This window comes from Accipiter gentilis, chromosome 3 (assembly GCF_929443795.1).
Source record: "Accipiter gentilis chromosome 3, bAccGen1.1, whole genome shotgun sequence".
NCBI classification, from domain to species: domain Eukaryota; kingdom Metazoa; phylum Chordata; class Aves; order Accipitriformes; family Accipitridae; genus Astur; species Astur gentilis.
Window position 1 is genome coordinate 46867504 of NC_064882.1, and position 71002 is coordinate 46938505.

At 49.0% G+C, this 71002-nt stretch overlaps 2 protein-coding genes across 7 annotated transcripts in view; both read right to left on the minus strand.

Moving 5' to 3' along the window:
• Window positions 1–13105: 13105 nt before the first annotated feature.
• ADAM33 (ADAM metallopeptidase domain 33) lies at window positions 13106–43145 on the minus strand. The gene is made up of 24 exons (XM_049792731.1): window positions 42975–43145; window positions 40054–40136; window positions 33010–33086; window positions 29716–29791; window positions 29144–29220; window positions 28387–28573; window positions 27887–27952; window positions 27697–27768; window positions 27070–27236; window positions 26871–26955; window positions 26027–26169; window positions 23611–23788; window positions 23149–23238; window positions 22598–22793; window positions 21666–21774; window positions 20918–21122; window positions 19891–19968; window positions 18981–19089; window positions 18487–18637; window positions 17763–17853; window positions 16767–17012; window positions 16305–16468; window positions 15516–15533; window positions 13106–14207 (listed from the first exon to the last, which is right to left on the minus strand). The coding sequence occupies exons 1-24, from the start codon at window positions 43099–43101 to the stop codon at window positions 14156–14158; spliced, it is 2847 nt and encodes a 948-aa protein (XP_049648688.1). The 5' UTR covers window positions 43102–43145; the 3' UTR covers window positions 13106–14155.
• Window positions 43146–49988: 6843 nt separating this feature from the next.
• ALMS1 (ALMS1 centrosome and basal body associated protein) overlaps window positions 49989–71002 on the minus strand; it is a 74254-nt gene continuing 53240 nt past the window's right edge. For 2 of the 6 annotated variants that reach the window (XM_049792675.1, XM_049792678.1), the window contains 8 exons: window positions 68655–69823; window positions 65269–65377; window positions 63791–64045; window positions 61803–62047; window positions 60573–60756; window positions 60327–60390; window positions 56007–56106; window positions 49990–50422 (listed from right to left, as the gene is read on the minus strand). In XM_049792675.1, coding sequence (XP_049648632.1) covers window positions 50378–50422; window positions 56007–56106; window positions 60327–60390; window positions 60573–60756; window positions 61803–62047; window positions 63791–64045; window positions 65269–65377; window positions 68655–69823 — 2171 coding nt within the window. In that variant the 3' untranslated portion in view covers window positions 49990–50377. Of the gene's footprint in view, window positions 50423–56006; window positions 56107–60326; window positions 60391–60572; window positions 60757–61802; window positions 62048–63790; window positions 64046–65268; window positions 65378–68654; window positions 69824–71002 lie in introns of those variants that run through there. The other 4 variants (XM_049792677.1, XM_049792676.1, XM_049792683.1 and 1 more) reach the window with 4 other exon arrangements.

Sequence of the window (71002 nt, forward strand, 5' to 3'; positions counted from 1 at the left end):
GAAGCGTTTCTTATCAGTAGCAACAACAGCAAGGAGCCCAGGGACATCTGCCCTGTGGTCCCAGCGATCCAGCATGGCCAGACCCCAGCCACCTCCAAACCAGGAACCTTGGCTGGTGTGACAGCTTCTATGGGATGCAGCATGGATGTCTGTCCACTTGTCAAGGGGGGTTACAGCCCCGCAATGTGCTATATATTAGGCTACTGGTTTCACACAGTCACTGCTGCACCTGCTTGACACCCAGGACCACCTTTATCGGGTGCATCAATACCTCTGCTGAGCTGTCTGGGCTCCCAGGGTCATTAATGGAGAGCACTCAGCATGGTTTAGCTCATGCTTTGGTGGGTTAAAATGAAGGGAAGAAACCACAGACATGTTTGTTTCTCCCCACTTAAGATAAATGGGTTCATGACCCACTGGAGACAGCAAAAGCAACATCCCACCCATGGTCTTGGGTGAAGACACCCTGGAAGAAAGCCGTCTCTTTGTATTACAGCTCATCTCCTCCTGGTCTCCAGAGAGACATGGCAAAAGGAAAACTCACACGGCTTTAACCCCACCAGCTTGTGCCACAACCACATCTGTGCCCACCAGACACGTCTGTAACCAATGGGATTTAGATGCATTAGAAAAATCACATCCCTTTTCTTTCTCACCAAAGCTAGGAATTTTACAGAAGATTTTCTTCTAATTGGCTTTCAGTACAATGTCCTCCAAAATCCATGGGGCACCCTGGGAAAAGGATCCTGAAACGCTGAGCTCTTGCTGCATTTCAGTATTGAGCACGTTCCCCAGGAGACTGACCCTGCTCAGGTCTCGGAAAAGCTGGCTTAGTTAACACCAAAAGGGCAAGAAAATCCTTCCCCACTGAAGCAGGGCTTAAATGGCAGCATTTCTGCACTTCTCGGTGACATCAGGGATGGTGATTGTGGGGCAGGGGGGTGGCAAGAAAAGCTCTATGATTAAGTGATTGAACTGAAAAAAAACATTCTTTTGGACCTATCTGAAAGGTAGACTTTTCAATTTTTCACTGGCAAATCATCTGAACAAAATAAGCCCATTTTGTTTACTTGGGAACTTCTTTCCATTTAAAATAAATAATTCTGCATTTTAAGTTGAAGTGAAGCAAGTGAAATATTGTTTCAAACTGACACATCAAACTGGGGGGGGGGGGGGGGGGGCGTGAAGTAAATTGAAGCTTTTCTTTTTCAAAATTGTCTGGTTTGGTTATTTCAAACCAAACAACGAACCAAGATTGATATAAAACCACAGCATGTTGCAGGTGACCTGAAAGTTTATCTTTCAGCATAAAAAGTTCCAGGTGAAAATGTTTTCCTGGCTCCAGCAACAATTGATTCATGAGCAGAATTAGGATTTAAAGTTTGGGCCACACAGTTTAATCCACTCCCCCCAAATCCAGTCAAATCCTCTTTGAACACGACCGGGGTGGAGGAGAAGGGGGGGGGCAGAGAAATCTGCAGGGGAAACAAAAGAGCAGACATAGAAGACTCTGGTATCCACTTAACTTGAAAACGAGAAAGAAAGCAGTGTAAGACCAGGACAATTAGATCCTGAGCAACACAGACCTTTCCAAAAATGAAAGACAGCAGGGGGAATTAATGGGCATAAATGCAACCCAGTAATTAATTGATAAATGGCATTAGAGAGTTTTCTAAAGAGGAAGACTCCAACGTGACTTATCTTCCCAAAGGCAGAAGACAATTTCTCCCTCCTTTCACCTTGCAGATAAGGACAGAGAGCAGGGATCTTTCAGTGTTGAAGCTTAAGAGGAATCTGGAAGTTGAAGACAAACGAGAAAAGAAAAAGCCCCACACGGTGGGAGGGAACAGCACAGGGGGCTGTTGTTATTAACCGAGCTGCCTAAGCTGGAGAAGAGCGGTCTGCAACTATTCGCCACCAAATAATCCCTCTTGCAAGGATGGGAGTGAAGTGAGGAGTGAAATGGGAGCGGGAGCAGAGTCCTGTTGCAAAGGCAATGGGATTATATCTCATAGGGAAGAAGGGGACCCAGGGGCTGGGCTGGCCCATAGCTTTCTGCATAAACCCCTTCACCTTCCCCACCAGGCAATGGGGCAGGTCTGCAGTGTGGGACCACTTCTGTTTGCTGCAACTTCCCAGCCAGCCCCTCAACCACGTGCATTGTCCCCCTTGGACAAGACAAAGCCCAGCTGTGGGCTCTCCATCTCCTCCCCTTGCTGTCTCCATGCCAGCTGGAATGACTCATCTGTGCTTCACCCCAGCCAAGATGCTCAGGCCAATGCCCCCCACAGCTAACCTGCAGGGTCCACCATCTCCCGAGACATCCTGCAAGCACCTCCATCACCGCAGGCGTCCAACAGTGCAGCAATAATTTTTTTCAAGGCTGAATAAGCCTAATAATTGAGACACTTCCCTCCTGCCCTGCTAGACACTTATTATTAACAACCACATTGAATCCCTAGACAGGATTAACTGATAGATGGGAACACATAAATTTCGGTGTCTAAGTGTAGGTGTCTACGCTCCTGTCACAGCCAGTGGAGACCAAAGGCTCAGTTCAGTTACCTGAAGTTAGGCATCTTGTGCCATCCCAGATGCCCAAACATACGCAAGACATCTGCATCCTTCTGGAGCAGCCCACAGAGGGCACATGAGTTACACCAGGGCATCAACGTTAAGACCTAGATGACTGGTCTCAGGACGCACAAGCTTCTCAGTAGATAACGGCTGTCCCCGTTAATTCTTTTTAACTTGTGCTAAACAGCGGTTCCTCTCCACACCAACAAGATATGTGCGCTGCGAGTTACGCAGCTTCCTCCAAAAGAGACAGGCCCGGCTTGGTTTAAGAAGGAGAGGCTAAATTTGGGCAGAGCTGCAAGAGAAAAGGAGCTATGCTTGTTCATCGTCAACCCAAATGGAGTGAAGAGGCACAGCTGTTTGCCGGAGTCCTCTCAGCCTTGGGGGCAGGAGGGTAAGAGTATGGTGAGGTCAGGCCAGATGGGTCAGCAGGGATGGGACAAAAGCCAAATTCCCCTGAACAGCTGTCCATACCACCGTCCAGCTCTTGGTTTGTGCAAAAGCCCTTGGCCCTCACATGGAGGCAGCTCTGCATTGGTTCATAAACCCACCCATTCAGACTGGTCCTGGAGCAAAACCATTTGCTGCCACGGTGTCATCCCAGCAGAGAACTTGGTCCAGTAATTTCAGCAGAGCAGCCAGGTGAGACCCAAAGACTGGCCTCCAGAACCACCTCCAGGGTATCACAGACCCTGTCTCTGTTTCCCATTCCCTTAAAAGACTCCTTTGCAGGAGATGACCTGGAGGCAGGCACAAGCACAAGGGGTGCTGTGTGTCTGGAGGGTCTGTTTCGCTGGACCTACACAGTCAAGGTGTCCGGCTGCCCCTGCCCCTGACTGGGGTCCTCTTCTGCCATTCCTGCAGGCTGTACTCACGCAGGCTCCTCTCCCGTGCAAGAGGCTCTTCTGGACTCGGAAAGCAACGTAGGGCTTTGAGGTGGCACAATGCGTGCCCAGGTCTTGTTCCTACATGGACAACAGGATTTAGCTAGGACATATTTCTGGTTCTGGGAACTAGGAAGACCTTGGCTTCCTCAACCCAGGCACCACCTCTGGTCCCATGGGCTGGTGATGGTGAAATAAGGTCTATGACTGGAAATGCATCAAGTATTTTTCTGACACCCTGACTCTTCCCGGAGCAGTTCCTCCACTCCCAGTCCCTCTGGGTAGCAGGCAGACAGAACAGCTCAGCAGCTATTCATTCTTGTCATGAAAATAGGTGTAATCTCCAGTCAACATGCCAAGCCAATTCAGCGAAAACCTGCACAATTGCCCTGAGCTGAATCAATAGCCCCCCAGCTTCATCGCTGGAACAGGTCACCCGCTTATCAAGGGAGAGCTAAAATCATTCATAGGACGCTTGTGGCTTCACCGTCCTTGCGATGGCTTTCCTGAACTCTGTCCAAAGCAGAGACATGTCATTTAGATTCTATTAAAACAAAAGTGCACGTCCACACACGCGGGAGGAGAAGGAGGGAAGAGAAAAGAAAGAGGGAGCTGGGTGTCCTTGAGGTCATGTAATCTAACAAATCACGGAGAAGCCATTAGCACCATGAAATGACAGGAGGCAAAACAAGGCAGAACGTTAAGTGCCCGGCGCTACCAAATCCATCAGCTGCCCCTGTTATTCTGATGGTATGTCGGTGCAGCGTATAATCATCAAAATTGGTATTCTGCTGCAAACCATCCGTCTCGTGCTTTCACTCCAGGCTGAGTTTTGCTGGTCATTAGGGATCAAGGAGAAAGTACAGAGTCCACCTCGCATCAGTTCTTGCACAAAGTCTGCTTGGCTCTTCTTCATCAGCAGGGCAAGCAAGCAGGGTTCTAAATGCAATAACTCCCGTCGTGTGCTTGTAAGGAGGGGAAATAACTGAGACAGAGGCTTAATCAGCCCTGGAGTCATGAAGACTTTGTGTGATGTTATTCTGGAGGTGGGTGGTGGCAAAGCTAGTAATGTGTTAGATTTTCAAGGCCTTGGGGCTGGGTCAGCGTTTGGCTGAGTCCTTGTGTTGTTTGCAGACCTGTGATGGTAAAAAAGTGAATCACCACCATCGGAGCCAGAACAACCCGACCGTAGCAGATGGTGTAACCCACACACGTGCATGTATAGCTGTCACTCAGGGGGCAGCGGCTGAAAGGGGCCCTGAGGAGTCTTACAAGGAGGGACTGGCTCTTACTCAGCATGGGAAAAGGTTTTATAAGACTCCTTTGTAGAAGCTGGCAGGGATGTTAGAACTGACCAGACACTAATCGCCATCACCAGCAGCCTTCTTCTGCAAAGAAAAAGAGGAAAGGCTTTGAGCAGACACTCCAGACGTCCGACGGAGGTCCTTTCCAACTAGCACGTCTGCAATTCTTGGGAATGGATGAAATTCACATTCTGCAAACCAAGAGCGTGCCTTGTCTCATCCAGAGGGTCACAGAGCTTTGCAGCACCAGGACATCCCCATAAGAGGCAGAGCTTGCCCTGGGGTGGTTCCCAGCGACCTCATGGTCATTCCCTGGCTCTCAAGGAAAGACCAGCATTGCAAGTTCTACTGGAGAGACATCCAAGGACCTCTGCTTTCTGCAGGTTAGCAAGGTCTGGGTAGCAGACTTCAAACCAGGTGTGAAGCTACCAAGGCCATTTCACAGAAAAAAGGGCCAGCAGGTCTCAAAGCTCTTTTTCACCAAGCTTTTGTCTGAATAGTGTTGGAGATCTAGCACATGGACATTCAAAAGGGCAGTCATGCCACTTTTACCTGTGCTCTTCCATCCTCCAGCCCAGTCACAGGACATTCCCAGTGTGCAGCAGGGCATCATCTGGATGTTTGGGATGGCCCACTCTCAGCTCTGCAAGTCCAGGAGAAGATCCTGACCTCCTGCTAAAAATACAGCAGAGCTCAATTTAACTATAGTCCAGGGCCTGTTGTCTAACAAGACAGAGCAGAAAAGAAGAGCAGCCACCTCCCATCCCAGAAAACATTGTGGTGTTTGAAGTTCAATGGAGAAAGTTCTCCAGCCAATTGTCTGGTGATTTTTTTTTAAAGTATTGTTCATGTCACTCAGTGCCAAGGATTTCAAAGTGTGTCATTGTTGATTTTCTTTTGTCATTAACTGCCAGGTTTGGGGGGTGGTTCAGAGCTGAGCCGGAGGAAGATCGGAGGCAAAGCTGACTTGATTAAGACTGTGTTTTGAAACCTTTCTGCATCTTGCTTAAATTGATTTTCTTCTGCTTCTGCTCTAAAAGGGGAAGAAAAAAAAAACCCAAAGAGATCCATCCAAGGGAACATCAAAGGGAACTGTGCTATTTTCACTGCTGATATAAAAACAAAAAACATGCAAAGACCAAACTGCATGACTGATGCTAATAAAGTGCCTGAGAACAGAGCCCTGTAGACACAAGGCACAGAAATGGACGATAATACCTTGACGCAGTCCCGAGATGCTTGCAACGCAAGAGCTTCACACGTGCAAAACCCTCCTGGGAAAGACACTGTTGTGGAGACTGTGTGGTGAAAAAAATCATGCCAGGAATGATTTGAAACTCAGAGAATGACTAAACTTTGTCTTGCAGTCATGGTTTTTCTTTCTGGAAAGTGCAAGCAGGGGGAGAAAACCCAACAAAATTAAGCAGAAGAAAAAAATAGTTGAAAAAGCCACCTTTATTTTTATGCCCAGGAGAAAATTAGGTTGTTTCTCCAGACTGTGGCTCATTTTGGATTCACCGAGCAATGCCAGCAGGTTGGCTTGGCAGGTTGGACTCTGGCCTTTGGTCGCCTCAAGTCCAACGGAGACCAGGTACCTCTTGTCACATGTTCCCTGGGTGACACCTCTAACTCCGTCCTGCGTGTTTGACCTGATGTGTACACTCAGCTCAGGTCCTGCCCCAACACATATATCTATGGCTGAAGATCTTTGCACAGCCAGAGCAAGTCACTATGGGGCCACCATGTGAGAGCAGGTCTCAGGCTCTGGAGACCCTCTGTTTCAGTCCTACCATGGTAGGTCCTGTCCTGCGGCTGTAAGCTCTGCCTTGCCCTTCCCCTTGTGCTTTCTGCCCTTCTTCACATTAGCAGAATCTTGCTGCGAATCCAAAAGGGTAAATTCACACCTTCTAGAAAATTAGTCCAAAAGCTGTATCAAGCTGATCCAGCTGGGAATGGTAAGGTGACTGTTCATAAATGGAAGGGGCCTTGCAAGGGTGCTAACATTTTTTACTCCTCATATACATCACTGACCACAGGAATAACTGGCTTCTCATAATGAAAGTGGATGTTGGCACCAGGGACTCCTAGACATTTAAAGGTAGCTCTTAGATCAGTCTTTTGCACTAATATTGTCTAAGATGTCTTATGGACTCTTCTTTTGTCTTCACCCATTCTCTACCAACCACAGCCAGAAGCAGGAGGGCCAAAAATGGACCATCCTTGATTGAGGAGAGCCACAGAGATGAAATATATTCCTTCTCAGCCTAGTCCCAAAAGTCGTGTCTGTACTCCTGAGCTGAACAGTGCACTGAACTCAAGCTGCTGAATTGTTAGTCCTTCCTGACACACGTTTGGCCTTAGCACAAAGCACTATATGATTCTTGCATGGGTCAGCCTCTTAGGTGGCCCATGAATCATCCCAGCAGACAGTTTGCTGATGGCCGCTTTGTTTTGAAGGTATGAGAATTTAATAACACAGATGAAGACTGCTCTGTGCCTTTGGCCTCAGGACCCCCAAAACATTCCCAAGCACATTTTCATCTACGTGACATGACCAAAGCTCCTTGTTCTACAAGACTACGGACCACAAAGTGCGTGAAGTCCCTCAGTCACAGGAGGCTACTTTGGACTGAAACAGCTTCTTTATTTATTTTTATGCAAATCCAATGAAGATAAAATGATCTCTTTATGAAAGAAATTTCCACCTATAGCTATTTCTTTAAAGCACCTTTGGCTACCAAAGAAGTGGCAGTAGTAGCAGTAAACAGCCCTGTGTCCCTGGGCGAGCATCCCACCAGCTTTCCCTGCCCAAGCAGGAAGGTTGGTGAGCAACACCCTGACCTTCAGCACTTTCCTGCAGGTCTGGGCTGGGATGGTGATAGCAAACTCAGCCATTCTCCTGGGCACTGTCAGCCCCATTCAATCCCTGGCTAGTCATGATTGTCCTCTGCAAACCTCTCATAGCATATCACCAGTGGCCACTGTGTAAAGGAGGCCAGGAAAGAGGTTTGAGATGTGTTTCTCAAGGCAGTAATTCGGTTTGTCTTTGCTAATTAGGCCAGAACAGCTCCTCCTTCATTTATATAGCTCATCCGCTGACAAGAGCTGGACACCTGGGTCTCAAGCAGTGCATTTGAAGCCACACTGTGGTGTTTCCACCCCCATTTCTACATTCTCCAACTTCCTAATTTTACTTCTTTGGAATGGTTTGGTTTGATAATCTCAGCTGAGCACCTGGGACCCAAGCAGGCACGTTGCACGTGCTCTCTGATATCCAGATACAGCCCTGCCTCCACTCACCGATGGTCTTCAAACCATGGTGGACAGCAGAAGCAGTGTCTTTGCATCAAGATGCCACATCACCATGAAGCCACGGGGCAGGCCTTCTCCTCAGCTCCAAACATTGTCGAAATTTGCACTTTTTTCTTCATTTGTTTCTCCGAGCAAGGATTTAAAACAGAAAGGAAAGTTGGAGAGGGAGAGCTGCAGCACATCTTGCTTTGTCACTGCTGACACAAAAGTGCTCCATCTCCAAGCTCACTTTGTACTTCATAGCACTGGGACTTGAAAGACACTCACTTCTTTAAGAAATACTTGGAAATTAGAGAGATAAGACATCAGCTTTAGGCAACACTTCAGTGACAGCACTCAACAGGACCTCAGTCTTTAGCATGTGTGTGTATAATATTATAAATTTATTTCTCTCCTTCTCTCCATATATATAGAAATGTTGATGCAGTGAATTAAAATCAAGCTGTGCTTTATACTTTCATTTTTAATGGGACCATTCTTGGCTCCAAGGAGAGAGCTATCAGCCCCTGAACGGCAGGAACGGGTGGAGAGAGCAATCGTCTTCTGCCAAAGACAAATAAAGTAAAAGGAAAGAAAACGCACTGCAAGATGATGAATTGTTCAACTTCCTTGGCTGCAGGAGCCTCTTCATTAACCGCTTCACTGCCTTTTTTTTTTCCTTTTTTCTTTGGTTTTCTTTTTTTTTTCCTTTGGCTCTGTGCATGCACCTGTCTGCCTGCAGCTCTGTGTATGCCCGTGAGCGTGTTGCCTGCCTGCGGCTGTGTTCTCCCAGTTCAGGTGTCTATCCCCCTCATCTCTCCCACCCCAGGATGCAGCATTAAATGAGAAACATAAAAAGAAGTTGGTTTTACATTTTACACTAGCAATGTCGCCTCGTGCTGCATCCCAGAGGACAGATCCTGCCTCGTGCCAGGGCACCCACAGCAAACTCAGTGCAAACTTGGTGCACCTCAAAATTCAGGCTCCAGGGAGCCAAGGAGGACACTTCTTGTCTCAAGATGACTTCTTCAGTGTGCTCAAGAAAAGCTCCCCAATTTCTGAAGCTCACTGGAAGCCACTCAATTGCTGGGGACTCTCCCCTGTCCCCTCCATTTCTTGGCTCTTCTTCTACATCCCCCTTCATCCCTTGGAAACCCCTGCAGAGCCCAAGCAGGTCAGAAGCCCATGGACCTGCTGTGGGGCAGGATCCGGCCCCTCGCTCTGGCTCCAGCACCCTAGGGTGACTGGGCAGGACAGGGCATGGGTGGGACAGATGAAGGACTGATGGCTCCATTTCAGAAACTGAGGGCAACTGAGGCATGGAGACAGAGGCAACGACTTGCCCAAGGGCAAGAAGATCTTGCCAGCTTCATCACAAGTGCGGTGGCCTGAAATGGCCAAGGACGTACAGTCCTGAGTCCCTCTGCAAGCTGAGCTTGCTTCTGCTCCATGGGGAAAAGCAGCCAGTCCCAATGAGCCCATTAACATGCTGGGGCAGCTATTCTGTGGCCGGACATCCAGAGAGCCATAGTGTCCTCCTCCCAGCAAGCTACACCAGTCCTGCCTCAAATGCAGGACCCAACCCACGCCCAGGGTCCTGGCCAGGTCTGCCCGTGACCAATAGCTCAGTCTCAGGGTGGAGTTGCAGGAATGGAGATGAAGATGGCTGTAGCCTCCCTTCCACTGTCACTCAAGCGGTTTTCCTACAGTGTCACATCTCCTTGGCCACCTCCAGGACCAGAATGGGACCAAATGAGCCCTCAGCTCAGCAGGACCTTTCTCCTGGGTTGATGCTGTGCCTGTCATATCACCTGGATGTTTAATTCAAAGGAGGCCACCGTGTTAAAAGGAAGCCTAGGAGATGTTAAAACACCCCCCCACGCACACTCCTACACCCCCTTATCAGCCCTGGTAAGAGTGAAAGCATCCAAAAAAAGCCCAGAGGCCCCTACTAATTTCTTCGTAGGCTGGATCGCGAGCTCTCAGTTTTGCTGTTTGCAAAGTACCTGGTGTGCAGGGACCTCAGAAGTCTTGGCAAGAATGCTGATGGCGATGAGACACAGGAAGAGAAGAGCAGCTGCACAGAAAAAGAGACACCGATGGAGACGACTCACCCAAGTTACCCCAGCTTAACTTCTCCCCCATTTCATTTGCACAGGACCTGGAACATGTCAGTGCAGGAGGAAGATGGAGACTGGTAAATCAGACCAAAGCTGAAGAAAAACGTTTGTACCATGGGGAGAAAGGCACAGGAGGATGCTCCCTGGAGTGGCGTGGGCTCTCCATCACTGGAGGGTTGAAGAACATAAGGGCAATTATACCAGGACAGAGCAAAGAGCTGGCACCAGGCTCCATCAGGAATCAGGTTAAAATATGAAAGGAGCTGGGCTTTGCTCCTCCCGTCTTCTGGAATGTCTGGATCTTGTTGCTGTTGGAAATTGGATATCGGACTAGATGGACCAAGGGAATGGGCCCATCCTGTCTTCCCAGATGTTACTGGGAATTAAGAAAATGGTTGCTCCCTTCAGCACGTACAATCTAAAGCCATTTAATTTGATATAGATGCTTTCTCCTGAGCTAGCCAGGTTTTTCTCTTACCCATTTCAATCTTACAAACTCTGCCAAATGGTAAGTACAAGTACCACTGGATAAATGAGAAATGTACATGCACAGAGACTGCTCAAACCACCAGCAAAGCATGAGCTTGAGCCTCTCAGCTTCAGCCCTTGCTCAAGACCTCACTGGAGGTGGAGAGTTTCAGCACAGGTCTCCGTAATCATGGTCCCAGGTTCTCGCTTACCTGACCGGAGGGGAAATGGTGATGCCCAACTTCCCAGCAGACGCAGCATTTTGTGGACAATTTTGTCGCAAGAGACATCCAGGCCAATGCCAAAAAATGCAGATGGGCTAAAGCAGGTTACAGCACTCAGTGTACTCACCCTGGTGCTGGTCTCCACCTCAAAGTGCATACAGGGACAGACATGGTATATGAGTTGGCCTGTACAGCAGCAAAGCTGGGACAAGCACCCAGAAATGCCATTTTCAGCTCTCCTACTGTTGTTTTCCAAAGGTACCCAAACTGAGAGCAGACCCCTTTATAAAGGGGAAAGCTCCACTTGGACGAGTCATTAGAAGCTCAACGAGTCATTAGAAGCACTCGGCAGCTTTCATGTCCAGCTCACGCTTTTAATGGATTTGCAGATGATGAGGCAGAGGAGAAAGAGCAAGGAGAAAAGCTGCACTTGAGGTGCTGGTCCCTGGAAATCCCAGCAACAATTCAGAGATGAGGCTGAGCAGAGGATTTGATGGTCATCTGCTGCCATCTAGTGTCATCTGGACATCCAAAATCCCTGCCTGGCTCCATGAATTTCTTTAACCAGTCCTCAAGTCCTGCCCATCCCATGGACCACAGGCCACGTCTAACTTTTGTGGATGCATCAGGGTGGACATCACCCATCTGCACTCCCTGTGACCATCTCAGGTTAGAGAAAGCCAGCAAACAGACCACCGTGCATCACCCCTAAATTACGATCTTCTCATACCTCCGCTCCAAGCGGGGAGCCAGCTTGCAGCTCAAGGGCAAAGGACCTGGATTGGTCTGGGCATGTGGACTGGGAGGGCTGGTCTCAGCACTGCTGCTCTGCCTGGGGATGTGACGGATCATTCTGCACCGTAGCACAGCCAATCTGCCTCAAGAAAAATCTGCTGGTGCATGCAAGGACATCTCCCAGGCAGAGAAAGGGTCTCCAAGAAGGGCGAGAATATCTTTTGAGTACTTAGCGTGCTGCTGAGCAGAGCCCTAGACCAGTACGTCTTTGCAGAAGCCCTGAGATCACAAAGGGGGGTTTCTATCAATTCCTTTCTAGCCTAAATATCTCAAATTTAGACCCCCAATGTGCATGTCCTCGCTCTGCACTGTTGGTGAAGTTTGGATAGCTGTAAAGGATGAACTCCCCATCTTTCCCCACTGGCAACAGGAGGAGATGAAAGGGAGTGTGATACCCAGACAGGTGACATTAATGGGCAAGAATCCAAGCCCAGGGACATTGCATCACCTTGATGTGATCATTCAATTGCTGGTCCCACAGTAAGATGGTTTTCTGGCTGCAGCACAGTCATCCCTCACTGTCATTAAGCTAAATCATCCGACTCATTGAGAAAAGGTTTTTTCCAACCAACTTCATCATTGCAGCAACTTTTCCAAACCCTCTCCAACTGTTTAACCCTCTACTAACACCTATACCAGACAGTAGAAGGGAGACCATTCACAGGCAGGGAGCAGGGTTTCTCCTTTCCAGGAGCTCCGTAGGCTCCTCCTCAAATCTGACCATATCAGAAGTTCTCAGGAGATCGCTAAAAACAATGGGACCTTGGGAAGGTTTAGGGACCAGTTCATTTATCCTGTCCTCAGAAGGTCATCCGAGGATGATCTCAAGAGGCCCCTTTCAACATAAATGTCTCTGTGATTTCGTGACTTGTTATCAGGGTAAGAGGAGATGCTGGATCCTAGAACCCACCTGGATATCCACCAACCAAGAAAGGTACAGAGGTACCAGAGATGCTTCAGGGAAGGCCCATGTTCATGACCAAAGACTACAAAACAAAGCCTGATCATAAGGGAGTGAGGACAACTTAGGTTGAGATGGCCTTAACCACAACCTGCAATTAGCAGCCCATTTTGTAACACTGGGGATAATGAAACACCAGAACAGTTTCCTGAGGGTTGTTCCTGAGCCTACATCATGGATAACCTTTACGTTGGTTGGACACAGCTCAAAAAGATTTGTCCTAGGTCAGGTGGGATCTACCCCAGGGTAGTTGACATGTCACACAGAGTTGAACTGAATGATCCCAGGTTTAAGGGCTAACAGAAAGGGCTCCAGGGATCTGTTTGCACCACTGTGGTAGGAGACCTTGGTGTCTAAAGGGTCAGGGAACTGCTGCGCAAGAAAAGAGCCAAAGGAGCCAGGGGACTGTACAAAGCCTTTGTTCTCATTTCAGACCCTGACAGAGCCGCATGTCAAGTCATAGGAAAGTGGCACGGTATAATACTGTGCAGGTCAACAGCACCTTTCATCTGAGGATTGTAAAGCCCTTTCAAGACATCAGTTTGTTAAACCTCACAACACCCCTGTGAGGTAGGTATTACCCCCCCCATTTTACAGGTGGGGGGAACTGAGGCACAGAGAAATGCAATGGCTTGGCCAAGGTCTTTGGGCAAGCCAATGACACAAGCAGGAGGTCTTCCTGCTCTTGTTCCTGGCTTGTGGCTCCTTCCCCCTTTGGACAGCAGAGTGTTAGCAGCTCACAGAGCCACTGCTGGGCTTGCCCCATGAGCAAGGAACACGTAATGTCTATGGAGGGCTCCTGAGCCCCTTGAAAGCACCCTGGTAACCAGCTGCCACCAGCACTTCAGACATTAAACCCTTTCCCAGACAGCTTCTCCTTCCAGGTACGACCCCAGAATTGTCACTGTTTTTTCTTGTGCAATCAGGCAGGAGGCCAGGAGGAGCCTGAGAACTTGGATCCTTCACGGAAATGTCCCAGCACCGTATGGCACAGTCCAAACTGGAAACCACTTTTCTCTCGTGGCAAATGTCTCCCCGGAGACAATGCCCAGCATTGAACTCTGGTGGCAATGGGTGGTGGGGGGCTCTCACCAGGCCTGGAGGAGAAGGAGGAGGTAGCTAGAAGGATATTACACGGCTTTCGCTGCCACTGTCATCAGTATCTTAAGTCAGTGTTGGATGTTCTCTTGACCCCAAGTCACCCCAGCCCATGTGCAATGTCAAGAAGAAACTAAAGCTGGGGGGATAAATTGGCAAGGAGGCAATGCCAGGGGCTGCGGTGGAGTGTCCGTTGTGGGAACCCCACCGCCAGCCCACCCCAACCCTTAGTTATGTCACGGTACCAATTTCCCCTCTCCTCCCCCCACCGCTACAGTTTTTGTGCTGAATACATATTCTGTCTTATAAAAATAGTCCTCTGGTATCAAAAGACAAATAAAACAAGAGAGGAATAAAAGACCCCTGTCGCCAGCAGCAGTGCAAATCAGGAGAGCCAGCTCAGGAAAGATGGACTTAAGGTGTCCTTGGTTTGTCACTTCTTCAAGGGGAAGGAGGTTGATTGGAATTTGATGGCTGGGACTGGCCTAAAGGGAGGAGAAAGAGAAAGGAGATAACTCATTCAAGTGCAGAGACCAAGCACCCACCACCTCCACCACAACCATCCTTCCACAGCTCAGGGAAGACAGACCAGCTGCTGCCCCTGAGACCAGAGGGGCCCTGGGACTGTCATGGTCACCCATGTCCTCTCTCAAAAATATAACCCCAAATTGCATCACTTTGAGGCGTTTTCCTTTGGCATACCCTCAAAACCCTGATAGCACACAAAGTCCACCAAAGCATGTGGTGACACCGAGCAGCAACCAGTGGTGAGAACTGTGAGCCCACCAACTGTGGGAACCATGTCCCTGAAGGGTTACTGCTCTCAGCTTCCCAAAAACAGCCAAGGTAGATGGGGCACTATCAAGAGCCGTCACCAAAACAACCAATCCAATATGGATCCTATAGTCCATCCCAGGAATTATGAAATTTCTTACCTCATCCATCTAGGAAAGAAAACAGTTCCCCGGCCCTCTCTTACCATGTTGGTTATGTCAGGTAATGAATCCAGACTAGGACGTGGGCACGTCCTGCTCCCTGGCACAAGTCTGGTCCTGCCAGTCAACATTTTTTTACAGGGGCACCATTTCAAGAGAGGATGGCCAGGGACTGTTCCCGGTGGGCAGCAAGGACAAAACTACACCATCTGGGGAGGGACCCGAGTTTGGCTGCCAGGATGTGCCAAATCTTTCTCTTTCGGGACCACAGAACAGGTCTGTTTTATCTACTAGAAGACATGACTCATAGGGATTGAGTTACACTGAGAAATTTGGGGGCATATTCAGCCTCCTTGTGGTGGCAGCTACAAAGACATAGGAACCTAAAATGGTCCAAGAGTGTCAAAGCAGTAATCATCAAAGCAGACCGTTTGGGGATGAGGGACAACTTCAGTCCAGCATGGTGCCTACTCTCCATGGCTGGATATGGCCCACAAGCCTGGCTAGCAGAAACGGATGGAAGTGCAATCCCCTGAGACTCCACTGACCTATTTCCAGAGGATTTAGCAACACAGCAAGAGCTGAAAGTCATAGTGATGTCGTAAAGGACTTGGACTGAATCTCCCAGCTCCAAACTGGAAAGCCCGTGTCCTCCATTGCCTTAGACACAGGTGCCCAAGCCCTGCTATTATTTGGGTACCCAGAGGGGCTACATCCTGCTCACTTAAGAGCCTCTGGGAAGGGTGACATTTAATCCTCAGTCTCTTGAGTGCCAGCCTAGTGCTTAACCAAAGGCCATCCCAACACAAGCAGCAAAGACCATCCCCGCCGTGGTCCTGCACAGTGTCTGTGACTCACCTTTGAGGTGGCATCGGTCTGTAGGGAGGAAAGACGAAAGAGAGCATCAGTGTCCATCCCTTCACTCCACTGTCCCCCAGCAGTTCACCAACAGCCCCCTCCATGCTCTGGGACAAGGGACCATATGTACCCACCAAAGGATGACATCTCCCTTAACCCATCAGGACCCTGTAAGACCCAAAGTCCCAACCTTGGTCACCACTGGCCAAGTTTGGTCAAACTCTCTGGGCTCCTGACAGGTGAAGGCATGGCTGCAGATCCCAGACACCCACAGGTACCTTGCTCGGGTGGGCAGGCTCCTGCACCATGCAAGAGGGAGCATGGCCACAGGGGGGTTTATGTACGTAGGGTCCCCATATGGACAAACGCTTTGGTTGTGGTTGCTCCCAGGTAGCAGGATTTGGAACATCTTCTGATTTCCTTTCTGCCTGTTGCTGCTGCCCCCAGATGCCCCGTACCAAAGATCCCCAATGCCCTACAGGCCAATTCCTTCAAAGCTGGTGGGCTTCAAACTCCTCTGTAGCTACAGCAGCGGGTACAGACCCGCACAGCCCACAGCACAGAGCATTTCTCCTGCTCCTCAGCAGCCTGACCTGTACCCACCAGCCATATCAGGGAGGAGCAGGAGAAACCCAGGTCACGGTGAAGACACCACGAGGGGAAGACCAAAGCACACCACAGTGACATTTGGAACGTCCCACCCAGATGTGACCCACAAGACCCCCCAGTGTGTCCACCTGCAGGACCCCAGCAGTGGTGGGAGATAGCTCAACTCCTCTCTCAACTTACTTTAATGGCCTCGTGGGGTGGCTCATGGCACTTGTACCCGACACCTTGAAGTTGGTAGGAGGGACCATGACCAGCAGGGTCTGTCCATGTGCAGGAGGCAACTCTTTGGCCAGAATAGGACTTCCAGGCAGCGGCCGACGAGGGGGCTGGTGCTTTGGGACGACCTGGGATCACAAAGTGTATGGGGAGAGACAACATCCTTAGAGGAGCATCCAGCGACCTCCTACAAACCTCTCTCCCCTGGTGCAGAGCTGAGATGCTTCAAAGCATGTAACAACACCCAAATTACCTTAAAATATTCTCATTATCTAATGAGCTTTCTTCACCATTGCAACAGATTTGTCTCTTAGGGTGGTGTGACAGCTCCTTAATAGTGCCCAACCCAAAAAAGCCACAGGCAGCCAAAAACCAGGGAATTTCTATGAGTCTGGAAGAAAAGCACAGCCAACCAGCAAAGCTCACCAGTGGGGTCCTCACGGGGCTGCAGGGAAGAGGTTTCTTCGGAGGCGGCAGCTTCACCTGGGAGACAACAGTCTTGGTGGGGACCATGGGGGATTTGCTGACTGGTGGAGGTGGCCTGGCAGGCTTGGGGTCTCTCGGACGCGAAGGGATGGAGTGGGGAGCTGGGCGAAGAGGGTGGACAACGTTGACAGGCTGAGAACCAGGCTGGTGAGCGTTGGGTTTAGGGGGGAATGCAGCTCGCGTTGCCTGCAGGGATGAGAAAAGCAGAAGTACAGAGGAAAATCTTAGGTTTCCCTGGGTGCTGAAAAGCAGACGGTGCTGAATAGCACTTCAAGGTCTGGGTGCTAGAGAGTTGCAGGAGGAGCACTGGGTATTTATTGCACTTTCTGGGACCGCCACTTTTACCATCCCACCCAAAAGCTGAACACGTTTGCTCCTCGCTAACCATATGAGAGCACACAGGGATGAGAAAGGTGTTGGGGTGAGATCTGGACCAGGGTCAGCTCTGGTGAATCCATACCAGATTTCCACCAGACTGAATTACAGAGATGGGAGGCATCATCCATTCTGCCCTGCTCTCAGCCACTGTGGCTGTGCTTAAAAAACCTAAATTCTTCCTAAATTCAGTCCTGGGCTTACCCATCCCAAGGTCATCAGAGCTGACACAACCAGCAGCAGAAGCATCTGCCTCCTCAGAGACCCAGCACAAAGTCATCAGCAGGATTGCAGAGCCCCTGTAAAGCTTTGCCGCGGTGATGGGCAATTTCCCAGTGGAGGGTCCTGGCAATCACCGGGGTCTTTTTGAGCAGGCAGAGCTCAACAGGCTCACTTTGAGGAGGCACGTGTACTACTGACCAAGGGCTCACAGCGTAGACGCAATGCAAAACCAGCACGGAGTACCTGTTGCTTGCCCAGTTGCTAGAGATAGATGTGATCACCCACAAGTATCAAGTCCCAGGGAGGGAAAGGAAACCTGGAAGGCGAGTTATTACTTACTTTATTAGTGTGGCTGGAGGTGGAAATGTTCCGCAAAGTGAAAGCAGCTTTGGGATGGCCACCGTTTGACTTTCGACTGATGGTTTTGTTCCTGCCCAGGATCACAAACAAATCACAGATGGCAAAATGAAGCAACCATTTTTGCAACAGCTGCCTCCCAAAATGCTGCACGTCAGCGAGATCCTGTCTCCGTTAACAGATTGTTAACAGACAGTCTTGCAGTGCTGGGTGAGCAGGGATGACAAGTCTGTCTTGAGATAATGAGGGTAATGAAGGAGGTTGTTTGGTTCTGGGCTTTTTTCTCAAATTATTGCAGCAGCTCTGAGGTATGTGTGTGTCTGTAGCTGTACTGGGAGGGGAAATAATGAGAATATCTAAATTCAGCACCTCTTTAGAGCCCCTCCAGCTCTTGCAGCCTGCTAGGAGCAGATGGCAAGAGAGCTCCTCAGTACCAGGCCACCTTCGTCATCATGCTCTGGGGTTGTCCTGTCCAACTGATCATCCCTGTCCTCTGCTCAGGGGAGAGCTGAGAGCCTCAAATTGTCCCAGGAGAGAGCTCTTCATATCTCAACCAGGTCTCATAACACTTTGAAATAGGCCCTGTGCACCACCAGCTCCCCAATAACTGTTCCTACCAGGCTGGACGCTGCCAGTAGCAAGAAAACAAGGGTTTGGGGTCTCACTGGGTCCTGAAGAGAGAAGGGATTTAGGATGCATCACCCACCTATATGTCTCCTGGGTCCTCCTCCTCATCTCCTTTATCCATTTATTCAGGAGCGAGTTCTCCCGTCGGTACCAGAAGTAGATGCTCATCATCAGGGCCGGGAGGAAGAGCAGGAAGATGAGCAGAAGAGTTATTAAGATGGCTTCATGATCTGGCAGGGAAAGCACAAAGAAGAGTGGGGGCTGGGATAGCCAGCAGCCTCTGGCTCCATTCAATGCAAATGCCGGTCCCGTCTGCCCATTCCCAGCCACCCAAGCTAGAGACATCGTTGCTGATCACATCCCCAAAAATGGAGCAGTACCATCCGGTGGCCTCTGATAAAAATGGGTGGCCACCGAGCAACCAGAGCTGGGCACAGGCTGTGAGTCTGCCTGAATGGACCCAACCCAGCACATTTGGGAGCAGAGCTGTCAGCAGCTTTATCGCCCCATTTCTCCCTCTTGTGGCATCGCAGCATGACCACCAGCGTCACAAGACAAGAATTCGGGACTCACTGTCGCGCTGGACAGGGCCACTGTCCACGCTGCCGCCCAAGCCCGGCTTCTCACAGTAGGGGGGAGCCCAGCCAGCATCGCAGTGGCAGTTCTTGTTGCTGTTGCAGACCTGCAGAGAGAGACGGAGGGTTGGAGACCACAAGGGATGTATGGAAATGATGGTCTGTATGGTGGAGATGACAGCAGATGGCCAATGGTAGGAGTCTGGTCTGAAGGAGCTTAAGCCCTGCCAATATTCACCCCTTGAACATCACTTGGATCATGTCTGTGTTGCCCTCAAATCTGTGATTGCAATGTAGAGAGATACTTTTATTTCCCTGCTCTTTGCAGAAACCTTGAAGACAGGTATCTTACACCCTCAGTTTTCACACCAGTTGACTACACAGGCCTGATGCCCTTAATACGTTGCATTAGGCTAGAAGTTTGTTAAACATCTTCCCCTTTGGATCTTCCCATTAAACCACAGCATTGTTGTTGCCTTATCTGACAAAACCCTGTGTTCTGCAGAGGTCAAATCTTTGTAGCCTTTAAGCTTTGGACAAATGTGGTTCTTTCTATTCGCTGAACCACTGCCCTGCCTTTTTTCAGTCCCAGTTGTGTTTCTAACTCTTGCTTTGCTCTCAGAGGGAACAGGCACCTGCTCTGAGCTCTAAACACTCTCCAGTTCAAACCGGACCCTCATCCAAATTTTGCAGATGGTCCTTACATCACGAATGATCTTCTTCCTCTAACTTGGACACGGGTAAGCAAAGATCTCAGCTCAGTTGCACCCATAGCTGATGCATGAGAGAGTTATGAGAAGCAGATGCCCACTGTGTTGCAAGGCTCATCCCCGGGGCAGACACTTGGTTTTGCTTAAGAATCTGTGCTTATCGTAGGAGCCTGCTGTAGGTCTCAGGCAATAACTCACCCCATGGCCGTTGCACCGGGAAACGCACTTTTCCAGCTCAAAAAGGGAGGCATTCTGGCACCGGCGATCTTTGCAAACCTGAGAGAAAGCCAAGAAGCTGAGCTTAGAGAAAGACCTGAGGGAGGGGGGACAGTGATATTCTGGCTTCACAGATGGGAGTCCTCTGGAAGGATGCTGTCTGTTGGAAAACGCAGGTTCGTTAAATCGTCTTGTTCCAGACCAACATATTTCACTCCAATTTTCAGCACAGCCCAGGAAACCTCTGCCATTCCCCTATCCAGGATGGCTCAACGGAGACCAGGGACCAACGCTCCCACCCCCCTTCCCTGACAACCCACCTGGCAGCTCCTGGAGAAGGCATTTCCCATCTGGCTCTAAAACACAGGCTCCAGCCAAAAAAACTGACACTGGATTTCAAAACCAGCCATCCTTTCTCATGAAAATGTCGACATTTTGGCCTTCCATCCCAAACTGGGATGAAAATTTCACAATTAAAATGCCAAATAGCAAAGGCCATGTCTCCGCAGCCAGCTCTGTCTGGCATGCCTCCCTGCTACCGTGTTGTCTACCAGGCTTCTCTCCTTCGTCAGCTGAACTGACCCTCTGTAAAGTACTAGGAGATGTGGGGGCTTTAAAAGAGACTATTACTAGGTTAGCAGCATCTGTTTGGATCTGTTCTCTTGATTCCTAACACAGCTTTCCCTTGGGAAACAATCTATTCATAGGAGGAAGCCTCTTCCTTCAAGTCGTGGGGCATTCAATTCTTGTTGGGGTTGCTCCACTATGCATTAAATCAGTAAAGAAGCATGAAGAGAAGAATTTGGTGGCCTACACGCAAGCATCTGGTGATGTCTAGAAGCACCCTGGGTGAAATGTCATCAAAGCAATGTCTGCAAGCGTGGGGGGGAACCACGTCCCATGGCCTGGCTGTAACATAGAGAAGAGCCAACATCCACATTGCAGCTGGGATAAAAGCCAAGGAGATGATCTCCTGTAGGAGACCCCAGCCCTAGGAAGAGGTACTCACCATCCCATCTCCACATTTCGTCCCCGTCATCACCAGCCCGGGGTCGGAGAGGTCTTCCTCATCGTCCTTCGCGGTGTACATGTAGGTACCTCGGCATTTCACCTCCCGCCCGTTGAAGCGAATGGTGGTGTCGATGGAGACAGTGTTGGTCCCCTGGGGCTTCTTAGCTGAGCTCTGGCACTGGATCTTGCCACACATAGCATCCCTAGAAGTGGGGCAGAGCCGAGGTGAGGGCCATATGTATGTGGGTACCGGCCACCTCATCCTCCCTGCCCCATCACCCCCTGTCCCAGCGCCTGCTGGCTCATCTCCCTCTGAATTTATGGCCATGTTAGGTCATGATGGGAGAGGCTCAGTGGGTTCAGAAAGGACTTAGAAAAATCATGGACAGCGCAAAGAAATGCTGGAGGGAACAGGCAGAGGGGGTCCCTCTAACACCCCTTGTCTAACTGGGAATACTGGAGAGCACATGCTCCCTAAGTCGCATCTCCTGCGGACGTTGACTTTGATTTTCCCTTCAGGCTGGGCTGGGAGGTGATGTACGGTGGGACAACCTCCCAGCAGTGATGGGGACTAAGCCCAGGAAGGACCTGGTGTCTTCCTCACGTCCAAAATGAAGCTGGCCCCAAGGGTGATGCCAGCAGGTTGGGGTAGGACCCCACCAGTTCCTTCACAGGGGTGGGCGGCAGGGGGCTGTGGGTGCAGGAGGAGGAGATGTGGCACCCACGGGTGCCAGCACTGCACCCACCTCTTGTCGCATTTCACGTAGCGCCCTTGGCTGTCTTTGCCGCAGTTGCCATAGGTGTTGCCGGCCATGTTCACGTCCTGGAAACAGGCGTCCGGGGCTGGCCAGGCACCTGCAGGGAAGGAAGAAAAGTCCCACGTGGGATGGGGAAATCAGCCAGCAGGGAGAAATACCGAAACTGGGAGCAGCAGCTGGATGCTTATGGAGAAAACACCATGGAAAAACTCTCCCGGAGAGCTGCTGCTGCAGGTGCCGGCCCAAGAACAGCACAAGAAGGGTGAAATCCCCTTTTCTCCGGGGTCTCGCAGAGGATTTTGGTCCTGGGGAAGGATTCCCCCCTGTGCTTGCTGCAGCTTTCCTGGGAGCACCCGGAGGTGCTGGTTCTGTGTGCCCTGTACAGGGTGGGAGCAGCGGGGGTGTACCTAGGTGTGAACAGGGTTTGGAGTGGGGGTATGGGGGCTGCAGCATGCACAGGGGCAGGGTGCTGCACATGGCTGCGCGCGGCCATACGTAGCGCGGGGACCCTACGCAAGACGGGGTCGTACGCGGCAGATGATTGCCATATGGAGGATATGAGCTATGGGCCGTATCCGCTTGCCCCATATGGGCTCATGTGCAGCGTGGGGGCCATATGCAGCACGGGGGGTCTATGTAATATATGGGCTGTATGCAGCGTGGGAGCCATAGGCAGCGGGTGGATGGGCACAGAAGAGGGCCACGCACCTGTGAGTGTGCGTGCACAGCACCCTCAGCCCTCCACGCCAGCCCCACAGACACAGACCGCCAACCCTGGATGGGGACAACACAACCCCTCCATCCACTACCCTCCAGCCCCACGGGCAGGGACCACGGGGACCCCACGGGCAGACACAGCGCTGAGACCCAACGTGGCTCCTGTTCCGGACAGGGGTGGCAAGAAGGCTGATGGGACTCACCTGGTCCCCAGAGCTGGACGCATTGCTGGTGGTGGGTCATGCACATGCCGTTGTTGCAGTAAGCCTCGCCGTAGGCGCAGGATGAGCCGTCCAGCAGGTACACGTTGGCCGGGCAGTAGGGCGAGGCACCCGTGCAATATTCGGGGAGGTCACAGGATCCCGCTGCTTCCCTGCAGATCGTCCCAGCCACCTTTAGCTGCCACAGGAGGAGAGAGAAACATCGGCACTGAGTGGCAGCGAAGGGGCCAAGCCGGGATTGCAGCCGTCTCCTGGCACAGCTTGGGACCGTAAACCATCTATAATGTCCCCCTGTGGGACTATATGGGGCTGTCAAGGTATAAAGCCAAATTCCTGGGCTGGACCCCAGCCACAAAGCAGCCAGCAAAGCCTCTTCTGCGGACACAAGTTAACGCATAACCCTCCTCATTTGGTGCCAGTGGGGGAGGTCGACCTTATGGACATGCAGCACCAGTCCCAAGGGAATGGTGGGGGCTGTATCTCCCTGCCCAGGCCGTGGGTGGGTGGGTGGGTGGGCATGGTGGGGGGCTTACCTTGCAGCTCTGGCAGCAGTCGCCGTGGGCACACTGGGCCCCCTCCTTGAGCGTGCAGTTGTGCGCGTTGCAGCACGGGTTGGTGCACTCCTGCGTGGGGAGAAGAAGATGACACCATCACGGTCAGTGATTCCATCCCTTCCCCATTGCTGCCACCAGCCCCTTCTCCACCCATCACAGCGTTTCTCTTCTCATTTTGCTAATGGGGAAACTGAGGCACAGAGGGAGATGAGGAAGACCCGAGCACTCTAGGGTGAAGTCAAGAAGAAAGCCAGGACCAGGTTAAATGGATTTAGGAAGATAGGAATGGGAAGAGCCCTCGGGATGGAGTCCCTGTGGTGACCAGCACACTCCTTTCCCTTGGAAATACCTCTCTCCATGTGGTCCACGCTCTGCCACCCAGCAGCTGAGCTGAGCTGCAAAAGCCTCTGTGGGAAAGTGATGCAGGACCCAGGACCGTACCTCCACCTCCCCGCAGTCGCAGTCTTCTCCTTCCTCCAGAAAGCCGTTGCCACATTTCCGTCCTACTACCAGGTCCTTGGTGTCGGGGAGGTTGAAGAGACACATGCCACCTCCCTTCTGGAAGTAGTTCTCCAGCTGCCTCTTGCTGCAGGAGCTGAACACGCGAGGGAAGGGGTGTCTGCGCAGGGGACAGATGGGGAGGGATGGGAACCGGGGCGATCGGGACCAGGAGAAGGTGGAAAACCACAGTCAGAGCTGGGAAATAAGGACATGGGCAAACTGGCACAAACTCTTCCAAGAGCAGAAGCCACCATCGGTCAGATGCATCAAGACCGCTAACATCTCCCACGCCAGCTCGCACGTCTGAGCATCAGACTAACAACCAGGGGACACCACACCGAGCCCAAATATTTTCCAGAATGGGATGGGGTGGACAAGTAGAGCGGCTATACGCCACCCACAAGAGCATCAGCGCTCCAGCAAGAAACCTCTTGGAGATTGGAGGCCCCCATGGTCTGAACCTCAAAGCTCAGCGAGCACCCATGCCTGCAGGCTCTGCCAGCTCGATGCTGGTGCTGGTGTCACCTCCGCGCTTCGGTCCTCTGCACCTGGGACACTGCAGACCCCCCCGTCCTAACCGCAAGGCGGGTCTTCATATCTGCAGTGACAATCTGCTCAGGATGTCTGCTACATATGCGCCTGCTACCACTGAACCGCTGATGGGAAAAACCCGCTTGGGGCTATTTAAATACCTCTGAGGCTGAGATGGAGAAAAATACTCTAAAAAAATAAAGACAAATAGAAAAGGAACACAAAAAGAAACCCATATAAATCATTCACAAGGCCTGAGCAGAAAAAAAAAAAAAATCAGAGCCTTCAATTTCTTAATAGCTCAGCTGGGCTTTCCTGTAAGGAGCTGGAGAGAAATGGTAATCTTCTAGAGAAGTTCTGAGCATCATTCTTCCGTAATTTTGCACAAGTTTGTGGGTTTTTTTGTGTGATGTACTAAGAAGGAGGAAGCAGATAATCAGAACTGTGCACCATTCTCTGCTTCAGGGCTGGTTTCATTTCCTCTTATCGCTGAAAAAAAGTTTTATATCATATTAGGACATCTCATTTCTGAGATGACACAGAGGGCTTTTTCTAAAAGTATTTTTGAAGTCTGGGTGAAATCTCTTGAGCTGCAGGGAAAGCTGTAAGTCCATGCAAGTTATGGGAGGGTGAGCAAGTAAATATAGCCATAAGATGGTACAAGAACGTGCAAATAGGGACAGGTTCCAGACAGTCAAAAATGTGTTTCTTCCTCATGTGGGGAAAAAAAATATTTCAGCAAAACTAAGAAGGAAGAAATGTCACAGCTTGGAGAGCTTTGCCTGCGGAGGTGAGCAGGGGCACAGCTGAGCTACAGCATCTGCTACTGCTTTGCACCACTGCATCCAGCTCCGGTGGGTGAAGGCAGGATAATTAATTAGTAAGATAACTAAACAAACAAGTGCACAACTGCCTCGTCCTGGAAAGCCGATGCTTTTCCCCACCACAGTCCAAATCCACCTAGGCAGAGACTAGACCCCACGGGCTCAACGCCGCAGTCTGACAGCCCTGAGAGCCACAGGGAAACAGCCTGGGAACACCCTGACACCACATTGTGGTTTTGGACTGTTTCTTATTAATTGGAAGAGTGGGTGGGTTCAAATAACAGGGAATAAACAGCTGCTTTTCTGCAGTGCAGGGAAATCTGGGATGACTGTATTGTCGGGAGCCGGAAAACCCAACAGGAGAAGGACTTTGGCAGAGAAAGTGGCACCAACCAGCTGAATTTCATACAGCTTTGGGCCAAATTAAAGGGTAAATGCAAAGGAAAACAAACCCTGGAAGGATGCCAGAGAGCATGAAAGCTAATGACTGCCACTCCGGAGCATCCCACATCCAGATTTAGTGAGGGTGGGGTGAGTGATGTGAGCTCACCCCACCGCAGCCCTGCGATGCCATGAGTCCCCGCCGGTGGCATGACCGGAGACAGGGCAGCCCTTGGCCCTCTGGTCTTACAATAAAGAATTTTGTCGTGCTGAAGTCTGGGTTAGCACAAGAAAATGCCTTCGATTCCTGTAATGCATCTACCGGATAATATCCATTTGCTTCCATCCCTGGCTCTTTTGGGATAAGGCTGCTCAGAGACCACCAGCCCTGCCTGCTCCCGGGCTCCGGGATGTGCTCATTCCAGGGAATTGGGATGTGCAGGGCAAACTGGGAGGAGGACAACCAGCCGGGTCCCCCTTTGCAACGAGGCACCGCACCCAAAATCGTGCCTTGCAGGACAGGACCCCCGTCCCCGTTCTCCAGCCCACCCCACTGCAAACAGCATCCACAACCTGCTGGGGGGGCTCAGGGGCTGTGTCCCGTCCCCACCGCCACTTACCCGGTGGCTGCTGCCATGACACAGCCGCCTTGCTCTGGGGTGGCCTCTACGCAGCAGCCCATGCTGTCGTGGCTCATGCCGAAATTGTGGCCGATTTCATGGGCCATAGTGGCGGCTGCTCCGATGGGCTGCTCCGAGTGGTCCTGGATAGGGACGGGGGATGCGTCAGCACAGCAGCCAGGAAGGATGAAGAGGGGTGATGCCACAGCAGGGAATGGGGTTGTGGGGGTGGAGGGACCACAACAGCCCTGGGACTGCAACTGGGTCCCGTGGGAAGGACAGAGAGAGGGATGGAGGAGGATTCGTGGCAGAAATGGGGTTTGGTGTCCTAAAAGTCCTGCATGGGACTGTTGGGAAGCTCTTTTACTGGAGGCAACTGCTGAAAACCCAGGGCCTTGGAAGGAGCATCCCAAAACCGAGAAACCTCGCTGCCCCCACTCCACCAGCCTGCCTAGGAACCACAAGTCACCATCACCCCATCAGGAGGAAGATAAGAGTTATCTGGGGCAGAGATGACCCTACAAAACCAGAGAGCACAAGCAGGGGACAAGCAGGGGTCGTTCAATACGAGGGGCAGAAGCAACACAGGAGATCCCAGCTGCAAGCTGGGGGTGTACATGGTGCAGGTGACATTTAAACCAGCCCTTTCCCACCCTCCTTAGTTCTTGGCCAACATCTGAGAGGGCTAAGGGACTACCAGCATCATCGTTCGTTCTCAGGCTGCATCCCAGGACCAACCCCGCGTGGCTGGTCCTCCAAGCCCGTGAAGAACCCCAGCAAGATGGGGTGGCGATGGGGTCCCCAAGCCTGGGAGAAGCAGCGGGGACCCCCACGCCCCTCTTACCATGCTGACGCCTCCAGAGTTATCCACGCTGCACATCCCCTCCAGAGGGGCCATGCCGATGGTTGTCCCCCTGAACGTCTTCCCCCTGCCCAGAAAGAAGAACGGAGGGGCAGTTAGCAGCCCAGGGGTGGTTCAGAGACCCCAGTCAGAGCTGGGACCCCCCCTGCCCCGACATCCCCGGGTCCGTAAGGGTGCTCACGTCAGCAGCTGGGCATTGTCGTGCTTCTTGCGTGACCTCAGCGCCTTCTTCCACTGCAGGAAGGACCACAGCGTGGCATTGGCATCGCTGGTCACAGCGCACTGGTCCCGCTCCGTCCACACCTCCAGGCCGATCAGGGCCACCTTGATATTCAACGACCTGTAAAACTGCAGGGAAGGGACAGGGATGGAGGAAACGGGGACATCCTCCATCCCTGCCACCGCATTTCGGCTGGCGGGTCTCTATGCTTTCCCTCCACACACTTGTCCCAAATCCACCTGCAAGTATGAGCTCTACAGGCACAGGACCCAGGTTGCCATGATGCCATCCATCAACTGACAACACCTAATCGTGTCCCTCCTTGCGTCAAGGATGCCGGCGTTGATCCCCATCGCCGCAGCAGGGCAAAAGCCAGAGCACGTTTCGCTGCTGCAGCTCAGTCAATGGGTGGCAAAACATTTTCCACCGCCTGCTCGCATCTGCCAGCTAAACTCCCAGCCCTAGTGACACGGGGACAGTCCCTGAGGGCCACCACCAGGCTGGCCCCAAACTCAGGTGCTTTCACATGCACTGGGAACGATGGACGTGGTCACGAGGGACCAGCAGGTCCCTCTCACCGGCCATTACCTTGTCCACGTAGTTTGCAATCTCCACGATGCGTTGCTTGGTGTGGCCCAGGTTGAGGTTCTGGTTCCTGTACTGCAGAGAGATGGGGATGGGGAAGGGTCACCAGAGGAAGAGCGGGGAGGGAGACAGAAAGGGGTCCCAGCTTTTTGGCAGGGGACCGGGTTTCTGCCCGTCCCCCCCCAGCACTCACCAGCGTGTGATCCGCAACGATGAAGAGCTCCATGTATTTCATGGTCCTCCAGGCATCTCTCTTCGCCTGCAAGAGAGATAGCGAGGCTCAGAGGAGAGAAGGAGCGGGCAGCCCATGGCTCTGGGCATCTCAGGCTTCCCAGACACCACAGAGTTGCTCAGGAAGGACAGCTGAGAGGGGAAACGGAGGCACGAGGCGACAAGGAAAATCTGAGTGTCCACAGTGCAATTCCCAATGTCGCCTCATATCATGTCACGCACCGTACGACGCAGCACCGGACCCCAAACCGCATGTCCTCCCTTTGAGATCTCCTGCCCAAAATCAAACCAGGTAAGCTGCCCACGCAGACCCCTCACATCCCATCTGCCTGCACAACCCTGCCCAGATGCTGGGGTGATGGGCAACCCACCACAAGCTGCAGGGTATTTAGCTGGGGTGCAGCCAGCCCTACTCCCAGCCCTCTGCCCCTCCACGACCAAAGGACACCAGGATGGATTTACCCGGTGGTGCATCGGCTGGAAGAGCCGAGCAACGTCAGCGATGCTGCTCCCAAAATCGTCGCCGTGGCCGCAGGTCCCACCTCGGATGGGCAAGTGTTCTGCTCGGTGGATGATGTGGTGGCCTGGCTCGGGGGTCCCCAGGGGTTTCAGGTAGTAGCTGGCATTGCTGCTTAGCACTATCAAGCCCCTGGAAAAGGAAAGCAGCCCCTGATGGCTCCTGTGGTGCTTTCACTCCGGCTCCCCCAGCCCCTGCTGAGGACCCACAAACTCACTGCACCTCAGCTTGGTCCATACCCAGGGCCGGGGGCAGACACGAGAGATGGGTGTCTCTGTCAATACGGCCCTATCATCTAATACACCCTTAGCATTAAAACCTCCGTGCTGCGCAGACCACGTGAATGCGGGCTGGCAGTTTGTGGTTGCAACGGAACGAAGCTCAGTTCTGGGGTACCTGCTGCACGGAGCAGGATCTTGCCTCCTCCAGAGACAAATTTCCTTGAAGGCAGCTCGTGCTGCCAAAAAAACAGCCTCCTCCCCGCCCCCCCCCCCAACCTCTGCTGCCTGCTCCTGGGGTCGGATGAAGGATGGGAGAAGGGGAGCGATGGAAACATCAGACCCGTGAAGCACCTAGAGCTGGGCTTGCAGGACCATCGGTGCTGCTCCGAGGGGGTCCCTGCAGAGAGGAAGGGGGCAGCCGGATCCATCCCCCTCTTCATCAGCCCCACAAGTTCCTCCCCTGCCCTGCACGTCTCCATACCGTATTCCCGAGCAGGTGCTGAGGACGACCCAGGAGCCGCCGTAGCCCTGGACGTGCCCGTGGTAGTGGCAGTGGTCCTGGAGAGAGGCAATAGAAACCTCCATTAGAAACCACCACGCAGGGCTAGGCAGCAACAAACCCCATGTGCTCGTCCCAAAAAAAAACCAAAAAACCACCCGTTTTGCATTTCCCAGCCAGGCGAGCGGCGTCCCTTCACACCGGGGAAGGGATGGAGCCAGGAGGTTGTTGGCTCTGGCAGTTCAGCCCAGGACACAGACAGTCCCGCACCCGGCTCGTTGGAAGGGTGACAAACGGCTGGTGGGGAGACGTCGGGAAGAGCGAGGGCTGCTTGAGTCCGGCGCTGCCTGTGTTTATTTCCTAAGGTGCTGTACCGCGGCCAAGAGATACAGGAGCCACGTGTTGCTGCATTCCTCCCGCGACAGGCGCCGGGGATGCTGCCAGCGAAAACACCGCGCCTCGTCCCGGTGGGGTTTTGGCTTCAGTCCAAGTGCCAAGACACCCCGAAAAAAATGGTGATGAGCTACATCCCGCGTCCCCCCACCGGCACCCACCGTGTGGTTGGGGGTCACCGTCACGGGCTGCCCGTCCGCGGTGTAGTGCGTCTCGGTGTAGCCCGGTGCTAGGAGCCTGCGGAGAGAGGAGAGGGGAGAAGGGTGAAGACCCTCGAGCTGCGCTGGGTGTCCTGGCTCGGGGACGTGCCAAACCTCCGTGGCCAGCCCTGGGTTGAGCCGTCTGCATGGTCCCTCTTCACAGCCCCCCTTTTGCAAAACTTTGGGCAGCAGAGCTGGTAGCGCGCCCATCGCAGGTTTGGGGTCTCCGACACAGCCACCCCATCCGGCCCTGGGCATGTCACTTCACCTCGCTCTCAGCACCATGAGCGTGATACTCCTAACCCGACACCCCAGCCACAGGGCAGGGGGTGCCCCCCAAAAAAATCTGATTGTGAAAAAGCTCAGGCTGCTTTTAGAAAAGCCTGCACCCCTCCTATCTTCACCCTGTGTGCCTTGACTTCCCCGCAGCTACCGGCCGTCTCCCACCGAGGTCGGTGCCGGGGCCACTCGTGACGCAGCCCCGTCCCACGCTGACAAATTGGTTCCTGCCGTGGGGAAGAGCCAGAGCTGAGCTTGCAACCAGCAAGCGCGTGGGGCTGGGGGTCCCAGGGAGCAGATGGTGGGGAGATTTAGATGGAAACGACCCCACGGGTGGTAGGAGAGAAGAGAAAGGGACGAGGGTTTCCCACACTGCCGAAGGTTGCGTGACCCTGCCCAGATGCCAGGGTGATGGGTGCCCCACCACGAGCTTGCAGCCACCGCGGGGACAGCACGTCCCCCGAGGGACAGCGTGCGTGCAGGGGTCTCGGCCACCCAAAGAAGGACAAAGCAGGGCTGGGTTTACCCCTGCTGACAGTTCGGCCCTCAATTCGTGGGGTTTGGCCCCATTCCAGGGGTTTTATTCTGCAGCAGGAGAAAATAAACCAAGCGGCCAGCCCCAGAATAGCCCTCCCGCCTCTTGGTTTCTATTTTGCAACCAGTTTAACCCCAAAAATGTCGCTGTGGGCATGTTCCCGCCTTCCCAGCCTGCCTGCGAGTGGGTGTCTGGCACCGGTAACTCCAGTTACAGCAGAAAAAGGAGACAGGAGCTCAGCCTGGGTCCTGGAAAGGGACCTGTGGGCAGCCTGGCAAGCCAAGTGCCTGGCCAGCGTGGAGGCGGATGGGCAGCTGCCCGTGCAGGATGGGGACAGTGATGGGACAGGTTGGCTGAGGACAGCAGAGAGGTAAAAGCCTCCACGCCATGCCTGGGGAACAGGGGGAATTGGGAGGGTTGAGCCGATCCCCCAATGGGAGCACCAGTGAGTCCCAGCATGGCTTAGACCACTGGGATGTCCTCTCCAGGGCAGGCTAAGGACCAGGAGCCCTAGAGAAGGAAAGGCAAGGAGATGGCTATTTTCCGCCAGCACAAGGAGGAAAACATCACAAAGGGTGGTTTTGGCGGCCGGCCACGTCTCCCAGTGCCAGAAGAAAGAAGATTTGAGGTCTAGCATAGCCTGACTGGCCCATGAGCTAGCAGTGCCAAGGTAGTCCTGTTAGCTGGCACAAGACAGCAGTGTAGATGGCCAGGACTTCACTGGTCTCCCCAGTAGACACAACCACTAGGCACAGCCAGTCTTGGGTGCTGTGGACTATCCTGGGTGCTATGGATGGTCCTCATTGCCATAGATGCTCTTAGATGCTATGGACTGCCTTGGGTGCCACGGATGGTCCTGGGTGCCGTGGAAGTTCTTGGGTGCCATGTCTTGAGTGCCATGGACTGTCCTGGGTGCCACAGATTCTCTTGGATGCCACATACCACCCTGGGTGCCATGGGTGATCTTCAATGCCGTGGACTATCGTGAATGCCATGAACTGTCTTGGGTGCCATGGGTGGTCCTGTGTGCTATGGGTGCTCTCTGATGTCATGGAAAGTCCTGGGTGCCACAGACGGTCCTGAGTGTCACAAACGCTTTTGGGTGCCACGGATGATCCCGGGTACCATGAATGGTCCTGGGTGCTATGGACTGTCCTGGGTACTCAGCTCCCTTTTGCTGCCACCACCCCCCTCATCTGTTCCACTGTGCCCTCATCCAGAGCACGGCATCTTGCAATGCCCCACGCTCCTCCAGTCCTGCCAGAGGCACCACTGCCACCAGGGATGCTCTTCACCCCTCCTGGCCACACGCATCCCTTCAGCACGGCAAAGCGGTACAAAGTCAGGATTAGGGTCATGAGAAGACACACAAGCATCGCCAGGCCTGGTGCACCAGCTAGAAACAAGGCTAAGCTCCACACATGAGCTTTGAACCCAGCTGCCAACCCCCCCGTTGCCCACAGTCCTAAAACACAACGTGCATGGGAACCCCTCAATTCTCCTTCCCGCACACCAAAAGCTCCTCTGCAGGTCGCTGGGACCTGCTGCCCGGCAGGGTTGTTTGGGGGACACCGCAGTGGCTGCTTTTGTACCCAAACAGCAGCAGGAGGAGGGTTCTGCGAGGCACGAGCCTCCCATAGCTGCTGGTGAGAAGCAGAAGTGGAAGCAGAAGCTCGTCCTGCGGAGATCATCTTCCTGCCCTGCCCCACCACGGGGCCGTCTTGAACCAGGAGGGACCCAAACCCACAAAGGAACAAAAGCCACGAGGTCTCAGGGAGAAGGCCAAGGAGAGCAGGGCAGGAGATGGAGCGATTTCTCTCTTTGCTCCAGCCCCGGCACGAAGGGATGCCAGGCTGGGTGAGGGTCACAGGGGACAGACGCTGCTGGCACCTGCATCCAAGCTGAACCGAAGAAGGAGCCCAGAAAGAGCGGAGAGAGACTACGTGGCAAGGTCACCCAGGAACGGGTTGCCAACCCCAAGACCGGACCAGCAGAAGAGCACCAGAGGTTTCCAAATCTCTGCCAGCAGTCAGCATTGCCCACCACGCGATACCTCCAAAAATCTCACAGGATCAGCCCCCACCAGGCAGGATGGCAGCCCAAGAACTCCCCCCATCCCGCTGAGCCTTTACCTGGCACATCTCCATCCCCTAAGCACCCCACACCGCCTTCACCTGTGCCAGGTCCTGCACTGCGGCATCGAGCCAAGGCTGGTTCTTGGCCAACACGGGTGCGGGCAGTGGGGAAAAAAAAAAAAAAAAAAAAGAGCATTTCAGCCCAAACTGCCACATCAGCTGCAGCTGGCAGGAAGCCACACCTGGTTGTCCCTTCCCTTACGAGTAGCAAAGCCGGGACAGGGCAGCCAGGATGCTACCGCTCCACCTGGGACCATGCCAGGGACACCCAGTGCCCCTTTCCCCACATCCAGCCCCGACACTTACTGGTTCCTCTCCAGCACCAGGATGAGCTCTCTGCCCTCGGCCATCACGGCCACCTTTGCCCGGGCAGGTACCGGCACCTACGGAGGAATCAAAGGAGGGACGGGGTTAGAAAAGACAGAGCCCAGGATGCTGCCAGACTGTATTATTGTAGGACCTACTGCTCCGTTAGCAACACAGAGGGCAGCGGGTACAACGGATTTTGAGCACCATCCCTGTTTGGGAAAGCAGGAGCTGGTTTTCCAGTTGCAAAATCGCAGCGGGAGTAGGGAGAGGACGTGTGCCCCAGGGCAGGGGCAGGCACGAGTGGGACCAGGAGGTCCCTGAGCATCCCCAGCCACTCTGCAAGGGACAACCCACACCGATCCACACCACCTCCCAAAAGTTCAGTCCCTAGATTCAAGCTGGCAATGGACCACCGGCCACCGGCTCCTCTGTCCATCCCTGTCCCCAGCACCTTCCTCTGCTCCCCAGCTCAGGGCACATCCCAGCCTCTCCTCTGTGGATCTGCTCCAATTATTCCATCCCCTGCCACAAGCCCACGGAAGGTGAGAAATAAACCCTCCTGCTTGATTTCCCATGAATTCCCAGCCTAGCAGGGGATAAAAGAAGATTCACGCTGAGATTCACCCCGCGAGGATGGGGGGGAGACAGCAAATCCCAACTCCGCTGGCAGCTTCCCCAGGGAAAAGCAGCAAGGGAGAACTGATATGAGGTACAGGATGGGGAGCATCGCCACGAGCATCCTGAGCGGGGTCTCCGTGTGCTCCATCCCACCAGGGATCCTGAGCCAGGGAAAAGGGTCTCATCCCCTGCAAAGGCTCATCCCTGGGTGGGTCGGCACCTACGTGCACCCCTGCAGGGTAAGGAAATAAATAGCAACCGCCCGGGCACCGGATAACTGCACCGTTAAAAATACTGCGGGGCAGCAAGAGGAAACGATTGACTCAGCTTCCCCAGGATGCCGGTGGTTTTACTCACTCCCTCACTTCGGAGGGCGTTAAATGGGAACCCTACACAGGGATCCACACCAGCACGGCTCGTCTCCACGTGACAGGATGGGCTGGACCCCAAAATCGCTGCCCTCCTCCGATGTCCCCACATCCCTTCCCCAGCTCCAGCGCTGGGAACACTAAAAGCATCGCCCTATCTCTTGTTTATGGCCTGGCCAGCGTGGCTGGCTCCTTCTCCCTCGCTCGGTCCCTCCCCATCCATGACGGATGCAGGGAGCCCGGCGGGCTGCCAGCACTCGGCCCCACGCTCAGGGATCTGCCGCAGGGGTCCCAGCAACCTGGCCGTGAGCTGGAGAGGTTTTCCCAGCTCTGGAGGAAAAGGGGAGAAAAAGGAGCCGTCCCCGCAACGCTCCGGCTTGGGTCACTCTTAGCATCACGGGGTTTTGCAGCCGGTCACTGGGAATGCAGCGGGGTGGGAGTAAAGTTGGGTGATTCCTAGCTTGGGCTATAACAGAGGTCAAATCCTGCTGTTCTCTCTCATCCCGAGGGAGATGGCCAGCAAGGATTTGCTCCTTCTGAAACCCCAGTCCCCACCCCATGGGTACTGGGGAGACTGGGGGACCTCCAGCCCAGCAGCCCCAGGGCCACGCTTCTGGGGATCATCGTGTTTATAAGGGGCAGCATCAGGGGTCAAAGGGTTTTTGGGGTGTGGGGCAGCCGGGTACGACTGCTACTGCACCTCAGGACATGGATTTTGTGTTCCCAGGATGGGTGTTCCTGCAGGTCCACCCCAATATTGAGGTCTAGGGATGGAGGCATCCCATTAAGCTGCTCAAATTGGCCATGGGGATGCTTCTGGCCCCAAGGAGACCCACGGGTCTGAGTCCTTATGGCCCCATTTCCCAAGGACAGGGAGATGCCGGTCACCCCAGCCTGCGGCAGCATGAGGACGCAGTGACGGAGTCAGGCTGGCCGAGCCCCCCCTCCGCCTCCAACACCGTCTTCCCAGCTCCAAAAAAGGAGACCAGACATGGTATTTTTTTTTTTTTCCTTAAAAAAAAAAAAAAAATACCAAAAAAAACCCAACAGCAAAGCAAGCCGAGGCCGAGGCCCTGCCGCTTCCCGGCGAGCCCCTTCGGCACAGCCACGGTCCCCCGCTCCCGGCGAGGGGCCCTGGGTGATGCAGGGAGGAGGAAGCCGGGGCAGAGGGCTCCCCTCCTTCGGCGATGGTGGGAACAGGCTGTATTTTTAGAACATGATCTTATACAAACATCACTCCCTGGCCAAACATGGTCTGTACGTTTTTTCTTGCTGTTTCCCTTCTTTCCCCCCCTCTCGCCCTCTCTTTTTTTCAAGCCTGGTTCTCCCCAGCTCTGATCTCCCTAACACCCACTCCCCACAGCCCATCTCCTCCTCCTCCTCCCCAAGTCCTTCCCGGCGTTGAATTCCCCAGCAATTACGCCCTGCCTCAACTTAAGGGCCTTTACTGGCAAAAATACTCTTTCCTAGCTGCCGTCTTAAAGGGACATGAGTTTGTATAGGGTTATCCCGGCAATCACAACTCCCTGTGCAAGCACCGTCCCGTCTCCCAGGCTGCCAAAGGCTGGAAAAGAAACCGCTGCTAATGGGATCAGTGTCCGACCCCTGCGAGGTGACGCAGCGCAAGCTCTCGCCTTCCCCGTGCCTCAGTTTCCCCTGAGAGCACATTGGAGAGGCAGTGGGAGCGGGAGACTGATCATGGTTTCAGCTGGGATGGGCTGAAACCAGGTCAGCCCCTGGAGAAATAAATAGCAATAAAAAGAGGGGGAAGGAGGGCGTGAGCACCGCTCGTGCCCGGCAGGAGTCAAATAACCCAACTCTAAGGCCAGGAAATATTATTGCATTAATTACACACACATAATTTTGCCTTGAGCCTAACTAGCCGGCAGTTGGGTCCCCAAGAGCTGCCTGCCAAGACATTGTGCACCAGGAACGAGCAGGGATCAGCACCATCTCGGCTCCAGCATCCTCCCAAAATCCAGCACCGTCCCAAAATCCAGCACCTTCCTCCCCCACCCAAAAGCTGCCACCTCCTTTCTCCGGCAGCCACGAAAAGGATGCACCGGTCCCCGCCACGGGCTGCAGGAACCACCTTCTCTTGGCCCTGGCTGGATGTGGAGGTGGTGGCCCCTCTCCAGGACACCCCAGCAAAGCCAGTCCCACCAGGGGGCTGGGAGAGGCAAAGAGGAGCTGGGATGAATCTGTCCTGGCCAGGACCCAGCCTGCGAGCAGCCCAGAAGACCCACTGGGCCAGGCTCAAGTCTATTTTTCTTCTTTCATCTGCTGATCAGAAAAACCACAGCGATGTTTGCGGAGGAGCTGATGCCAAGGGGTTCGCATTGCTCTTCGAAGGGAAAGACAATCTTCGTTTCCCCACGGCTCCCGGCCATCCTCCTTGCCCAGGCTCCTTCCTCCACCCTTGCTGGAAAGCCGCTACCCTGCAGGAGAGCGGCTCTCCCAGGAGTGGGCTCAGAGAGCACTGAGCTCCTTGGGAAATCACTAGTTAAGCCAAAATCCAAAAGCCACATTCAAACCACAGCCTGGCCATCTGCTCAGGCAGGTCCCATAAGCCCTGATTTCCTATGTAAGCACAGGCAAGCCTGGATGTAACAAGGAAGATGGGGATCGGAGTTACCGGGAGATGCTCCGTAGAGGATTTGGTGATGGGTTTTGCAGCTGGAGCATCACGGCTGAGCCAGGTCCTCCCCAGGCAGCTGGATCCGAGCAACAGGAGTTAGGGTTTGAAGAACGCAGCTCGGGGATTTCATCCCCTTGTCCTACATGCACACCGGAATCGGGATCCGAGACCTCAAGGACAAGCCTCTCGCTCCAGCTGCTCACTGGAAAAGCATCCTGGGGCCAGCCAGCTCCAGGGGAGTCAGGGGAGAACCAGGGAAATCCAGACCCTGGAGGCAGAGGCTGGATTTTGGTTGTTTTGAAGCGAACTTGGCTCAGGGACCACATCAGGGTTTGCTCAGTCCTGCCACACCTCGCAAAGGGAAAAGGGCTTCCCTGCAGGAAACAGATTGCAGGAGCGCGTGTCCTCGGCACCTGCAGCCCACCCCAAACCACGGGCGGTCCTCTCCTCCCTTCCTTCTCCGGAGCAGGGATGTGACCCCACGGGTACCTGATGCTCCCTGGAGAAGGGCCCGTGCCACAGGGCCAGAGGATGCACGGGGGTATCACACCCCAACCACGACCGGAGGGGATGCTCCAAGCCTTCATCAGTGAGGATGAAGGGGATGGACATGTCCCATCCCCAGGACAGGGAGACACCGGCTGCTCCAGGGACCCAGCGGACAGCCGGCAGTGTGAGGGGAAGAGGTGGGTGGAAGGATGCTCCATCGGTGCCAAGGTGCGTTCCCGGACAGGGATGGGGTACCAGGAGAGACCCAGCGGGAGGTTCAGGGACTCTTCTGCCTGGGTGCTCCTCAGCCCTCGTGATTTATAGAATCACAGAATGATTCGGGTTAGACGGGGCCTTCAAAGATCACCTAGCTCCAACCCCCCTGCCATGGGCAGGGACACCTTCCACTAGACCAGGTTGCTCCAAGCCCCATCCAACCCGGCCTTGAACACTGCCAGGGATGGGGCAGCCACAACTTCTCTGGGCAACCTGGTCCAGCATCTCACTGCCCTCATCGTAAAACATTTCTTCCTCACGTCCAGTCTAAACCTACCCTCTTTCAGTTTAAAACCATTGCAGTGAGAAACCATGCTTGGGAAAAAAAAGCAATTACAAAGGGAAAGAAACAAGACAGGGAACACCACAGGCAGCACGACAGGCTGGGTGAGTCCCCAGGGTGGGCACAGGGGACTCCCGTGCCTCAGGGCTGGATCCTGGTGGGATGAAGGGCTGGAAAAACCCACGGTCAGCTCTGGCAGCCTTCACTCCGTGCCCTGAGCCGGGAGGAAGGAACAGGAGGAGGAGGATGCCAGCAGCAGCGGGGCAGGATCCCACCCCAAGCCGGTGGTGACAAGGGAGCTGTTTGCAATCAGGGTCCCCACGACCTCCTCCCCGGCCTCTCCAAAATCATTTCCATGTGTGCCGGGAGCCGTCGAGCCCGCGGGGAGTTCAGCCCCGAACAATAGGAGAGAGGAGGGTGTAGAGGGGGGAAGGCAGGGTTCGGCCCACCCAGCACCATGCCAGCCCGCACACGATGGGACTGCAGGGGCCACCACCATCTCCTCCTCCTCCTCCTCTTCCCGCTGGCTCAACCTCGCTCCCCTGGGAGAAGGGAAATGTGGTGATGTCCCCCAGGACCGTGACACGGGCCACCCCGCAGCATCCCGCCTGCTGCACAGAGGAGAAGCCCCCGGGGAAGGGATGGAGGAGCCTCGGAGCGGTCACCACGCTTGAACCCGTCATTTCACACACTCGGATGTTGTCTCCTTGTAGACTCCCGCCCCAAAAGCCAGCCGTGCCCGGACAAACGGAGCAAGGCTGGCGGCAATTACGCGGTCACATTTATTTCCAGGATCTTTGCTGGAGGGCAGGAGACGGGGCGGGGACGGGATGGACTGAATTGATCCTAAAAATACACACACCAGCAGTACCAGGGCTGGTACCGGGCTGGTTTGGGGCTCTGTCTGCAAGCGGGGAGCCCGCTCACCCGTACCCCATCCGTTGTTTGGTTGCCACCGTCCTTTCCCCACGAAGCCTCCCTGCTCCCGGCTGCGACCACCCTCCCTCTCCCCTCCTTCCCCCTGCTCCGAGGAACAGGAGTCTCCTTGTTTCAGGCTGGCTGGAGCCAGCGGAGGCAAAGCAGATGCCAGGAAACATGCCGGGACCTGCACGGCTACCCTGGTCCTGGCCACTGGCCGTCCCAGCCCACCGACCCTGGAGTCCCCCGTCAAATCCCAAAATCCCCCCACGTGCCTGCGATTTGCACCCACCCAGCACAATTTCGGGCAGCGGGGTGTTAGCAAGAGTATAAATAAACCTCCCACTGCCACGCATTCCCCATCTTGAACGCCCTTCAACCTAAATATAGACCGGTCCGGGGCTGCTAGGAAGCGAGGGGACATTTCTACAGGCTGACCACAGCATCCCCAACGCAATGGGCTATTTCAGCTACTGGAGAAGCACAATTCCCAGCACCGTGAGAGCGACTCTCCCAATTCCCCTAGGAAAAGGCATCATCCAGACCCTCGGAGAAGGCAGGGCAGTGCAAAGCCCCTCTCCGGTTTTACTGCCGGGAAGCAGGGCTGACCCCTTCCCTTGGCTGGAGCAAGGACGTCTCACTTGGTGGCATCTCAGGTGGCTTCAAAGCTGCATCCTCAGCCCCTGCTCCAAGGAGATGCCACCAGAGAACGTCCCTTCCCAGCGGCGAATCTGCTCAGCCCCAAAACAAAACGGTTTTCCACAACCATCGTGCTGGGAAGCTCGTGGTGCTGGGAAGCGATTTGATCTGCCCCGAAGGAGACCACCAGCCCCCGAAACCCTCCCAGCTGCTGGGTACGAGGATCAGCTGCCGCGGCCGATGGGCAGCTGCGGAGCTGGTTGACCCCAGAGCCGGGCAAGGCGCCAAACCCAGGCGAGGGTCACCGCAAGCATCTCCTAAAGCGGATTTGGGGACGCTGGGAGTGGCAGGGAGGGTGCAAGAGCCAGCAGAGCAGTCCTGGGAAGAAATATCCTCTCCTTCCCACAGCCCGTGCCCGGTTTCTCCACAGTTTTCCCAACGACATCACTCTTAAATCCTGCAGCACTTTCCCTTTAGCTAATACTGCTAGTCTGCCTATCCCGGCCAAACCATCAGTCTGATGAATTACCTCCATCTCCTCTCTCCAAACCGCCCAGCTCCTTTCCGCTCACCCTATAGCTCTTGGCCATCCTTCCTAGTGCCTGCTAGTTAAGACCACGTTTAATTAACTCGCTGTGGCATCCTCTACTTTCCCTATTCATCACCTGAACAGGGCGATGGGTCCTATAAACTCGACATCCTGCTCATGGGACCTGCAAACTCGACATCTCCATCCGAGTCCCACCACAAAGACCTCCGGGTGCAGGATCTGACCGCACAGTGCGGGGGAGAGGAACCGTCTCCGCCCTTACCTTTTCGTCGAGGCTGACGGCTCGTCTGGTACGGCCCCTGAGGAGCCACTGCGGGGTGACCCTCTCTCCGTGGGATGGTGGCCCTGGGAAAGAAAAGACCTGGTGAGCACGCAAACGGACCTTGCAAGCCCCTGAGAACAGGAGCTCCTCTGCAAGAGAGAAATGAGGGTGAAGGAACAGAGCTGAGGACTCCGGCCAACATCCAGGGCCACCTCTTAGGTGTTTCTGGGGGATGGACACCAGCACGAAGCCAAAGCTTCGCCCCCTCCCCAAGCCAGCACCTTCATCGCTGACCCAGCCTTGCTCCTGGAAGCCTCCAAGGAGCATCGCTGCCCACCCAGGTCCCAAACCTTTAGCCTAAATCCCCTGAAACCCACCCTGGACCCGCTCGCATCCCAGCCATCCCCAACCAGCCCAGGGAAACCCCACCGAGCACCCCCAGAGCACCCCAACCCTGGGACGAGGACAGGGGCTGCAGTGCATCCTCCCGCTCGCTCCATCTCTGAATCACACAGCTTTGGGGTTTTTTGGCTTTATACTTTTACATCATCATTTACAAGATGGGAAAGCGTGGCTCAATCACCCAGAGATCGAGCCATCATCTTTCCACCCAAAGCCAGGCTCGAGCAGGGAGCAGAGGAGCTAAAATAGCTGCGGCACGTTACGGGTTTCTCTGAGCCATCCCAACTCCCCCGGGCAGAGCAGTACAAGCAATTCCTTGGCTCGATTAGAGACGGGCAGACTTTCTAAGATTTTTTTTTTTTTTTTTTTTTTTTTTCCTAAACAATGTGGCTGTATTTGATTGCAGCAGAGCGAGCAGCTACTGATGACTTAAGCCTGGACAACAACAGGAGAAAAAAAAAAAAAAAAAGAAAAAAAAACCCTGAAGATGCTGCGGAGAGGGGATAAGGTCTAGCAAAAATGTCAAGGGCTGGACCACCTTGCCAAGCCAAATGTTGTCAGTGAAAGCTTGGATCTAATAACCTTCCCCAGCAAAGGGCAATGTTATTTACTAAGGGAGTGGAATAACAGGGCTTATGGCTTTATAATTTTATATGCTTGTTTTGGTTCCCTATGCAATGATCTAGGGGGATTTGGCTTGAGCAAAGATGAAGTTATTGAAAAGTAAAAAGAAAAAGAGATGGAGTTATTGGTTGGGAATCGCAGACCGAGTGTTTAATGGGATTGAGCTACCAGCCTGGCCACATCTGTCCCACCAGGCCCCGGGACGCGCCCGGTGCTATCGCTCAGTGGCATTTAATCAGCTTTCATTATATATAGCATATAATCAGATTCCAGGAATAACTGCAGATAAGGTAGTGGCATGATCCCAGTTTCCTTCTCTTCACCTCCTCCAAAAGAGTTAGCGAGGCCCTCCAATCCCCCAGCCACATATAAGCCTCATTTTCTGATGGGGAAACTGAGGCACGGCCACGCCACGATGCGACTTGTGTTCAGCCACAAAGGGTGGGCAGCCCCGGCAGGGTTTGCTGCCTTCCCATTACAGACAAAAGCGGGGGGTTGGAAATCTTATTTTTTATTTCGCTGGCTGCCGCAGAGGGAGAAGGGCAGGGAGACGCTGCATCTCCCGGCTCGCTGCAAAGCCCGTCTTTCTCCCACGCTGTCTGGGGAGAGGACGGGACACGAGGGGCAGCCGTTCTGCAGGGATTACTGGGCTGGGCTTCGGGCCACGCTGTAAAAACCTCTTGGTTAATATATTAAGCTTCTCGCTGTTTTGACTATAGCTTTTGCTGGGAATCAGAGAAACTCAGAGCATGAGATAGGGCCTTAAAAATCTAAGTCAAATAAACGCAAATGTAATGCAGAAGGGGTTTCCCACCCCCTCCCCTTCTCTCTTTTTTTTTTTTTTTTTCCTGGAAAACATGTTCATTCCCAACCCTTTCTGGGAATGCTGCATCAGGAAGAGCATTGCTTTGGTGTTTGGGATGTTTGCACCAGTTTGGCCGGGCAGCCCCGTATTTGGGGGATGCCCGAGCCCGAAGATGAGCCCCGCAGCGCCCAGGCTCCAGCTTTCCCGGCTGCTTCCCCTCTCCTCTGTAATCCAAACAGAGGTTTCTGGCTCCCACCACCCTCCCCGTTCCTCTCCCAGCTGCACGGCTCGCCCGGGTCTCTCTTGGAGTTGCTGGAAAACTTATTTTCAGCAGCAGCAGAGAACCCAGCAAAGCTTGAAAGTAAAAATATAACAATAAAAAAAAAAAAAAAAAAAAAAAGTGCTTTGCTTGGAGAAGCATCAGCCCCAGCTTCTCGGTGGGGTTGTGGAAGGAATTAGGGACGGAGAAGAGAGATTACAGGAGGCTGAAGCCAACCTGGCAACCTTCTCCCTCCTATTTGAAAAAGCGATAGGAACCTCTGGGGAAAATAACGTACTTCCTCAACAACAGAAAAAGCCAAGTTTCACCCCAAAACATGCACCAGCAATTGCCAGCTCCCTTTCGAGGTGCCACCGCCCGGAGCTGGGACGGTTGCAGGGACCCAAGGGAGGAGCAGGATGGGGAGATGAGGGGTGTCTCTGCTGTTCAGGGGGTGCTGGGGGGGGGGGGGGGGGTGAGAAGCCAAATCCATCCCCTCTTTTTGGGGGGGGGGCTGGCTGGTCCCAGCCCTCCCATCCCAACCGGACCATATAGAGTCATAGCGCAGAGTCCAACCGCCCCAGCGCTGGGATGGGACGTGGGGGACCCACCGAAAGGGGAGATTTGGGGTTTGGGGTGGGGGCCACATCCCCCAGCAAGGCGATGGAGCCAAAGGGAAAAAGAGCTGCCCCCCCCCCCCCCCCCCAATCCACAGCCATTTTTCCCCTGCAAACCCCAGGGTACCCCCCCCCCCCACCCGCACCCCCCTTCCCCACGGGCTAAATCTGGGGTTCGCCCCCCCACACCCCCCCACACCCCCCCCCTTCTTACCTCGCCATCCAGAAGCATCCCCCAGCCCGGGAAGCAGCAACAAGACCCCCCCCAAAAAAAGACGACACCCCTTAAAACCAACCGAGCCCCCAAGGCTGTAGGGTTTGCGGGGGGGGCGCCCGGCCATGCCGGCTCTCCCCGGGGCTTGTCACCGCCTCTGTTCGCCGTCACCGGTCCTGCCTTCCCTTTTTATGTTCTCGGGTCCCCTCCCACCGGTTTCTACCCCCCCCCCCCCAAAAAAAAAAAAAACAAAAAAAAAACCAAAACAAAAAAAAAACCGCAACCCCATTCACTCGCCCCGACCCGGTGGCCGGAGCCCCCCGTTCCCAGGCACCCGGCTGGGCGCCGGGAGGAGGTGGGAGGGATTGGGGGGGGGCTGGAGGGAGGGGGCCGGCATTGTTCGCTTTTTATTTATTGCTGTGTTTCTTGGCCCAGCCCGGCCGTTTAATGAAAACCAGACCGGCGGTGGAGGCTGCTCCCAGGCTCCCTCCACCGGGGCTCTCCGCTCCAGCCACCGAAATCCCCCGGTCCCGGTCCCGGTCCCGGTCCCCCCACGGCTCCTTCAGCCCCTTTTTCCCGGAGGAGAAGCGAGTGGGTACGGACAGGCTGCCCGCAGCAGGAGAGGGGGTGGGAAAAAAGGCAATTCAATAAGCCCATCCATCCCACCGAGGCAAGACGGAGCAGAGACGCCTCTGCGACCCTCAATAAAAGCCCTAGTTGTTATTAATATTAACCTTATTATTTTTTTTTTTTCCTAACAGGAGATGGGGGTCCATCAAAAGGGGGGGGTGGCACAGCTCACCGCCCCACATCGCGAGCGTGGGGGACGTGGTGCCGCTCGTTTTCCTTCTTACACGCGCGCACACAGAGTCTCTCAAGCCAAAAGGCTTCAGCTCTTTTGGGTCCTTTCCCAGGGGTCAGGCAACTCTCCTCCTTCATCAGTCAGGATTCATCAATAGTTAGCGAAGCCCTAAGAATAATACCGATTAACACTAGTAATTGTGAATGATTTTACTCTAAAAAAAGGGGGACAGCTGCAAGAGGCCCTTAACCCGAAATGCTCTGGGGCCCTCTGCGCATGCCTGCCCAAGGTGACATTTTGGAACAGGAAGGGACAGGGGACTCTTCTGGGGTTTCCCAGCACAAAACGCAAATCTAAATAGCCCAGCCCTGGCAGCAGCACTCAAACACGTGTCGAGGTCCTGTTAACGGGGCCCTCGGATGCAACTGGCAGATGCAAACATCTGGACAGTGTTAGTCTTCGAGCCCCCATAAGTCTTGGTCGCAAGACCTTGGTTCTCAGGTGTCTTCGTGCCATTTAGCGATACCTCGTTCTCACAAGCTCTCCCATGCGTCTTCTGCCCTTTTGGGGTCGTGTTCTGCAGAGGACCAGGAAGGATTCCTGAAGCTTGAAGGTGGTGACCTGCTAAAGCTCACCACGGTGGGGCTGTGCAGGTCCCACCAATTCCACGAGAGGACAAATGCTGCAGAAAAAGAAAGGCGCTCCAAAGAAATAAACCTGTGGAATTGTGGCAAGAAACAGAGGGCACTGCCATCCCTTCTCACATCCAGGCAGCTGGGTGGAAAAGTTCAGCAGAGCAGCTGTAAATCAGCAGCCTGGCACACAACTAGGAGGGATTCAAATGCCTGACAGGGCTTTCAGCCATCAGGAAACCATCACCAGCAACGTCCAGAGGGACGAGGCTCTGCAGAGCGCTGCGAACGTCTTTCCAGGAAAGGGCAGGTGGTGGCCAGGACTGCCGCAGAGGGGTGAGCCAGGCGCTGGGATGGAGTAGGGACCGTAAGCCAGAGGAAACTCCGGGCAGCTGACAGGCTCCGGTCTTCCCCCAGCAGCCCGTCAATCCCAGCGTATCTTCACCATTACTACATGGTACGTGACACGTTTCCTCATTCCTCCACTTTCTCAGCCAGTGCAAACTACTCAAAGCAGCGCAGGCTCGGTGCTAGGTGAAGGCAGAAGTCTTTCTGCTTCCCACCGGCACAGGGACCCCGAGCGTAGACGTTGGCCGCGGAGAAAGATATGGGGATGGCAACGGCTGGTGGTGATCCAGAGCAGCTTATAAAAGGCCTTTTTGTGCAAAGGAACAGGCGTCCTTCCTCCTGCCTCCAGCCTCGATCACTTGATATCTCTGCGGACAAAAGCCCACAGAAGCTGCGGCACCCGACCACGGTCTGCAGCTGGGTCACGCAGCCTGGCAGCTGAGCCCGAGATCGGGGATTTCTGCGTCCCAGCGTAAGCCAAGAGCAGCACGTGTGAAGCAGGGGCGGGGGATCACTCACCACCATGGAATTAAAGACGGGGAGAGAACCTTGGTATCTATTTTAAGGGTGCTCCTGTCCTCCCAGGCACTCGTTCTTCATAGTCATGAAGGAGGCAAGCAGCACATCGAGTACGCGAGCATAGGAGGTGTGTGCAGGAAGATCCTGGGCACTCGCGCTGCAGATCTTCCACCACTGCTTCATCAGCACAAACACCATGGTTCTTGGCCTGATACGGGTCCTTCTGCGAAGGACAAGGACAGCTGCAGTGTAGTAAACCAGCTCTACGCCATTCATAAAAACTTGTGCCCTGACAGGCCAAAATAAATGTCTCCTTCGACCAACTTTCGCATCATCTCCTATTAAAATGACTATTCAATCTGCACACAATGCCACAGGAACTCAACTCCTCGTGTACAGGCGTTCAGGTCATGGCACGTAGCTAGCGTGCTACCTCCTCCAGATCCAACCGGAGAGTCCAAGAGGCTTACTTACCCCTCTCTGGAGGAAGGCCAGGGCCAGCTACTCAGCAGATGACTCAACGAGACTTGGCAGAGGCCCGCAGCAAGCCCCCTACGGCAGAGTGATTCACGGGACGTACCGGATCGAACTCGGGTAGAGGAGCCAACACAACTTCGGGAAAATGAGCTGAAGTCTCTCCTTTCTTTTGCATCATGAAGACAAGTTTGAAATAGCTTCTCATAAAGCTAGAAAGCGACAGGGCTGCAGCACAGGGGGACACGAATAAAATGAGATTTTAAAAAAAACCCTTTCTCTATCAAGACCTCTTACAACTGTCCTCATCACCGTGGAATTTGAGTGCCTTCCAGTGTGTTAATCAACATGGCTTTCATTTGTCATGCGGAGGTCATTCACCCTCCCGCAGGGTCTAATTTGGCCTGGAGAATTCAGTTTATCTGCTGATGTAGGGAGAAAAATATTAATAAAACTTTGACTTTCAAACCTTGCTTGTGTGAAAGAATTGTGCCTTTTCCATTTACAGCAGTTCGGCCAAATTCCTTCCCCAATCCTACAACGAGCATGTCCAATGACTTCATGCTACACTTTCAAGCTTTACAGAAGTACAGCCGCCCAGCTGGCCAACTAATAAATGCAATATAAAGGAAGCAATATATTAAGATCTACATTACTGGATTAAAGTTTGATCTGGACTAATAAACAGCCAGCCAGGAAGTAATTTCTTCATTAGGGTATTGTTTCAGGAAAATTGAATTATAAACCAGGATGCTCTCATGCATAAGCGGAAGCGATTAGCTTACCTGCTTTTGCACAGGGCAAATCTCTTTCTTCAGTCTCCTCCTCTTCAAAGCCATTCAGTTGTGCTCTTCTACAGGCACAACCATGAACAAATTTACCACCGACAGAGGCAGATGGCAGAAGTCCTTCTGAGCAGCAGTCCTCCAGGAGTCAACCACTCTGGACCAGGCCCTATCTAGACAGATGTACGGGAACACGACTATTTTTACATCATCTTTGCCATTCGTTTCCATAGCGATCTTTCCAGTTACCAGCAATGAGAGAACGTGTCCCAAACATCCACTCAAGTTCCATCACCGCCTGATGTGGCAGACCTCCAACTTGAGAATGGTTCTCCATAGAAAGGACTCTAAAAACATTCACCGAGAACCAGAGCACTTACCACCTTATTATAAAAAGCCCATCCGGATAGAATTTACAGCACAAAAGGTCGAACTAGTGGAAATGGTCAGGAAAGAGGAAATGGAAGGTACTTCTGGAGGGCAAACAAGCCTCTTATTTTAAAAGAAGGAACCTTTCGAAACATAAGGTGGCTTTTTTACACCCCTTTTCTCTGCCCTTTCCTTGCCTTGTCCACCTCACCCACACATCCATCACGCTTCCCACCTCAAGTTCAGTTTGTAGACAGCACATCTACAGACAAACCAAAGCCAAAGACCAGTCATTATATTTACTTGATGATGAACAAGGTGCAAGTGAGCAACGATCAAAGCTGCTTTCAGTTTTGAGAGACAACGGACAACCATGCTGCCCTTTCCATTTTTGAGGTAGCAGCTACAATAGCTGGCCTTTGGTGAGACTCAAACATGCATTTGACATCTACACAATTGTCATTGTGCGGGGTGGGCACGGCCAATGCTGATCATGTTCCTACATTTCTGGTTAACTAATAACAAAAGCCTGCTCCTGTAGGGTTATTTGAAAAAAAAAAAAAAAAAATTGCCCTCTTTAAACTTCCAAAGATTTGCAGAATTTACCCTAAAAGTCTTTGTGTAGCAGTGGATTAAGGAGAGATGACTCCACTCTGGAATCAACACAAGACAAGCATAATTTCCTGAGTTTTTGGAAAGAATTTTTGCATGTTGGAACCGACAACTCCAAATGTCAACAGCCTCCTTCCATAGAACTATAAACACTGGATGCTTTTCACCCAGCACAAGCTTTATCTGACCTGATGACAACAAGGACTCATAGTGGAGTGACTGCAAGTCAGCTTCACTAGCATCCCTCACGAAGAAATCAACAGAAGGATGGATGATAACACTGCTGGGAGTACCGGGGAGGAGACCTGCCTCCTTTAAACCTGGCCACATGGGACCTCCTTTTCAGAGGTTCTGAGAAGTTGCAGCTCCTCCTGATTTCAGCTCCTCCTGATTTCAGCTGGAATTGTGGATGCTCCCTCCTCTGGGGAGAAAAGTTAAACAATCTCATACTATTCCTCTACAAAACTTTCTTTCTGCCCCCTCCGTGTGCAAAGAGAACATTTTTCTTTATAGTATTCCAGAAAGCAGAGTGTAAACTCTTTGTGCAGCCCAACACCAGCATAAAACATCCAAGCACAATCTTCAGATCACAGATTCTGATATATTAAAGTGTACCCAAACAGAAAATTTTTAACAGAAGCAAACACTTCTCCCTTCACAAAAGAAAAACGCTACAATGTTATTACCAAATGAGGAATTAGAGCTACTTGCTGCTAAATCTCTCAAGCTGCAACTCTAGCAACTCACATCAGACTGTTAGATTACTTTGGTAGTTAGTGAACATTTTTAAGCGAGGTAAACCATAAAAGAAAATTTGCAGCAGTTCTTCTTTTGTTTTGAAAGGTACTTCAACCAGTTGAAATGGACTGATTCTACCTTTCTTTGATTCGCAAGGTGCTTGATTACTGGCCTCTACGCTTTTGTTAGGGAGCAACACACAGGCACACTATGGACATTTAAATAAAAACAACCCTGGGCTGTGTTATCTCACTGTAAGAAAACTTCCAAGCATCCCCTGAGGCATCAGCAGGGCTCTTACGCTCTCTCACTTTTTCATCAGTTGAAAGCTTAAAAGCATATTTAAAAAGCTAACTGGCTTAAAATGAGCACTCGGTGAGGCAAGATCTTGTCATGACTCCAATACAACTGACTTTCTTGTTAAAAGGAGAAAGTCTATTCATATGTGTATCAGAATCGCATGAGAAATCTCAGTACCAGCAAGTTTTAGCACCTTCTGTTTCTACAACATACAAAGCTGCTTTCTAGCCCCAAAGAGCACTTTGAAAGGCAAAGCAGCAACTTGCATCCAAACAGATCCCAAGGACAAGATACTGCAAGGAGCAAATAGGTAAAAAACATATTTTGAAAAGTGGAAAGGTCTAAAGAGATAAGCTATTTTCTGAGCTGATTTATCACAGCCATGTGATACTGTATTATTTTTAATCTGCACTTTTAACTTCAGATTTGAGGCCAGATATGGCCTTCTGACATATTAGATCACGGTTTTATGGTGGTTGGGTTTTTCTGCATGTTCCACATAAAGTATAAATCTTACACCTGGATGATTCTCACACTTGACTCTGGGGTAGGCTATAACAGCTGCTTTAACAGCATGTAGTACCACCAGCACGGGACACAGTTTGAAAAATAGTATGCCAAATCTTCGTCTAGTATAATTTAGTGTAGTTCTACTGACCTTCAATTATTTCCCATAATTTGAAGATCTGATTCATTACATCTCAACATGAACTCCAGGGGTAACTGGCAGAGCTGTACCGTAGCACCACTGGATGGCTTAGCCAAGGGGTGAAACAAGAAGTTCCATGAAATTCTTAGTGAACACAAGAGGTCAAAATCTGAGTTGTGCCTCACCCTCTGCAGAAATGGGTGTTCCATTACAGCTGTTCCTTGAACTAAATTGCTATGAACATCTTACGCACAGAAAACACGAAACCACTGTTCACACCCACTTAGTTTTCCTCAGATATCTTTTCCTGTTTATTCATTATATGAACTCAATTGTGATAAGAAAATGAAACTGAGACTTCAGGCTTCTATCATCAAGAACCACAATCTTTGTACTTCATCTTTTGTCACTGTGATGCTGGTTAAGCATACAACCGAGTATCCTGTCAGAAAGCATCTAATGAATTGATGGGAACTCTCTCCCAGGCGAGGCTTAAAAATTCCCAACATCATAAAAAGTTTCTCTAATTAGACTTTCCTGGTCATACTGAAAGACAGCAAACCAAGCGAAAGGTCAGTGAAGTCACAACCCCTCCACTCTTTCAGTGCTAATAATGTCCAGTTTAAACAGCCATTACAATTACCTTGTAAGCTCTTAAGTTCTGTGCAGGGTAGAGCAAGAGGCAATTATGGCCTGGTTTCTTTAGATATTTCCCATGCATACAGCGAAGACGCATCTCATGATTGCTGCAATAGTTACTACAAACCGGTCTGATGTCATTTATTTAACGGTTTTTTTCAGTACAAAACATTACAAGTAAGTTTTCTACATTGAGATAGGAAATTAAAAAATCATTGTTAAAACCAATTTAAAATAAATATATAAAACTGCTATTCCAATCAGGTAATTACAAATGTATTATGAACCAAGTACTTCCAAACTATGTTTACTTTGGAAGTGCATTAATACCACTACAAAAAACAGCCATTTATTTAAATATCAAGTGATTGATTCTCAAATATGGCAAGATGATGTTAGTACAAAAGTAACAACACTGAATACCCCGAAACATACACGGCACAAGTATTTACTGCATTATCTTTTTCACATCACAATCTCCTTTATGCTGCAAGTTTACTAAGTAGGTACACGTTCGTTTGAACAGGAGATCTTTATCAGTTCCAAGGCACCTTCCTTCCTAAGACACGGTTGGTGATTTTCTGAAAGAAAAACAAAGCGACAGAGATGAGTATTATTCCTCTAAAAATCAAAAACCCTAAGCATGAAGATAGTGGAAGACACAGAAAGTGTTTTCTACAATAAACAGCTGAATAAATTAGGACTCTTCACATCCTTCACTAGCCACGACTGAGGGGAAGAGATGAAAGTCTATACAATCCTGAGTAGCCTGAAGTAGGTGAAGAGAAAATGTTAATTGCAGACTGCTCTGGAAAAAAAAAAAAACAACAACAACAAACCACCACCAAAAAAACCCCAAACCAAAAAAAACCAAACCCACATCGGGGGAAGCAGCATAGAAAATAACTGGTAATAGATTAAACAAAACACTGTGTGTAGACCCAGTCTTGTGCAGTTAAACTGCAGAACTCTGCCCTCCAGTGCTGCGAACACCAGATGTTTACACTTCACAAAGCAGGTGGACAAAGTCATGAAAGAAAAAAAAAAGCCACCACCAATCCAAAGATAGATTCAAAGCCCCTCGGATGCAAATCACACCAGACTGTTAGAGCATCTTTGAGAAGTACTGCTAATGCCAGCTCTGTTATGGCATTCTTCCCCAGGCACCTGCTAGTGTGACCCGTTCTTATGGCAACAGGCAATCCAGATAACGAAACACCACATCATTCTGCTAGTTGAGCTGGCAGATCACTGATGTTTTGAAGTATGGAATACATATTACGTGGCTTTAGAGAAGCGTAGGATAAAGTAAGAGCTTTGGGTAACTCGTGTATTACTAACAGCAGTGGCAATGATACAGCCATTACCTGATGAGACCTTTTGCATCACACAGAGGAACGCAATGCACAGCTCGGCTCTTTATACACACACACAGAGCATGCAGTATATACTATACACACATAACTATATATAGTGTATATACCAATACAGAATGTACTCTGCTTACATACATACATATAAAAAGCAGCAACGCTTCTGACGTGAATCTCAGTGTGGATTCTGTCCCCAGTACTTCACAAAGCCTCGGAAGGGCTCAAAACACCTCACACCACAAAAACCTCTGACCAGTCCTTACAGCTCACAAGCCCTTCTGCAATCTAATAAGCAAACCCAGCCAGCAATTAGATGCTATCTCCCCTCTTTGCTCCACTTCCAGGAACTGACTATAAACCAAAAACCCCTAACGTGTTGCTGACATGAGGGAAAATGTAGCCAAGGGGATGGAAAATAAACGTTAAAAAAAAAAAGCTTACTGTAAAGCAGCAAGCAAAGTGCAATTCAGTTTAACACCTCTAGAAGCATGTGCTTTTCCCTTTGGGGTAGTGACACCTTGTGGCCCCTATCTATCTTGCATAGGCTCTAAAGGACATGTCCCATCCATAAACAAAAGTGTTTAGTGTTCCTGAATGCTAATATATTTTTTCTTTTTCAAGGGGTAGAGGGAAGTACATAAGTTAACAACTTTGCTATCTACTTTATAGATGTTTCTCCCATGCTCCCTATTTACAAAAATTACAAACTTGCTACATCTAATGGAAAAGCCTCAGAAATGGAACGAATTTGTATCTGATAAAACTCATAAAATTCGTTTTCACTTCACTGGGCTTGAAAGTTCCGATTTATGCTGCCATCAGATCAGAAATCTGTCTCAACCATACAGTTTTCAGAATTAAGGGGCATGCACCATTCCCTTATCTGACTAGTATAATTTAATGCTCTATTTGAAATTAGAAGTATAAAAGCAAAGGGGTACTGGAACAGAACATCAGTCCAGACCCATGTGCATCCTGTGATAAAAATAACTTTGCTATCTTAATAAAGGTAACTATTTAACAATTTGAAAAATTAAGAATACCTTTGCAACCCTCAGTTGCTTTTTAACACAGGAATTTTGATAAGTTTCCAGTTACGTATGAGCCCATACTGTTTCCTCTCGAGGATCTCATCCTCACTCAGTGCTAACAAAACTGTTATTTCATTCTCTCTTCAATTCCCACTGCATTGCCCCACAGTAGCACATAAATACCTTAAAACAAGCACTGACAGCCCTTACTTCTCAGGTGTCCTGTGTGAGTATTTTCACTTGTACTTTACAAAAGGTAAGTGAACTTTGTTCATACATATTCACTAATTTGGGGCCCTATTTTGAGCAAAATAAACTCGGTTTCATGTCATCCCTCAACCTGGACACTAATTTTAGATCATTATCCTTGGTTCCCTACAGCTAACAAAGAGTCATACGCTGCCTCCAGAGAGCAGCATGTCCCACATAGTAGCAGTTGTTGCTCACACTGGAAACATACAATTTTGTTTGTTTGGTTACTCCTCGGGATACATTTTTAGAAGCTGGTGTTCATTTTTTTTCTGAAGTATTGACCCATAAATTATATCAATATACAGTTATACCTAACATACCTCTAAGTTCTGGTGTGACGATTTCACTTTTAGGTGATCCTTCAGCAAACGCTTGTCCATGTTGATGTACATACAGGTATGAGTGTATATACATGTTTAATTCCTTGTTTCCTTTCCTTCCCAAACATGAATCACCCCTAACCTGTGAGCCCTCACACCCTATAGAAATGGTATGCACACTGTACTGCTAGCTAGTCCCATCCTCAGAGCCAGCTGTACTGCTATTAGTGAGGCTTACACGTAGTTTTACTTTTACATGTCTACCCTTTTGGTATCTGTGACAGAAGCAGAAGCAACCAGCGTCCCAGCACTGTATTACATCACGGCTGATATGTAATAAACTTAGGATATAAGCACACTTCACTATTACAACAAAGTGTTCAGTTACAGGTGCTGGGAGAGAAGAATAAGTGCTCAGAATCTCCTTCACTAAGCCAACAGGTCTGGCAGTTTAAGACATGCTCACCTGCCCAGCTGTTTCATTAATGCTCCTCTACCAGGTATTAACATTTGCACAGCAGAAAGTCAGACAAGAAAATACATGCGTAGGCCTCAGACACTGCAGAACAGGATGCATCAGCACACACTTTCACCAGCAGTTTAAGCTACTAGGCTGCTCTCTGGAGTGGCTGGGGCACGAGTACATCCCTTCCTCACTAAGATGACCAGTGCTAGCCTGTCAAAATCCAAAGCATGAAGGACAAAGAAGTTTCATTAGGGACAGGTCATGCCACTAAGCACTGACCTGGGAGTCAGAGAATATGAGTACTATGCCCAGCTCCACCATTGACCCCCACACAAATTTGAGCAGGGCACTCAGCTTCCCCTGCCTGCCTCTCTTTTCCCAAAGATATGTCTGGATACATGCCAAATGATCTTGGAAGGAACTGTCCCCTACTAGGTTTGTGTAAGGCACTACAGGACTCCTCCAGGTGACTGCAATTAAAATAAGAGTCAGATCTATTCCAGAGTGCTGATCTGCTGTTCTACATCAGCAGTTCACAAACTTGCCACTATGAGAGATACTCAGACCACAGTTTGGGTACAGTGCTACAGATCATTTAAATGATACAACCCTAGATTACACACATTTTCAGTCTAGCTTTTGTACCAGCCATTTTCTTCTCCTAATACCCTATGTCATCTTTGGAGTCATTCCAAAAAATCTGTGTTTCTTTTTTTCATGCATAATCAGATCCGCTTAGAAACTGATGCTCTCAGCAACACATTAGCCAAATTCTAAACAAACCATTCACTGTATTTACAGCTACTTACTGCAGCTATTCTCCATCATCAAGGAAGACAAAAAGATTACAATATTTACTGCAATGAATCATCATTCCTCTTCCAATCAAAACCACACTTGTATAGAAAACTTCTGATCTGATTCCCTCTCTGCTTCCAGCTGACAACTGCCAGCATTCATTAACTCTTAAGACTTTACTGTACCAGCATCTGAGACTCTCAGACGAGTGAAAAAAAATTAAAAAGTGTCCTGAATACACCCTGCAAAAGTATAGCATCAAATTCAAGTAATTCTAGTGGTAAATACCCACAATCAGATTAGGAAGGTATTCTGGATAATACATTGCATTACAAGCCCTGACTTTTAAAATCCAATTACTGCTGTTCCCAACAAATAACTAACCCTATTATTCCAGCTCTGGTAGGACAACTCAGCCAGGAAAGAGTTGCAATGCTAAAACTGAAGTGCAAGCTTAAGATCCAGATGGAAAAAAAAAAAAATCAGTTTACATTTTTAATGCATGTCCTTAAACCACTGAGGCTTGTAATGCAGTTTATTGCCTGCTGCCAGAGTTCTCCTGAAGGCTATGTTTTATGGTATATGGGTTAACTAAAAATTGAGAAGGTAAGAACCTCCCTGTTTGTTGCAAACTGTTGTTTCTCATCTTTTAGTTCTTAAGTCTTAAGAGAAAGCTTAAGCGTATGGATGCCTACAACAGCTAGAACAGTGATACACTGGTCAGTTTTGGAGATGCACTTCTCAGATGGGGCAAATGGGCCTCCTCTGTTTTATCAGGACATTTATCAAATTACTGTGTATAAACTGATACCGCTTGTTACGCAGAAATACTAGATAATTAGATGTGTGCGCATGGGAGGGCATAAGGACAGAAGACTCTCTTCCTTGTTACTTATTGTGCTTAACACAAGCGAGTCTCTAGCACAGCACTCTTCAATCTTTCTATCAATAATTAAACCTCTGTTTAACAGACAGATGCAAAGCACGTGTTGCACAACTTGGACAGCCAGGGAGGAAGAGCAGCACTTGTTAGCTGGGACAGAAGCAGCTCCCCGCAGGGATCTCACTGCTTCATGGCAGAATGAGGCAGGATTCAGCAGAGTCTTAGAGTAACCCAGCAAAATGGGTCCCGCTGTTTCCTTCTCCTGCTGACCAAAATCCTGGAGTCCTCACCCCACCTTTGCTCTGCTGCTGGTTGTGTGGTAAGGCCCCAGCACAGAAACTGTTCTTGAACAGCTGGATAAGTGTGGTTCAAAGTTAGTCATACCCACACTTAGGGATACTGTTTTGTTCTACAGCTTGCCAGACACAGGAGATCCTTGGCTGATCAGTGCCGGTGCGGTAAGACCACACTATCAGCTGAACAAACACTTAATGGTGAAATCCACAGCCCCCAAAGTTAACAAATTACTATCAGGACTGTCAATTCTCCACTGGAGCAAAATTAAGAATGATGACTCCATGCTTTGCTAACCATGGTTGCGAAGTGAGCTGTGAACTGTGTAAGCTAAATCCATTTACAGCAAGGGTACACGAGAGCAAAACCAGCAGCCTTCAAGTCAAAGAGCCTATCCATGAAATATCTTCTTTAAATATGCTCCACAATCCCTTCATTCTGCCCTCAAGACTGCGCAAGACCTTTTTTGTATGCTTTAATCAGGACCATGCTTCCTTGTCTTTTTTCCATACAGCATGTGTAGGTACTGGAAGGATTTCAGGTTAGGAAGGGGGATTTTTTGTTCCACATTTTGCTAGGCTTGACTGCTTTGACCCTGATTAAATGTTAATATATCCTAACCACCTAGAAGTTGCAAAAGAATACCACAGAATTAACATTTAGTAAATATTACTATAATGCTTGTGACCGCAAGAAAAAAAAAAACTTCTAAAATGTTACAGTATAAATATTTAACCAGAAGACCTACCGCTTTGTAAAGTTGTGCTTTCAGGCGGTATGAGTTGTATTCCATTTTTCTCTTCTCTTCCTCTCGCTTCTTCTGCACCTCTGGCAGCTGCTCATAGATCCTTAAGTGTAAATACAAAAAGAATACAAAAAGTCAAAAACACTGACTTTGAAGGAAGGAACTTACCGAGATAAAAAAAAAAAAAAAAAAAAATCCTCTGTTTTATCTTCACATTCTGTTTAAGGCTACCGGCCAACCACATCATAGAAACATTTATTTGGGGGTTTACTAGTGTCACACAGGGAAAATGTGGAATACATAGCAGTTGTGATACCAGAAATTCCCACATCCCATAATGCCTTTCTCTTACAAGCAGCACCTCCTAAAAGCAATATTTATAACATTAAAATGACCATACAGCTGATATGATTACCGAGCTGCAAAAGGTAGAGCTTAGTATCTTCAGTACAGAATAGCCCCATTGCTTTGAGAGTATGCTGAGTCTGAGTAACATGTTTATCCACCAATAGCAATATTTTTATCCCAAGAATAACCTGAGTTAAGTTATTTAGGCATCTTTTCAATATTTTCGACATTCAACTTTGTTGCCCTGTTTAGATGAATGCTTTGTCTTCTCCAGTGCTGAACTTCTCCCATACCAGAGCCGAACAGCAAGGGATGCTTTGAAGTGAATAGAAGGTGACTGGTGCTCAGTACAGTCAGTGCACTATTCTAATCTGTTTTACATGCTACCATCTCGAGGAGGGACCCAAGAGCTAGGATGACAGTGTATTGCTCACACTGACAACCCGAAATCTTCCTTTAAGATCATAAAGCTTTACTAATTTCATGACAGTGGTTGCCAAAAAATATCCAGCTTCAAAAACATTGTGGTTTATGGGAGGTGGAAAAGAATGATGTCCAAATATTTCAGTCCTGTAATATTTGAAGCAAGACAGAACTTTTAGAGACTGTTTCATTCTTATGTCAGTATAGTATCTTTGCATAATTACTGTTGGCACTTCAAATATTTTTCAACACATCTATGCCTTCAACTTGTATTATCTGAAATGACTTCAGCACAGCCCATTTTGAACATTGCAAATCAATACTGCCCACCAGCCAGGAGGGGCATCTTTGACAGCTGTCTTGGTACTAATTCCAGCAGGAAAATAAGTAAGACTTCAGACTGGCAAGAGAAGCAAGGGAGGCAAATGTGTATCAGTTTGTACCCATTTGCTATTTAGTCAGTACAAGTTAGGCGTCATTTGTATGTTTCAAAGGACAGAAGGACAAGAAGTTCGCTGGAAAACAAAGTAATAGGAAGCTGTATGATAACACATAACTAAGTAGGCAAAATCAAGAAATCAAGAAAGCAAGGAATCAAATCCAAATCTCAATTAGTACTGAATTTTACCTCCTGTCTACTTCACCAGCATCAGCTAGGGAGAGCCATACACAGTTGTAGCTTCTACAGTCCCCCACACAAATGTTTACCAGTCCAGACTTCACAGTGGAATAGATAAGCAAGCAAATACACATCCAACACCAAAAAAACCAAGAAAACACAAAAAAGCAACTGCACTTTTTCCAGTGACCTACCTTCTTGTGTATCCCTATTTTCCTACTCTGTCTGCAGCTGTCCTTAGGAGGTCATCTTTTCTAAATATGTCACTACCCACATTACCACTATAGAAAACAAAAATAAATCACATTTTTATGTTTATTTTACTCCTCTTATGCTTTGCTGGAAGGCAGCAGAGGGTGCTAGGTCTCTGCATGTGTTACTGGATGGGGGCGCAGGGATACCTCCAAGATTTGGGCTTTTGCTTTACTACCATCTCACCATTCTCTAAAGGCTTTTGCCATTCTAGGGTTCCACTCAAGGAAAGATCCGGATTTACCCCTGACAAATCATCCCACCATAAAGATGTTTAGAGCAAGATGTGGGCAATGCAGAATTATAGATAAATGAATTGAAAATTGTTTTCATTACCTCTAGCTAATTTGCCATGAGAAATTCCATTTATACCATCACAGAGAAAAAGAAAAAGCTTCTGCACTCATTATAGGTGTGGATTTCAAAAGAACGGTACAGAATAAATTACTTTTCAGCTCCAGCTGAGAGCTGGAGTATGACAGCAGCAAGAACAAAAAAAAGAAAATCACCAAGTGTGACTGCCTGAATCGGTCTCCATAGAAGTCCTGCTGACTTTGGTTATTATGAAATCAGTTTCTGAAAGTATATGAGTTCAGATACATCAATAGCCGAGTCCAAGTGACCTGAAACCAAATCCTTCTGCTTCGGCTCAAACATGTGGACATGCATTCCTTGGGGAACTGGTATATTTACCACTTCCGCCACCTCTCTATTAACGCCCTAAAAATACTTTTAAATGTCAAAGGCTACTGAAATAAAACATTATTTTTTGACTCTCCCAGCATATATATCAAGGGATGTATTTTATATATTGTGTATTCCAGTAGATATTTTGTAGAATCAGTGTAACTGAGGTTGGAAGAGACCTCTGGAGGTCACCTAGTCCAACCTCCTGCTCAAAGCAGGACTAACTTCAAGGCTGGAACGGGCTACTCAGCCCCCATCCTCTCAACTTGTGACTATTTCCAAGTATGCAGGCTCCACCACCTCACCACCCTCCTCATGAAAAACTGATTTCCTGGTCTCCAGTTAGAATTTCTCCATGCTGTAACACATCACCACTGCTGCTTGTCCTGTCACCGTACGCCTCCAAGAAGACTCTTCCTCTGCCTTCTCTAAACCCTCCTTCTGGCAGGGAAACACCACTGCCAGATCCTCACCTTCAGCCTCCTCCCCCCCAGGCCAAACAATCCCAGCCTCCGCAGCTTCTCCTCATGCACCAAGTGCTCCAGCCCCCTGACAGCCTTGGTGGCCTCCACCAGACTCAGGACACTTTGCTGACCTCTCTCTTGTGCTGGCAGCCCAGAACAGGAGGCAGGATCCAGCTGTGGCCCCATAAGTGCCAAGCGGAGGGAATATCCACTTCCCTCCACCTGCATGAAATGCAGTGTGTAGCTGGCCTTCATCCCTGCAAGAGCATGCTGCCGACTCGTGTTCAATTTGCTCTCCGCCAGCTGTCAGGCCCCCAAGTCCCCTTCCCGAAGGGCCACTCCACAGGCAGTCTGTCCTCAGACACTGCCAAGGGGGGGTGTCCATGGTTGGGGGGGCAGTTCTGTCCCAAGGAGAGACTTGGTATTTGTTATTGTTGAACTTCATAAGATTCCTCTTAGCCCTTTCCTCCAGCCTGCAGAGATATCTAGAAACTGCAGACCTACTCTCTGGCATACTGACTGGTCCTCCCAGTTTGCTGTCACCTGCAAACCTGCTGAGGCGCGCTCCATCCTATCGCTACTACCAATAAAGGTGCTGTAGAACAGTCCTGGCCCACAGCACTGTCCCTTTCACAAAGCACAAACCCTCCCTGCACGTAGCATGGACATCACAAGACTTCAATGCAACAAAGCACTTGCATATACGCTGAAAACCCAAATACTTAGAAGTATCCCTTGCCTCGAGGTACACTCCTGACCTTTGTTTTGTTTTGACTCTAAATAACTTACAGTATTATTATATTTTTATGTAACTTTACAAGTTATCAGAGACAACTTCATGAGTCTCTAATTTACTTTTAAGTATTTATGCTGTTTTTCAACTGGTATTCTTCCAAACCACCTCCTCTTGACCCCGCTACCATTTCAGAATCTAGCTGCAATAAACTCCATTTTTTATTATACCTTCACATGGTCTCTCTGTAGCATAGATATTCCAAGTTTTTAATACATTGTTAGTGTGCTGTGCACTTTATATATAAATCACTTGAGTCAAAAATAAGGCAAAATCTATCATAAGGTCCTTTTTTCAAAGGGTAAAAGCCTCTGTATTCCTTTGAGGGTAGTTATTTCTTACATAAAGCTCCTTTCATTTGGCGAAATGATACCTCACTTTCTGCGCCAGTTACCTAGTTTGTTAATGTTTAAAACTATACAGATGCTCCAGTACCCCATACCCTACATTTCCTCTCCTTTTGGGATCCAGCACTTGCACCATTTGCTGCAGTGCTTGGATTGCAGATACTGCAGTAGAGTACTCCGGTTTAGTTACAGAAATTTTTCTAAAATCATCTAGTTTCTCAGATTTTCTAGATTGATGCTTTGTCCCTCTGATAAGGTGCCTACACCTTGCCCTGAAAAAGCTGAGTTACCCCCAGCACCCAATTCTTTGACTGCAGATACACTTCATCCACCTCTCCAACCCATTTACTCAGGTCACCCATCTACCTGAAACAGTTTTCTTAACCTTACCGTTTAGATCTTTGAACCATTTCACTCTTTGGAATTGTTCTTCTCTTTTCTCTAATCAGAAAACCTAAACAGAAAATTTTGAGATAAAAGAATGGTGAACAAGTCTACTTCTCACAAAGAATACTATTGCAACAATCTGACTCCTTTATAAGTTATGGATTCTTATAGACAATACACACACCCCTAAGTATAATGTGGAAATTCATTAATTCCTACAGAACATAAAGGGCAGAACCATAAAGGTACCTCTGTCGGACAGCATGTGACTTGCATTCCTGTAGCCCTTTCTTTTCTCTGGAGGATTAAACAGCTCTTCTCGTTCAGACCGCAGTACGCTCTGTATCCTCCTTTCCTCCATTACAAGCTTCAGATGCTTCACACGCTCTCCAGAGCGGGAGATGAAATCAGGGCGATGCACTGCAAGAGCCTCCTAAGATGGGATGACACAAAATAAAGTCTAAAGTGGCCATGCTGTCTGCCTACAGCTGGATGGGAATAATCCAAATATCTAACACCATTACCAAAGCATGGAAAAAATCCCATCCAAGTAGTATGTGGTATAACATACAAAATCTTGTATCCTTAACGTTAGGTAGATCCTCAGAGACCTTGTTTAACAAACTACTTGTCAACAACCAGAAAGTTAACTGGCCAGAAAGAAATATCATGGCTGCTAATAATTAGCAAAAGGGACACAAAATTCTTCTCAAAAAAGTTAACAAAAAGTTGAGCCCATAGGATAGAAGATTCTGTAACTTATTACAATCTTCCTTATTATAAAACAGCAGGCACATCAACATTAGCAATTTATTTAGGATCAGTAGAGGAATTTTGAAAGTGTTCTCCTGATACCTCTGTTTGCCACACTTCAATTTCCATCACAGGGCAGTCTCTGAGCACATGAACAGATGCAACTGAACTCAAAGAAACTTCAGAAGTGCACCTTAGTTAGCACTTCTTAATTTACATTTCACTTGCTGTGGACAATCTCTTTTAAAAATATTTCTATATTTCTATTTTTTTTTTATAAAAACACATACACTGTTTGCACTGTATGAATTAAAGTTCATTTTAATCACGTACTATGTACATCACACAGTATTATCTCTGCATGGAAGCAAGTATGACTTGACATTATGTCAGCTACATTCCCTCTAGTTCCTGAAGCCAACATTTAAGCCCTGAAATATTAGATCAATTCAAATAGTCTGTTGTGGAAAGCCAGATTACCATAAGAAAATGGACTAGTGAACTTGTTGGTTTTCCTGGGTTTTGTTACATTTGGTTTGTGTGTGTTTGTTTGGTTTGTTTCTGTTTTTGTTTTTAAGCAGAAGCAGTCTGTAACGCGGTTTACTTCCAATGATTACAAAGGTGAAATAATAAAAAGAAGGAACAAAAAGTGTTTCCACAAGATTCAGCATAACTCTTGAAATTCTCCCGAGATCTCTGCAGCCTTATAGCACAGCATGCCTTTACCTGTAGTGTAAGCTTCGCAAACGGCCGCAAGGACCTGTTCTCAGCATCTCTTTCTGGAACTGCTGGCTGAATCATGTTGCTGTGCTGATGCTCTTGCCAGTTCTTCTCTCGGAGAGGCTCTCTCCAAGGCTTTGTGCTGGTCAATGGTTCAAACCAAGATGGACCAGGACCAGAAAAGGAATTGGAATAGTTTTCTTTCCTAGATTCAGATTTCAAGTCTTCTGCTTGGACAAACCATGAAATCCCTGTTAAAGACCACAGAAGAGAATAAAGATTTGTAGACAACACATGTGCCTATTTTCTATCCCCATCTATGGCCCTTTATGCCTGTGCTGGTTTTGGCTGGCATACAGTTAATTTTCCTCAGAGTAGCTAGTAGGGGGCTATGTTTTGGATTTGTGCTGAAAGCAGTATTGATAATACAGGGATGGTTTTGCTATTGCTAAGCAATGCTTACACAGACAGAGTCAAGGACTTTTCTGCTCCTCGCACCACCTCACCAGCAAGTAGGCTAGAGGTGCACAAGAAGTTGGGAGGGGACACAGCCATGACCAAAGGGATATTCCAGATCATATGACATCATGCTTAGCAATAAAAAGCTGGGGGAAGGAGAAGGAAGGGGGGGAGGTGTTCGCAGTTATCGCATTTTGTCTTCCCAAGTCACTGTTATGTGTGATGGAGCCCTGCTTTCCTGGAGATGGCTGAACACCTGCCTAGCGATGGGAAGTAGTGAATGAATTCTTTGTTTTGCTTTGCTTGGGTGAGCAGCTTTTGCTTTACCTATTAAACTGTCTTTACCTCAACCCATGAGTTTTCTCACTTTTACCCTTCCAATTCTCTCCCCCATCCCACCCAGGGGGAGTGAGCAAGCAGCTGTGTGGGGCTTAGTTGCCAGCTGGGTTTAAACCATGACAATGCCCAAGGTCTTAGCTAAATCAAATCAGTGGCCTAACACTGCAATAAATACTCACTTCAGTTTAATAACAGTGCAACTCTGTAGCACACATCTGTGGCACTTTCAAAGGAATTCCTTTGCCAAGTGTCAGAAAACCAGCAAGCCTTTATCAAACAACAGTTTTGAAAAAGCACAAGATGGCTTAGTTTGCAAGTTTCTCTGTATACTAAGAATAGTTATTTATCAGCAATTACACATTTTTAAGGCGCCTCTCTGCTGTCCTAAGCCCTATGGCTTTTTATAGATATTTTTGAAGATCAAATGCATTACATCTTCCAAATGTTAAACATGTATACAAGAATTACTCACAGTTTACATACATAATGGGATTTGAATACATCAGCTAGTACTCTGAGCAGATATTCTAAATTTTCTAAATTAAACCGGAATGAGAGAGAACGATTTGTCCCTACAGCAACAAGAATGATGACTAAGGGAAATACTTTTAAACATTTAATTATCACATTGTGAAGACTGACAGGGAATTTGGGGGGGGGGGGGGGGAGTAGGGGGAGGGGGGGGGGGGGGGGGGGAGTAAGGAGGCTACACTATCAGCCCAAAAAATGCAACTCTAGCTAAAAGGGGGAGAGGAGTCTAGTTCTTCTGGTACCTACTCCTGAAAAAATATGTGTTCTTCAAAGCCTCAGTACCTGAACCAGTAAGTACAACTTACAGTGACCAGTTACTCAGAGCTTAACAAAACCTTTTATATCATGCAAATCAAAATTAAGTATCTGTATGATTCCCATCTCATTCATCTTTCCTTGCCTTATTCATTGCTTCCTGTTTACTACCTTTACTGGCTAGGTTGCATCTAACAGCTTGATTGAAAATGCCATCATAATAGAACACTAGAGAGTTCACTTGACATAGTGGTTTTATTTAAAATTCATTTATTAAAAACAGAGTAAGAACTGACTGTACTAGAGACAGACTACTCTGTGTCCTAGCTAATCCTCCTCACATATTATGCCAGTTACTGTCAAGATGTACAGCTTTTCTGGTCTGCGGAGAAAGTGTATTTTGGACTGACCTTGTGGTACATGCAGCCTGCTCCTTTTCGTCCTTTTCTCCATGAAAAAATTGCCTGGCTGTCCCTTCTGCTTACTCTTGCTTCCTGCTGCCTGATGATCTGTGACCATACCATCTGACTCTCCAAAATTACCATCAACACAATGCCAGGGTTCCTGTGGCCATTGATTTGGCTGGCTAGATCTTGGGGTAGGAAAAGTCACACCAACATCTCGAGTATTTTTCTTAGTTCCACTGTTCACAATCTCCAAGTCTCCTGTAGTTGAAAACGAAGCAGTAACATCTTATTCCAGAGCAGCTGGAAGTACTTCAACATCAGCATGAGTGACATGCATAGTTTGGGGGATGACCCTCATTTTTTACTTTGAAGCTGAAGAAGCACTTTCTTTACCCCACCTTCAAGTGCAAAACTTTTTATATTCCTACTTCCAATTCAAGGAGAGTTTGCAGGATTGTTATTACATGATAATCTGAGTAAAATTAAAGCGGTGCAAACCAAGTACCCCAAGCAAAACAAGCGTGTGCGTATATATATACGCACACTGGGGGGAGGTGGAATTAGATTTGAACCAACTATGCCCCTGGCTGGGACTTGAGTTGACTTTTGGAAGAGTCAATTTCAAATCTGCTGCTGAAAGACACAATGGCAGGTCAACACACAGCTTTACATTTTGGACAAGGGAACTGCAGGTTTTTCTGGACCTGTTAGTTTACCCAGTGTGTCCCATCCAAAACTGTGTTTTAGGTGTAAAAGATGGGTTTGCCCACAGCACTACAAATATTTAACAGAAACATATGAAGCATAAGGTGTCAATTAACATTCAGAAAGTCATAATACAATCTTGAAACCAAGCCATGAAAATACTCTTCTGATTCAATCCACTTGCACATGAAAACAAAGCAGTAATAAGTGGTATGTCTGATGAATAAAACAAAGCCATTACTCGATGTGATGATGCTAAGTTGGCCTGTAAATGAAAGCAATGAAGAAACTGATAACTGCCACCAGAAAAAAACCAAATGCAGAACTGCACCAGTCCAGGATCAGCCCATATTTTAAATAGAATATAACATCCAAAATATTACCAAGGTGAATATGAAACACTGCAATTGCCTTCTGAAATAGCATATGCCTACAAAATACATTCTGTGAGTAACAGATGTCTTGCAGAGAAAACAATATATAAAAAAATACAGTTAGTCCACCTTTGCTATTGAAATGGATCAGAAGCTTAGGTCAATAAACTTGTAACCAGTGTTCTCACTTACTTATTAAAGCAGACCAAGAAATGAAAGGAAATGGCTTATTTCAATTGGAACATAACATCTTTTTCTTCAAATGCTTTTAGTGAATTTGAAGAATGCTGCTTGTACATACCCATCACCAGAAACATGCACCAGACTCCGGAGAAAGGTTTCCAAAGAGATGAAAGGCAGAAGCAAATACAGAAAAGACAAGTCTGGAATTCAACAACTCACCTGCTTGGATACCTTTGTTTAGCATCCGTGTCCGTCGCTTGTTACTAAGAGCAGAGCTTGGCCCCCAAGAACTGCTGCTTGCAGAAGTTGATCCTGATGAGATTGCATTCTAGAAAAAAAAAAACCACGCAAGAGAATAGAAATTCCTGAAATACTAACAGAAATGAACAGAAAGTGGGTTTTAAACAGCAAAAAATTTATAGTTGTCACTCTTTTACTTGTTGTGCGTCTTGACTCTATTATTATTTAGATGTTTATCACAGGCTGATCAGTGTGTCTTATTGCTGTGCCACACAACAGCCAGCCTTGACTTTATCCTCATGCACCAATGCGCTTTCAGCATCCCATTATAGTAAGAAAAGCACACTATTTCTGTAGGCAAGAGCTTGCCTGTGATAAGATTCTGTACAGTGCTGAGCATCCTCCAATTCATTTGTCCAAAGTTCACGGGACAATGTGGCCCGTCAAGACAAACTTACAAAGAACCTTTGCTATGGCAAGATCATTTGTTGGCTATACTTTCATGAGAAACTCCAAAGTGTGAAATATTTCTGCTTTGGAAAGAGGGAGAATAAACATCTAGACTGAATTCTATATTCCCACCCTCTCAAACCGAAAGCCTTTAAAGGCTTTTGCTGGAGGGACAAACTGTCTTGAAAGATTAACATGTTGCTTTGTAAATTCATAACGAACTCCAATTCTGTACCATTGGCATGAAAGAGCAGAGTCATTTCAAAACACAGGAAGTTCTACCACCCTGTGATCCTCATTACACAAAACTCTCCAGGTGGAGAAAATTAACAAAAACAAGAAATAGAAGACAAGTGCTAAGAGCGTGGTTTAGGCAAAACACTAGTTTCATATCACCACCACTCACACAAACAGAAGTTCCAGCTGCAGGGATGTAAGCAGCACAACTTTGTTAGAGTAAATTAATTTAAATTTTATGACATATTATAACTTTACTGCCATTTAAAAAGGAGTATACTCTGTAAGTGTAAGGCATCCGGTCCACAAGCTTTTTGGTTATATAAAATACAGAGAAGGTTAGTGCTTTATTAACAGCAATTAACTGACAGTGCTTCCCCAGGCTTCAAATCCAACAGTGCGGCACAGATCAATCTCTGCAACTCCATTGAATTTAATTTTTAATTATGAAACAGATTTTTTTTTCCTTGATCATAGCAATTAGTATCCTGTTAGTAACTCATAATGCTAGCCACGATGGAAATTAACAGAGGCTTTTTTTATTACCTTTTTATTGAACCTCTGCTATCACCACTTCAATGCTAAACATAATTTCATTTCAACATTAAAAGGAGGCAATTTTTACTCATGCATACTGGCAAGAACTCTTTTTTTAGTTTCATAAAACTATTACAGCTCTAGTAGAGTGCACTAGACAGATGTAGTAGATATGCATCTTCTTTTAGAGAACAGAAGCAAATTTGAATATGTGTTCAGCAAAAGGGAAGAGTATAAAGCAAGGAAAAAAACCCAAGATAAGCCATTTATACACACAAGCATATCAGCCCGCAGAAATAAACACAAGCAGCTATTCAATACCGAATATTGACATGCATATTGCTATTTGGACTAGAATATTCAGTGCAGTGCTTTCAAAGCCCTTCAGCAGTTGAATAGCGTAACCTTTAGCTTTGTACCTGCTACCAGATGGCAGCTTGAAGAGTGCTTTAGAAATAACAGAAACTGGAATAGATAAAAACCTTCTGGGATGGGTTCAGCATCTATAAATAAAAAAAGCTGTAACCAAGTTTTCTGGAAGCAGAGCTGACAATAGGCTGTCATAAAAAAAAGCTACAAAATGCAGCACTTGCCTGAAAGATTCATACAGTAGCCTCTCTAGGAGTAGAGCTCCTCCTATAAACGAATATCTGTCTCTGAACCACTGATATTTGCAACAAACAAAAAAATCTTGATTTCTGTTCAGCCAAGCATCACAGACAGTACCAAAATTTGGATTTTAAATTTAGCTTGGCATTTTGCCATCAATCTTCTCTCATTCCTTATTTGAGGTGGGTCATGCGTCCCTTTAAACGTATTTTTAAAAGGAACACTCCACCAGCAGATAAAAGATACTACTTTCTACAGCCATATGGGCTCAATCCAACATCAAGCACTGGGAACAGTGAGCCTTTACTCCCATATAAGTATCACTGCAATCAGTTACCTCATGGGTGATTTTAACAGGCAAAAGACTACATGTTGTTTTTAAGGTCCAAACAGACCTTGAAAGATTAGTCTTATGAATGGAATATGGAATAAAAATCATCTCTGAAATACTACAACCATGCAAGACATGTTGGATCCTAATTTCATTGTTAGATGGACAGTGTTCTGATTAATGGCCCTAATGTTGCAAAGTTTATGACAAAATTTTACCTTTAAATAAATATTATTAATAAATATATTAATAAAAATATTTTTAAACCATTCTTAGTCTTGAAAAAGATTGTTTCTCCCCTAGACACGCATTCCTTAGCTTACATGACACACAGACTGAGTTTGAGTTCTTTCTATTAAAAAAACCTAAATCATTTTAATGAAATCTATTAGTAATGATGACAATAGCATTTTCTTCTGGTAATATGAAAAAAATTATTTCTCACTTTTTCCTATACTTTTCAGCATTAATTAATATTACAGAACACCAAAATTCTGTCATTTCTTACGATAATCACCAAACCCATGCCAAGACCCCCTTTCAGGAAATTAATTTTCATTTCTCCTCCAAAGGGCAATGGCCAAAGTCAACTGAAGTAATCAGCTTAACTCCAGACTTCTCACCTAGAATCCTTCAGGATGAGACTTGGTATTTTAATATGCCTAAACTACCAAATACAAAAATTGAAGAAGCTTCCAACCAACACTCAAGCAAGACAAAATTCCAACATTTAAAATAGACAAACAGTAAGAAAATTCAAATAATAATTCCAATTTTTATGAAATTATATTTATCGTTGCCCAGATATATTCAGGTAGCAATAGGCAGTCAAAATCTACAGCCTCAACTTACCACCACTGTCTTCAGGATTGCTAAAGCACAGAACCTGCAGGTAACTAGAAATCAGATACAGCAGGATCTTGCTTCAAGACAAATAAAGGAAGAGAAAAAAGACAAATAAGAACAAAGGGAAAGAAAGCACAATTGATGTTTTAAGAGATTTTGAGCTCGTCCTTATTCCTGGAAAAGCAGAGAGACTTGTTTGAGCTACTTAGATCACAGACAGAAGCCTACGATATAAACAACACTCTCTGGAAAATTTGAAATTATTCTCCAAATAACAAACTCTGCTATTGTACAGCAGTTTAAGAGTTCCTGTAACAATTAGTTAAATTGTCTTTTGGTCTAACTGACCACATACCTGGATCTCTTTCCTTTTCCTGTGTCTCTCAGAAGTAACCTTTGGATATTCTACGCCCACTGCTTTGCCACTTGCCTTGTCCCACTTTTCAGAGCGACTTTTCTGGTGGTTGATGGTACAATAAAGCTGGGAGAGTCTTGGTGACACCCGCACTCTTTCATGCCCAAAAGCCCTGATCAGCCTGGCAGTATCAATGGTGGAAATGGAACTGCTCACCTCAGTCTGAGTAGCAGTTTCCATCTCTGTTTGGGTCACCACATCGGATTCTGAGGTGGTAGAACTGATTGTGGTGCCATGATCTGTACTGAGCCTTGCCTCTGAGAAAGTGTCACTAGGAGTTTCCAAGTACTGCTGATGCTCTGAAATTTTATTCATAATTTTTTCTCCTGACCTATTTTTCCCAAGCTCAACAAAGTTATTTTTATCATGGGTGATATATGGTCTTTCTTCAACATGGGTTGCATTAGGCTTCAAGGTACTTTCAGACCTGCTCTTCTCTGGCAGTCTTATTCTCTTCTGTTCTCTTCCCTTTATTTTCTTTTCAGATTTTGTTGGTATTAGTGTATGCCTAATGGGATTCTGAAGGACCCTGGCCAATCGATCGAGGCGTTCAACAAGCGACAGCTCACCGTTACTCCTAAAATCATGGTGCTGGTGTCTCTTCTGGCACTCCAAAAACTTAATCCAGAGTTCATCTAAGCTACTACTGGACTGGGTTCTCCGTCTTGGTGGTAGATCCTTCTCCACATTCTCATTTAGGCGAGTTGTTTGGCTATGTGGCAAAGGATAATTTCTAGCTGCCTTTTGTTCTGCTTCTCCTCTGCCATGTTGAAGTAGCTCCTTCCCTGATGGTTCATTCCCCAGAGACGTGCTAACATTTAGATCCTCATTCTTGCTGTAATCTTCTTCTGCAGTGAGTGGAAAGAATTCGTTTTCACTATCTTTATGACGAACAGAGAAAACACACTGATGATGATGTGCTTTTTTCCGATTCTGCAAGACAACACTTGAGGAAGGTCTAGCATGTCCCATACCAGAACTGTTTTCTGACGGCTCGCTGTTAGACAGGAAGTAGCTCTCACACACAGGCATTGGATGATGAAGGTAGAACCGTGCAGATTTGAAGACTGCATGGGTGGTTTTTATGGACTTCGAATGATCTGCATGTTCTAGAAGAGAAGAAAACACTTTATTTAATTTTTTTTGTTTCTTTACAGGGAAGCAAGTAGCAAACAGCAAGTCTTGAACAGGATAATTTTCATCCTAACACTTTCCAATTGTTTCAAAGGATTAAAAGCAGGGATCAGTGTACCCATTCCCAAAATGCAACAAACTTAGAAATGAAGTTTCAGCATTATTAAGAGTACATAAATAGTATTTTCTATAGTTTGCAACACAGAATCCAAGAGAATATTACATCCAACGGAATCTGAAGGAGAAATCTAGTTACACCACAGGTAACTACTCTGACCAAAATTTGGACTGAGTCTTTATTTATAGTTATGGAAACTCATGGCAGGCAGCCACAATTCATTTTGCCTCTTTCCAGACAAATGCCCAGGGAGTACAAGCGTTCCCTAAGGCTATGCCTGAACATTATCTCTCAACTAACTCAGAACAGCACTATATATAAGACAACCAATACCACTTCCTGTACAGGTCCTAGAACCATCTCTGATAGCATACCAAGATCTAGTCCTGCTTTGCTTTCAAGCTCAGATGACACATTTTAGTTCAAAGCAGTAGTGAAATCCCCCCAGAATATGCTACTATCTGAAATTAAAGGACTATATGCAGAAATCCAATTATAAACTCATTTGCAAGAGACATACATTAAGTATGCAAGCAGCATGGGCTAGCAGGAATATATTCCAAAATAATTTTAAAGCCATTTGTAATATATTGCACACAAAAAAAAAATCAAATTTAAAAAAGTAAAAATGCGTTTCATGCTATGTTCTTTGTATAATGGACTGAATTATATAATGATCCATGAAGGCAGAAAGTAGGAATTATAGCTGCTAGAGCCAGAAGGATTTCCCAAGTCCCTATGTTTACTGCAAGATATTCCATGCTATTTTAGCCAAGTATGTCATTTAAAGATGCCTTATAGAATAGTAATAGCTTTCATATAAATAAAAAAGTCAATACAAAAAAAGAACAGTCCATTTACTAATGCTAACACCAGTGACCAGGTAATGGGGAGCTGTCAGCAAATGCATATCAAGTGCCATTAATGGCAGGAATCTCACCCCTCCCAGTTTTTCTCTAGCTCTCTGACATTCCTCCCAAGTTCGTTTTTTTGTTTGTATTTTTGTTGTTTTGTTTTAAACAGTCTTGTTTTTTTG

Bases quoted from the DNA above. Each gene is read 5' to 3' on its own strand.
- ADAM33 (XM_049792731.1), bottom strand. From the start codon at position 43,101: ATGGCCGGGCGCCCCCCCCGCAAACCCTACAGCCTTGGGGGCTCGGTT. The intron at 27,953-28,386 runs GTAAATCCATCC...TCTCTCTTGCAG, and splicing joins TCCAGCCGATGCACCACCGG to GCGAAGAGAGATGCCTGGAG. The intron at 23,789-26,026 runs GTAAGTGGCGGT...TCCCCTGCGCAG, and splicing joins GTCATGGCAGCAGCCACCGG to ACACCCCTTCCCTCGCGTGT.